At 36.2% G+C, this 72,089-nt stretch overlaps 1 protein-coding gene and 1 long non-coding RNA gene across 2 annotated transcripts; one reads left to right on the top strand and one right to left on the bottom strand.

Annotated features, from left to right (window-relative positions):
• Window positions 1–38,465: 38,465 nt before the first annotated feature.
• On the bottom strand, window positions 38,466–39,230 carry LOC147394368 (uncharacterized). The gene is made up of 2 exons (XM_086453281.1): window positions 39,107–39,230; window positions 38,466–38,962 (listed from the first exon to the last, which is right to left on the bottom strand). Exons 1-2 carry the CDS (start codon window positions 39,228–39,230, stop codon window positions 38,466–38,468), a joined length of 621 nt encoding a protein of 206 aa, XP_086309407.1.
• A 27,753-nt stretch (window positions 39,231–66,983) lies between these two features.
• LOC147394367 (uncharacterized) lies at window positions 66,984–67,652 on the top strand. The gene is made up of 3 exons (XR_015181799.1): window positions 66,984–67,024; window positions 67,104–67,332; window positions 67,409–67,652. It is a non-coding gene; the product is annotated as an uncharacterized LOC147394367 (long non-coding RNA).
• The last annotated feature ends 4,437 nt before the right edge of the window (window positions 67,653–72,089 follow it).

The following is a 72,089-nucleotide window of genomic DNA, read 5'->3' as shown; positions in this document are numbered from 1 at the left end:
GAAACCAAGCGCCTGGAACCGATTGCGCGGCTTCTCCATGCCTCAGTCACCGATAAGTTCTTCCAATTTTCTCGAATTATTTACATTATAATATTGCTTATAATTCATTGTTTCAACAAACCAGAATCAGAATAATTCCAACATTGATCTTGCTCTAGAACAGTGGTGGCAATTGCTTGAAATGTCTGTTCAGTCGTGAGTACCGCTTTTGCAGCAATTTTAAACATTTGGTTGAAATGTTTTATTTTTATTTTTTAGGTCGAAACTATTTTGGTTGACATTAACCTTTGATATGAATAAGCACTGTATGGGCATCCTTTTAATTACTTATAAGGTTAATGCTTGCTATGGCGGATTAAAGGGCATCTTGTTTCAAATTAGAAGAGTTATTTGTTTTGTTTGTGTGTGTGTGTGTGTGTTAATGTTCATCAGCTCCAGCATCGTATTAATGTTCTTGATATATGTTTGCTCTCCAATGCTTATCAGTAATGTTGGTTAAGAATCCTAAAAGAGGGGATTATTAACTGTATATGTATAAAAATATGTACTTTATTTATAGTTTATAAACGAAGACCATTTGTTTTTCTCCTAGTACCTGTATTACTGTCCCTATTTCCTTTCAATACATTCTAAAATTCCTTTTATCCATCCAAAGAGCTAATGGCAACACTATTGGTTTCATATCTATATATGTAGGTATTTTTTATCATCCAACTCTTATCAATACAAAGATTGCCGGTCTCTTTTCTCTTCACAAATCAATGGTGAGGAAACCATCATGCTTCTTCTAACATCTTTATATTCTATTTAGTCTTAATTTACACATAGATTTTTCCTAGAACGAATGAGAGATTGGTTTATCAAGTTAATTTTATTGAGTATTTAAAATTGTTTTAGTCAAAGAAAAATAACTCCAATGCCCTTTTATCTCACAATATGAATGATCCCATATCTAGTTTTTGCCATTCACGTGAAATCACGTTCCTCTTGCATATTTTATCGGGGTGAGAGGATTGAAGAAGCTATCCTTCGGTCCTCTGTCATATATGTGAGACATTCAAAGATGAGGGGATGCTCCACCTTATGGGTCCAATTTTGGCTATTTCTTGGGTCAAAATCAACTAAATCAGATTCTGACATATTCGTTTGGATGGTTAGAAAAAGTTGGTGAACTATCTAGTTGTTTATGGAAATTAAATAGGGACATTTTGAGTTGACGTTTCCTTGGGGTGAGCCATTTAATGGTGGACCCCAAACCCTATATATGTCTCACTTTTACAGCACTGGCAGGGTGGGATGGCTTCTTTTTGTCACATCCTGATTCAATTATTTGTTTTTATTTAGTATATCGACCTCATTGGGGAATCTATGTTTGTTTGATGCGGTGACAATCAATAATTTCTTTTTTTTTCCGGTCAAAATCCATTTGTAGGTGTGATTTTTGTATATGATCTCTGTCAAAGAAGGACAAAAACAAGCTTGCAAAAGTGGGCAGTAGAGGTTACGGCCGCTGGGACATTCTCAGCCCCTCTAGGATCTGGGAAGCAGTAAGGTGTGCAGATGTTAATGATATTGCCAATACCATCAAGGAAAGAGGGATGAATCACATGCTTGCAGAATGAATCAAGGTACACAAAACAATCAATCTTGAACCCCCCATCTGAAAGCACTCATTAAATGCAAAAGTCCCTTGAAAAGTTGAATATGTTTGTGTATTCTTGCAGGATTTCTTGAATCGGCTGGTTAGAGAACATGGAAGCATTGACCTGGAATGGTTAAGAGATGTCCTACCAAACAAAGTAAAGTAAGTCAATAAATATCTATGATCCATAACATGCAGAATCAAAAAAGTTTTAATATTAATCTGATTTTCCAAAATATATTGTTCGTATTCATAATCTGATAAGTGAGGCTTTTAAATCATATTCTATTGCAGATCCATGTAGTACTCAAATGGCCCGAATGTCTGTTGTTTCTTTTTTATTTTTCTCATTTTAGTTTTTCTATCTATTTATCAAGCAAAGTAAAAAAAAATAAGGGGGAGTTGATAATTTTATAGGACGTTTGGTTTAGATTCTAAAATTTAATTCTTGCCCATAATTCGATTCTAGAATCAGATGTTATGTTTGGTTCAATAGTGATGCTCCCATGATCAGAATTATAAAACAACTATAATTTGAAAACTCCATAGGACCCGTTTCTTGTGATTTTGTAATCTGTTTCTGTGCTATTGTGAGATTTTTTCATTAGGTATATAATATTTTGTATCACAACTATATAAACTTTTACACTTCTAATTTTTGAAAATTTTAAAATTGTATGCTCATAGATGGGTTGGTGGCAATCTTTTATGATTCAAAGCTTTTATGTTTTTTTATTAATTCCCATGTAATGAATGACACAATAAGTTATGTTGTCTGCCCACATCTGTGCATTATTCATTTTATTATTGCTAGGGCCTTGAAATCGCCTCGACCCGTTTTCACTCAATAGTGGATAGGGGTCCGATTTATTAAATGGGGGACTTTTGAAAAAAGGGAGTCGCCACCTAGTTTAGGTCTAGGAACCATAAATGACTCCAAATGGATATGGGTCGATCCACGGATCAAAGAAATGGGTAAGAGGTCAGATTACGGGTTTCGGAAGGTGTTGGGCACCGAACCCGCCCGATCAAGATGATCGGTCTCTACTACAATCCAAGATCATCCTATGGTCAACATACAAAAATTACAATCAAGGCCACAGTCCAGTCATCATCTTCAATTCATGTTGGATTTTCCAACCTAATCCCATGGCTAAAATTTATCCCAATTATCATATGATTCTTCTTTGAATTCCACAAAGTATGGAAGGGTTTGAAAAAGCCCTAATCAGTTCCATGATCTGAAATCAATTAAGAAACTCCACCTGCAAGTATTCCTTAAACTGTCCAAGATAGAAAATCATGAGAATGTTCTGAACAAATATAAACCTGCCAAATTGGGACTGATAATATTTCCAAATTAGGAACATAAAATTTCCTAAATCAGAATTCAAGAGATATATGCAGAATTCCCAAATTATAAATTTCTTAAAAAATGGAATATTCCCGAAATAGAAATTTTCCAAAGATCACAATTTTGAGTTAGAAACTTCTAAATTCATGAACTTTCTAAATACAAAATAGCAAAATCATCTAAATTAGAAATTGATGAGAAGTAAAATTCCTAAAATAGGAATTTATAAATATATTCCTTCCTTAAATAGAAAATTATGTAATTTCTATATCAGAAAGTTCCAAATATGAATTTTCAAAACGAAATTATGAATGAGAATTTCAGAATCAAAAAGTATGGATTTACCAAGGATCACCAATTTGGAAATTTATGAAATAACAAGGAAAAAAAGTCACAATACCATGCTTACCAAATTGTAGATCAACAAATACCAATGCATACAAAATATTAGAACTCAAATTATTCTCAAATCGACTCAAACGGGCAAGCATCTAGGACCATCAATTTTTCCAAAGCAACCATCATGCAATGACATATCTCAATTTTTCAGCAACATTTATCATTCAACGACATGCATACTCGTCATACAAAAAATATCATCAAAAACTCATTGTAAAAGTATAGGATCATCATGCTTAAATACAAGGATCATGTCAACAAGTTCATAAAAAAAATGCATAAAAAATAAAAATAAAATGAAGACAAAAACAAAACAATTTCTCTCCTAATCCTATCGACATGCAAAAAAAACACAAAAACATATATAAAAGAAATATCCTCCTAATCCTACTAACACGCAAACAATAAAAATAAAAACAAACACAAAACAAAAAAAACAAAAATAAATAAAAAACAAAACATAAAAAATAAAAACCAACAAAAAAGAAACATAAAACCTAAACATTCTCCTCTTCCTATCAATATAAAAATAAATAAATATAAAAAGAAAACCCTAGCCTTATCGATATGCAAGAAAAAAAAAATAAAACAACAAAATGCATAAAAAAATCTACTAATCCTATTGATATAAAAATAAAAATATAAACTAAAAAATAAAAAGAAACAAAACTTACCTATAGCGACAGACGATGAGGGCCGATTCCTTCATATAGGACCTTCAAAGCTTGTGAGTATCCGTGTGTCGCGAAGGGGATGATGGCTGAGAATGAAAGAGATGGCTGCAGCAAGGTTGGATGGGCCACGTTGGCCGCAATGAACACAGAGAGAGGATGGATGGGGCGTTGTATACTGTAAGAACGAGTTGAATATGGGGGTGGACAGCAAGGTGCTGGTTTGATAGAGATGAAGGAGATGGAGATTATAAAGATGTGGGTTGTAGAGGGGAGTTGCTGTAATTTTCAGCAATAGAGAAGGAGAGAGAGGTGAAGGAGATAATAAAGGCTGAAATAGGTGCTGTTGTAGAGGGTGACAGCAACAACAATGAACTGAGAGTGTTGTAGGTGGGACGTTGGTTCAACAGCGAAAGGGGAAGGGCAGTGTTGCTGGGCTGTTCAAGGTACAGCAGTCCAATGGAGAAGAAGACGTGGAGAGGGAGGTTGTGGATGAGAGAGGAGTGCAGAAAACGGAGGCTGTGGTGGAGGAGACGAAGTGCAGCCAAAAGAGTGGAAGCCGAAGGAGAGTTTGGCTGTTCCAGCAGAAAATATGAAGAGAAGATGAGCAGGGAGAGAGACTTCGGTATGTGTGTGAGTGCTGGTTCAGCCCAAGGATCTTGAGAGAGAGAGCCGAGAGAGAGAGAATCCAAGGAGAAGATGACAGCCCCCTGTTCGTTCAGCCTCTTTGGACGTTGAGGAAGAAGACCCCCCCAAGAAGAAGACGTCTTCTTCTTTAATAGAAATCAAGTTTCTAATTTTTTTTTCTTTCTAATTTTTTCTCTTCCCTTTTTTCTTTTTTACACGTACTTTCTATTTTCAAAGATTGAGGAGTAACATTCCCACGCTACTCGTAGCGCATTAGTAGTCTACCATTAACGAATGGCGATCGGTAAATCGACGTTTTGATTTAAGTTTTAATTTGATTTTTCATTTTAGTTCATTATGTAATTTTTTTTATTTTCAGTTTGATTTTTAATTCGAATGTTGAATGAGTTGATTAATTGAAAATTTTATTTTGGTTGTTCGATTTTAATTTCAAAATTTCTTAATTTAATAGATTGCATTTTGATTTTATCGGTTGTTTGATTTTAATTTTAAACGTTTAATTTTAATTGCTACTTGATTTTAATTTTAATTTTTTTATTGTTTAACTTTTAATTTGAGTTTTCTTTTTAGTTTTAGTTGTTTGAATTTTTTAATTTGAGTTTTATTTTTGGTTTTAATTGTTTGAATTGTTTAATTTTTTAGTTTTAATTGTTTAAATTGTTTAATTTTTAGTTTAAATTGTTTGAATTGTTTAATTGTTTTATTTGAATTATTTGATTTTTTAATTTGAATTTTATTATTATTGGATTTTTAATTAGATTTGATTTTGTTACATTTTCCTAGCGGTCGAGGTCTCTAAGTTGAGTTTGGAGGTCGACGGGCATTTCGGTCGTTTTTATGATTTTTCTTAAATTTCTCTGTTTTCATCGATTTGGGTCCTGTTAGACTCGAAATCATGTTCTGAGTGCAATGGAGGTATTTTCGAAGTCTTTCGGAGGTCCAAAATTTATGAGGGGTATTTTCGTCATTTTGTCGATTTTTGCGGATTTTTACGAATTCTGGCGTGAGGTTTCTTTTAGTTCCAATGTGATTATTTCTATGTTTCAAAGTCGTATTTTTCTAGCGTGGCGAGGTCTCTAGGTTATCGAACTGTGTGGCTAGCCTAAGCGTGTGTGCTTGCTAAATCGGGTGTGACGTATGGCGATCCTAAGCGAGCATAAATTTCTATGTCGAGTCGCAACGAGTAGGCGAGATGAAAAAAGTGGAAACGAAGGAAATCAGGACCAGTACTCACAAGCCTTCGAGTTTTTTACAATCATCATTAGGAATTCACGGTAACTGGGTGACGAATTAGGCAGATGCAAAAATGGGGTGTCTACAGATGCCCCTCTTTGGCAGAGGGTGGAAGCAAACTAGATGGCCAATCTATTGTGATAGATAGTACGACATCCGAATGCCAAAGCCAGTGACAGCTCATTTTGCAGTCTGATTCGGCAATTTGTTGACGTGTCCAGATCCTTGAGGGTAAGCTCTCCTTGGACTAAAAATGTCAAATCCTTGAATTTTGAAAAATTTTCCTTGACTGATGCAAATGCATGTGTGTGCAATAGTGTAGTGATGATTTTAAAAAGGCGCATCTCCATTCAACTCATTCATGCTGAGAGGATAACAAACTTATTGATGAAAAACTGCGTAATAAAATCTGAGCAAAACCTGAGGAAATTATGAATTAAAAATTAAGTAAAACTGAGTAAAATATGAGCATACACTGAGCATAACTGAACATAAAGTCTAAGCGAAAGTTGAATGTCTTACTCTACCTACTCGGGGTGAAAAAGTAATGAATTATTTTTTGGGGGGTCCAACTCTACCTACTTAGGGTGAAAGAGTAATGAACCATTGTCTGAGAGTACTACTCTACCTACTCTGGGTGAAAGAGTAATCTGGGAGTTCTACTCTACCTACTCGGGGTGGAAGAGTAATGAACGATTTTCTAAGAGTTCTACTCTACCTACTCGGGCTGAAAGAGTAATGAACGATTTTCTGAGAGTTCTACTCTATCTACTCAGGGTGAAAGAGTAAGGAACTATTTGTCTGGGAGTCCTACTCTACCTACTCGGGGTGAAAGAGTAATGAACTATTTTTCTGGGAGTCCTACTCTACCTACTCAGGGTGGAAGAGTAATGAACTGTTGTCTGAGAGTACTACTCTACCTACTCTGGGTAAAAGAGTAATCTAGGAGTTCTACTCTACCTACTCGGGGTGGAAGAGTAATGAACGATTTTTTGAGGGTTCTACTCTACCTACTCAGGGTGAAAGAGTAATGAACGATTTTCTGAGAGTTCTACTCTACCTACTCAGGGTGAAAGAGTAATGAATTATTTGTCTGGGAGTCCTACTCTACCTACTCAGGGTGGAAGAATAATGAACTGTTGTCTGGGAGTATTACTCTACCTACTCGGGGTGAAAGAGTAATCTAGGAGTTCTACTCTACCTACTCGGGGTAAAAGAGTAATGAACGATTTTCTGAGAGTTCTACTCTACCTACTTGGGGTGAAAGAGTAATCTGGGAGTTTTACTCTACCTACTCGGGGTGGAAGAGTAATGAACTGTTGTCTGGGAGTCCTACTCTACCTACTCGGGGTGGAAGAGTAATGAAGCTTTTCTGGGAGTTGTACTCTACCTACTCGGGATGAAAGAGTAATGAACATTTTTTGGGAGTTCTACTCGACCTACTCGGGGTGGAAGAGTAATGAACGATTTTCCGAGAGTTCTACTCTACCTACTCGGGGTGAAAGAGTAATGAACTATTTTCTGAGAGTTCTACTCTACCTACTCGGGGTGAAAAAGTAATGAACTGTTTGTCTGGGAATCCTACTCTACCTACCTCAGGGTGGAAGAGTAATAAACTGTTGTCTGGGACTACTACTCTACCTACTCGGGGTGAAAGAGTAATATGGGAGTTCTACTTTACCTACTCGGGGTGGAAGAGTGATGAACTGTTGTCTGGGAGTCCTACTCTACCTACTCGGGGTGGAAGAGTAATGAACGATTTTCTGAGAAGTCTTACTCTACCTACTCGGGGTGGAAGAGTAATAAATTGTTTATCTAGGCAAAACAATTAGGAGATTCACAACACTTTTTGAAAAGATTAGATTTTATGAAGATCTGGTCAACATTTTAATTTTCTTTGAACCTTGGGGGTTTTCAAAAATTACTATCAAGAGGGTAACTTTCAATTCAAAGTCAACCTTATCCTTTGAAATCGAAATTGATTAGGCTTCAGAACAGAATGCCCCTAGTTTGATAGGGAATGTTGCATTGGGGATAATTGAACACATTTAAAAAAATGCCCCTTGTGTAAGGGGGGAAAGTGAACTTTTTAGAAAAGGAAAGTGCCCCTATTATGAAAGTTGAAAATCTTTGATTACCGCAAGCGCAATAAAGTTTTAACTTTTAATTTTGATTTCATTGAAGATTTTGAGTCAGGCTCAAAGAAATTGGAATAAAATATTTCTTTTTAAAATTCATCACAGAATCTATTTTTTTTTCTCCCCATCGGTTCACTTAAGGACGTGAAGCTCTTCAGATCAATCGTAGACGAGGCACTTGTATCCATTGAGTCTATACTGGGTATTGATTGTATGATGATTAATTATTCGCCTCAAAGTCGATGCAGTTGTCCCTTTGGACTTTCAAGATTTTATCTCGAACTGCTTTTTAGATTCTTCAACTTGACTGAAATTTTCCCTTGATTGTTCTGATTTTTGCCTAGATCGCCCTTTCAGGTTTTCAATCTAGCGAGCGTGCTCTAATTTTTGCCTAGATCGCCTTTTCAGGTTTTCAATCTAGCGAGCGTGCCTTGATTTTTGCCTAAGTCGCCCTTTCGGGTTTTCAACTTAGTAGGCTTTATTTTCACTTTTCTTCCTTTTTCTCATGTTAGATTGTATGTTCAAATCATTATTACACGCATGATAATCATAAGCTTCTATATTTTATTGGAATTGAAAAAACATAGACTGACAAACTCGACTAAAATTTGAAAGTTGAAAAAAGGCTAACGTAACTGAGACAACTAACTGGATCTAAAGACTGACAAAAACTGGATTGAAACTCAAAGAAAACTCAGGGACAATTATCTACAAAGAGAGAAGGTCCTTCTGGGTGGATGGACTACTTAGACTTGACATTGGTACTTGGACTAGATGATTCTTTTGAATGACCCAAAATGACACAGATGAGGGTTTAGAACGTTTAGGGACACCTAAGATTAACCATCGATTCTGAAGGTTTGACTCTTATCCATATGATTAAAGTTTCGATATAGAATAGCCCAAGTCCGGTGGAAAATATCAAATCCAAATGCACCATAAGTCTATAGTGACCAAGAAAGTGAGAAATGTTAGATGCGGGTCTACCCCTGATTGGGATTGAACCTTTGATCAGATAAATTAATTTGATCTTAAGATCGAATCTTTCTAGATAAAGTGGTCTGGATCTTTAAAAGTGAAACCAATTAGTCCAACTGATTTGGTATTGATCAGTTTGATCCATTTGTCTATTGGGTCAACTGGTTTAAGTGGTTCAAATTAATCAGTACATTTCACCGATTGGGTAGGACCGATATTACGGGTTTTGTTTGATTATTCTGGATCGGTCTGCCCACCTACCTGTTGGTTGGATTGAATAAAGCAACCCAGGAACACCCATAGTCAATTCGGGTCGTGACCTATAGGAAGACTTCTAGACTCTAGGTTTACTACGTGCAATGCATTTTTATCTAGCCACCCTTGCCCAAGCACACCTATATACCTTTCGATACGTGGTGACTTGGTTTGATATACCGTATAGGTGATAATCTAAAACCTCAATTCACTTCTCTAAAGCCAAAAACAGCCAGTTTGATCTCCAGTTGAGAGGTGGCGCACAATGCTGAGCAAGGGCCCACTTAAATACCTCTCGTCTAGAATAGACGTAGTCTATCCCCCTCGTACAGTAGGGTACAGCGGGGCAAGATCTTGCTTAAGCACCGGTTTTGACCAAGAAGTGCAATTGATATACTTAAATTATATTTTATACCTATGGGTACGAGTCAAAAGTTGTAGCTTTCATAAATGGTTTGGCATCCCACGAGGGGATCGACCACGTACTAGTACTACGTTGGCAATCGGGACATGTAACTGTGTGGCTTACAATAGGACAAAGGCTTAGGTTGCCCCAGCCTGGGTGCATCAATATATCTCTCAGAATCACCTGATCAGACGGTATTAATGCCCCCAGTTTGATATACCCTAAGGTACGTGACTGGAGTTGTGGGTTTCATGAATGACGTCGCATCTCCGAAGAGACCGGACCACGCACTAGTGCCACGTTGGCTAAATGGGACGTGTAAGTGCTCAAAACAGTAAACGTGCATGTGGTGTGTGCAAAACAGGGTGGGGTGTGCCCGGGGCTTTTTTTTAAAACAAATGGGCCCATGGCCCAGATTATGTCATCACATATGGATATCAAATGAATATTGATCAAGAAAATAATCCAAAACCCATCACATCGAAATTAAGATGAAATCAAACACATCTCAAATATATCTGTCAAGATCATGGCAGATCAATTAATGAGCATGGCATATAATAATTGATCAAACAAACATTGCAATAGGCATAATTTTTATAATTTTTAAGGTCCAATCAATGATTACTTTTGGGTGATCCAAAATAAATCGAGATTCCAATAGGTGTTACATTGATGATAGAATGACAATGGTTGAGATGAGCTCACTCTCAAGAACATTAATTGTGCCAACATTAGATAAATTCAGATTTTCTGTAAATTAGGAAAATACAATCTGAACTTGCATCGATGATATCTAAGGCTCCCGATAACGAAATCGAGTGAACTCAAGTTTTAAATTAATCTACTCGATGAGATCTACATTTTATTAATAGGTGCCTAGACTTAATTCTCACCAGAATGTTCTGTAAAAAAGTTTAACGTTGCTGTCCCAACTTTCGTTCAGAAATAATTCCAGATTTACAGATTGAACTTGCATCGATGATATCTAAGGCTTCCGATAATGAAATTGAGTGAACTCAGATTCTAAATTAATCTACTCGACGAGATCTACATTTTATTAATAGGTTCCCAGACTTAATTCTCACTAGAATATTCTGTAAAAAAGTTTTAACGTTGCTGTCCCAACTTTCATTCAGAAATAATTCCAGATTTACAGATTGAACTTGCATCGATGATATCTAAGGCTTCCGATAACGAAATTGAGTGAACTCAGATTCTAAATTAATCTACTCGACGAGATCTATATTTTATTAAAGGCTCCCAGACTTAATTCTCGCTAGAATATTTTCTAAAAACGTTTTAATATTTCTGTCCAACCTCCATCATTCCATCATTTTCATAGGTTAATTTTAATCTTTCATTATTTAGGAGTCATCAAAAAGTGATCCTTAATTGAAAAAAAAAATGCAATACCCAAAATCATCTACAATCAAGATAAAAAAATAAATAAAGAGAAAAAATAAATAAAATAAATCAAACTAAATAAAAAAAAACTAGGTCATCTTGGCAATGCTCCCATACTTGGGGTTTTTCAAGTTTGATCATCAATAGTCCCCAGTGGAGTCGCCAGTGAAAGCGCCCTCGATCCGCGGAGTGCGCGGATCCACTTTTGACCCTTGAGGTTTGGGAGTCGCCACCTAGTTGTTAAGTTCTAGGAACCAAACTGACTCTAAAAAAGGCAAACTAATCTACGAAAGAGAAAAAGAGTCCGGGGATCACGTTACGGGGTTGGAAGGTGTTAGGCACCAACCCCGCCCGGCCAAAGCCGGTCTCTACTAACTTTCCAAGTAAATCACATTGCTAAAAACCTAGATAGAAATAAAAATAATAAAAAAAAACTGATACCTTTCCGATAGCAAGGATTTTGCTCCCTCAGATCTGACAAAAAGAACTCCTTATACTGTATTCCCTTGCTTCGTTCTGTCTACGGATTTGACTTCGGATCTCCTAGATCAAGGTATCTCCTTATTTTTGAATCTGAACTCTTCAAGTTTGTTGCGAATTTGGGGGTGTTTTTGGAAGGATTTTAGGTGTTTTCTAGACTAAAATTGAAGGAGGGATGTTAGGTAAGGAGTTGGGGCTCCAAAACTAGGGTTTATGGGGGGCTAGGACAGCTTCTAGACCTACTTCTCCTAGGGTTTATGATTTGATACGAAAATATGGTGTGAGCACCTCTATTTATAGATGTTTTTTAGGGTTGATTTGGATAGAGTTAGTGTTTAATTAGAGATCTTTTAATTAGAGTTGTGTTTTAGTTAAAATTGTTTTATGTAGAATTGTGTTTTAATTAGAATTGTTTCAGGTAGAATTGTTTTTAAGTTAGAACTCTATTAGATAGAGTTATTATTTAATTAGAATTCTATTATGACTTTTGGTCTTATTTGATTGACTTTTAATATTTTGACTTTAGTCTTAATTGATTGACTTTTAATATCTTGACTTCAGTCTTGCTTAATTGACTTTAATTTTGACTTCAGTCTCACTTAATTGACTTTAATACCTTGACTTCAGTCTTGCTTGATTGAATTTTAATTTTTGGAGATCTCACATTCTGTCATGTTCTTCCATATGACGAAGTACTCCGTGTGCTGCTGCTTGCTTGAACTACTGCTAACTTGATGCTCTGCGAGAACTTTGTCGACAATACGTTTCGACTGGATTGCTGAATTAGAAGGTGAACATGTTGGAATGATGCGCGCTAGATCTGCATGGAATGACTTAAAACAACTGGCATGGAAGATATGGTGGATGTTGCGTAACCAATGTGGTAACTTTAGCTTGTAGGAGACCTTGTCGACTCGAGAGAGGATGAGCATTGGACCTTCATAACACTGTAGTAGTCCCTTGTGTGCTTGCTGTACTCGGTTGAACTTTCTCAACTAATCTGTCTTGAGTAGAACTAAGTCACCAACTTTGAAACGATCTGGTCGACGATGTCCATCAACCCATTTCTTCATCCGCTTCGACACTTTTTCAAGGTAAGATCTAACAATTTCATTGTTGTCTTGTCAAAACTTAGCAAACTTGTACGCCTTTGGACACTGTCCTTGATAGCCTGAAATAATAGTATGAGGAGTTAAAGGTTGTTGGCCAGTAATAAGTTCAAAAGGACTCTTGTTGGAAGAAAAGCTCTTCTGAAGGTTAAAATAGAATTATGCGACATCAAGAAGATTTGCCCAATCTTTTTGGTTGGTAGTGACAAAATGCTTGAGATACTTTTCCAATATGGCATTAAATATTTCAGTCTGCCCATCTGTTTCAAGATGTCTATTGGTCGAAAAGTCAAGCTGAGACCCAAGTAATCTGAACAATTCGGTTTAGAACTTCCTTGTAAATCTTGAATCTCTATCGCTGACGATGTTCTTGGGTACACCCTAATACTTGATGAAATGCTTGAGGAACAAGTGCACTATTTCTTCTACTGAGTAATATGTCGAGGTCGGTATAAATGTAACATATTTGGAGAAACGGTCCACAATCATAAGGATGGACCCATACTTTGCAACATTCTGTAAACCTGTGACAGAGTCCATAGAAACACGTTCCCAAGGCCTTTGAGGGATTGGAAGCAATTCTAACAACCCAATCGATTTGTCTCGCTCGATCTTGTCTTGCTGGCAAATGAGGCAGATCCTCACATGATCTAATACATCATCTCGAATGTTCAGCCAGTAGTATCCTCGCTCCAAGAGAGCTAATGTGCGGCTCCAGCCCCGATGGTCAACCCATGGATATCATGGCACTCCCTCTTTAGTTCTAATCTTAGCCCGTCCGCACATGGAACAAACATGCGGCTCTTGGTGGTATATAACAACCCATCCCGAAGCCAGAAATGGTGTGTTTTCCCCTTCTACACCATATCTAATATGGCCTTTGCCTGGGGATCAATGTTCAAACCATCATGAATTCTCTGCTGTACAGTACTGATAACTCGAGAAACTTGTGGCTAAAGTGTTGCTAGCTCAGCTTTGGAACTCAAGACATCGGCCACGCTACTGTTCTTTCCTGATTTGTAATCCAAGGCCAAGTCAAACTCTACGAAGAACTCTTGCCAATAAGCCTGTTTTGGTGTCAACTTCTTCTGAGTCAGGAAATAGCTCACGACCACATTATCAGTCTTCACTTGAACTTGTGATCCCAACAAATAATATTTTCAAACTCTCAAACAGTGAACGATGACTAACAACTCTTTCTCTTGCGCGGTATAACGTCTCTCAGCATCATTGAGCTTCTGACTTTCATAAGCAAGCGAATGCCTATCCTGTAACAACACTCCTCCAATAGCAAAGTCAGATGCATTTGTCTGAACTTCAAATGGCTTGGTGATGTCGGGTAGAGCTAAGACTGGGTCTTACATAACAACAAGCTTGAGGTCTTCAAACGCCTCATGACACTTGTTCGACCAGGACCAAGTGTGATTGTAGACATGAGAATGAACCTCAATGCTACGTTGTTTGGAGTCGTCACCATTCTTTTTTTGAAAATGGGTATGAATGGGCACTCGAATCGAGTCTTTTGAAAATCATTTTTTCATGGCATTGTAGTGACTCTCAATTATGGAAAGTGTATAGTCTACCTAAGATCTAGGTAAGGGGATTCGGTTAGAGAATGGGGAAGGTGTTAAGCACCCCATTCTCTCCACCTACGGTGGTTACCTTTAGATTTGGTCATTTTTTGAAATGATTAACATAATAAGGAAGAATGCATGAGATGCATGAAGTGGTGTGTGCATATGGTGAGTATGTACCTCTTTGAAAGAGGATTTAATATTAGTGTTGACATAAGAAATATCCTATGGGAGAAGATATTCTATGGAGTCAACACACTTTTGCATGAGTTGGAATGTTGGTTTAGGATTTTAGAGAAATTTCATGAATGAGATTCTCTTAAATCTATAACCTTAATGCATGCATGCTTAGCTAGAAACTTAGTGTTTTAACCCCATAAAGAGAGTTACACAATCTTTCATCATAGCTAAGCATGTGTGGTGTGTGCATATGGTGTACATTATGATGCATGAGATGAAAGTGGGTAAAGAAGTGTTTCAACCTCCATCCTTTCGATCAAACCACCTCAAGCATTCCATGCCCAAGGTTGAGGTTCAATTTAAGGTTTCTAAAAAAAGAGAATGATAGAAGAAGAAGATGCAAGTTAAAAAATGAATAAACAACAATTATCCCACCTTATACCTTTTAGAAGTTTTGAATGAACTTGAGTTTTAGAGATAAACTTGAGAGTTGAAGGATGTAGTTGAAGGGTGAGAGAGTTGAAGGTTAGAAGATGATAGATGAGTAGATATTTTGGTAGAGTTTTAGGTTGAGAGATGTGGGCTTAAGAGCATGAATTATTTATAGAAAATTAGGGTATTTATAGAGTTTTTGGAGAAATTTTGGGGATAAAGTGATCCAATCCTAAAAATAAAGAAAATGAACATGAAGTTTAGGTTATTTATTTTTGAAATTTTCATTTGTATGAGGGTAAATATAACATTTGTGAAGAAACCCTAAAAGCATTCTTTGATCTTTGATTTTTTGGTAAATAGAGGTAAGAGAACAAAAAATACTTTTGGGATGGTGAATAAGGAAGTGACATGTGTAAAGGTGGAGTGGTAGGTAAAAAGTAGACTTTGGTTCATTTGTAAATAACACATAAAGCAAGGGTAAAAGTATATTTTTGAAATAGACCAATGGGAGAACAAAAGTACTTTTGGGAGAGTGAGTAGGAGAATGACATGTGTAAAAATGAAATGATAGGTGAAAAGTAAATCTTGGTTCATTTGTAAATAACACATAAAGTAAGGGTGAAAGTATAATTTTGAAATAGACTAATGAGAGAACTCCATGTATGTACTTGAAGATTCTCACCTTTTGAGGGTATGATTGGAAGTTCTCTCAACTTTATGAATTATTACCAAAGACCAAAGTATCTTTTTGGTTTGACTAGCCTTTTTGGGAAGGGTATTCTTGGATTTTCACAAGAAAGAGTTGACTCTCCAATTAGATAAGGCATTGGGTATTGAGGGTTTATGAGAGATCAACATGTGTCATCTTTTGGGATGTATGAGAGAATGGACTTTGAATGGACTTGGTTTTGGGTTTAGGATATGGACTTTGTTTTGGACATGGGTTAGGTTGGAGAATGGATATAAAATCGGATCGGATCATGGAAGTGAATAGAATTGACTTGGATTAGGGACAAGGTATGGGCATGCAAAAATAATATGATGTATGTATGCATGTATGCATGAATCATGATGCCAAGTGACAATGCGGGCCCGTTGAGAGGCTTAAGTCTTTAGTTGGAATCAATTCGAGAAAATTTAGATATTCTTAACGGGTTCGTGCAAATTGAGGTGTTTACAGTGATCTTTCTTTAATAGGTCTGTGAGACGTGTGGCTCTTTTGGAATACCCTTGGACGAAACGTCGATAGTAATTCACAAGACCAAGGAATAACCTAAGTTCTGTGACGGTAGAGGGGGTTTTCCATTCATCAATAGCTTGCACTTTCTCCATGTCCATCCGAATCTGTCCATTACCCACAACGTGGTTAAGAAATATAATCTGCTTTTGAGTGAATGAACACTTCTCTAACTTGACATACAACTAATTGTTGCGAAACACTTGGAATATCTTGTGTAAATGTTGAACGTGCTCTTCAAGGGTGAAACTGTATACCACAATGTCATCGAGATATACCACAAAAAACTTGTCGAGGTACTGTCTGAAGAGGTCGTTCATCAAGGTGCAGAATGTTGTAGGTGCGTTCATAAGGCCAAAGGACATGACTAAGAACTCATAAGCACTATACCTGGTAAAGCAGGTAGTTTTCGGCTCATCTTTTTCTGTAACCCGTACTTGATAGTACCCTGATCTCAAATCCAACTTGAAAAAATATTTGGTTGCCCCAAGTTGATCAAATAAATTGGCAATCAGTGGAATCGGATACTTATTCTTGACGGTAAACTTGTTCAGCGCTCGGTAGTCTACACAAAGTCATAATGATCCATCATGTTTCTTCTTGAACAAAACAGGCGTCCCATAAGGTACCTTCGAAGGTCTAATAAATCCAGACTTCAGAAGTCCATCAAGTTACTTGTGTAGCTCATCTAGTTCCAGAGGACTCATCTTGTATGGCCCCTTTGCAGGAGGCTTGGCACCAGGTGTAGACACTCTATTTTTGCATCCACCTGATTAATCAACTCGTTAACCTGATCGCAATGATTCTCAATGATGGATGTTATTTCCAACGCTTTATTTTGTTACCAGATATGTTTCAGAAATCCGGATGAGGTATCTCGAACTGACAAAACTGTAGAAACCATGCTACGCGAGGAAAATACGACTTTAGAAACATAGAAATCATCATCTTGCAGACCCAAAAAGAAGTTTCACGATAAAAATCACTAAAAAATTATCAAATTATCAAAATACCCCTAACCTCAAAACAACCCTAGATCCTACGTTATACTTAAGAAAACTTTCTCAAACACATAAAATAACAAAGCGAAACCAAGTAAATCATTTCGCCAATTTTACCAGAATTTGATAAAATTACGAAAATGCCCCTCATAAAGTTCACAACCATTTCACACAAAAAATTTCATAAATGACACAAACTAATATTTTCATTGGATTTCTTATGAAAAATCGATTCTAAAACATCCTAGAACATTAAAAACTGACTTAAAACGTGAAAAGTCCTCTCTGGGGGTAAAACGGTAATTTCACAATTTTCATAATTAAAAATTTTAAAATTAATAAATAAAACATTAAATAATTAAAGTGAAACATTAATGAAATTAATTTAAAAGTTTGAACTAAAAAATCGATCAATCGGACTCTCAGGCAAAATTGTTGAGGGTTCGTGAAGATATTTCTTTAAGGACCCCTCCATTTGGGGGTCCAAAGAATTACAAATATAATAAAGGGGGGGTCTCCAAAAATTAAAGTCAATCAAGCAAGATTAAAGTCAAAATTAAAGTCAATTAAGCAAGACTGAAATCAAGATATTAAAAGTCAATCAATTAAGACTAAAGTCAAAATATTAAAAGTCGATCAAATAAGATCAAAAGTCATAATAGAGTTCTAATTAAATAATAACTCAATCTAATAAAGTTCTAATTAAAACATAACTCCACCTAATATAATTCTAACTAAAACACAACTCTACCTAAAATAAGTCTAACTAAAACACAACTCTAATTAAATACTAACTCTATCCAAATCAACCCTTAAAAAATTCTATAAATAGAGGTCCCTACACCTTATTTTTGGATCAAATCAAAAATCCTAAGAGAAGTAGGTCTAAAAGCCCTCCTAGCCTTCCATAAACCCTAGTTTTGGAGTCTCAACTCCTTACCTAACATCCCTTCTTCGATTTTAGCCTAAAAAATACCTAAAAGCCTTTTAAAAACACCCCAAAATCTATTAATAAACTCGAACAATTCAGATCCAAGAAAGAAGAGATACCTTGCCTCGGAGATCGGAAATCAAATCCGGAGACAGAACGAAGCAAGAAGTACGGTACAATGAGCAATTTTTGTCGAATCTGAGGGAACAAAGTCTTTGCTATCGAAAATGTATAACTTTTTATTTTTTATTTTATATTTTATTATTATTTAGGTTTTTTTAGCAATGTAACTTATTTGGAAAGTTAGTAGAGACCGACTTTGGCCGGGCGGGGTTGGTGCCTAACACCTTCCAACCTTGTAACATAATCCCTGAATTCAGTTTATTTCTGTTCTAGATTAGTTCTTTATCTATTTAGAGTCATTGATCGGTTCCTAGATCGTAATAAATAGGTGGCGACTCCCAAACCTCAAGGGTCAAAAGCGGATCCGCGCACCCTACGAATTGAGGACACTTTCAATGGCGACTCCACTGGGGGCCATTGAGGATCAGACTTGAAAAATCCCAAGTATGGGATGCATTGCCAGTAGGACCTTTTTATTTGATTTTTAGTTATTTGTTTATTTGTTTATTTTATTTTTTTTATCATTCTTTTTGGCTTAATTATGGATCATTTGTTTGGATTTCGAATACTTTATTTGGCACATTTTCATGGTTTAATTTATGATCATTTGGACTAACCCTAAATAAGTAGGATGTCAAAAGGATAATAGTGTGAAAAAATGGTTGTTGAACCATTTTCTTTATTTGGTTTGTTTTATATTTTTGGGTAGTATTATCTTTTTTTGGCATTATTTGGATTGATTTTGGGTATGCCATTTTAGAATATCACTTTTTATGATTCAATCTATGTATATTTTGGGATGACCTTAAGTAATGAAAGATTCAAATTGACATAAATTAAGGATAGAATCATGGTGGTTGGGATGTGATTTATGGAAGTTAAAAAAAAAAAAAAAATTGGATGAATTTTTTTTAGCATGTTACTAGGCATAGGCGGCGAGTTATAGAAAAAAATTATTAGTGAAGGATGCACTAAGAAACGAGAAAATTTCCTTTTTTAATGTTGTTTGTGATGAGGAGAGGATTCTAAGAAAAAAAATAATTAAAAAAAAAAAAGTTTTTTTGGTGTGCCGTTAGCAGAAATCTGTTTCTGCTATTTTTATCTCCTTCTCCAATGTTCAAAAATGAAAAAAACAGCAAATAAAAAAAACGCCCTCTGTTCTCTACTCTCCCTCTTTCACTCCCTCCTTCATCTCTCTCTCTCTCTCTCTCTCTCTCTCTCTCTCTCTATTAATCTTGAAATTTTCTAAAAGAAAATCTAGATTGAATGATCTAAACACCTAATATCACGATTTTGTTGTCACGTTTTCCATTTGTTTTTGCTATTGACCCAGTCATTTGGTCTCCTCTCTTCTCCTGCCTTCTTTTCAAAGAAAAATAGAAGAAAGGAAAAGAAAAGAACAAGAACAAAGTAAAGAGAGAGAAAGAAAGAAAGATTTACTAAGATCTGATTTTAGGCAAACAAACAAAAAAAAAATTAGATTTATTTTAAAAATCAAGTTGAAGGGGTAACAAAATATATGGGCCATGGAAATTAAAGAAAAAATAGAGAGCGATTTCAGAGAAAATCCATCAATAGAATTTAACAGAGAAAGATAAATATCTAATTTCTTGTAATTATGGACGTGTGAAAGTCCTGGAAGTTATTCTACAAAATGTGATATTTTTGATGGCCAATGGGTGAGGGACGAAGGAAAGTCATATTATCCTGCTGGTTCTTGTCCTTACATTGATAAAGATTTCGATTGTCAATGAACGGGAGGTCCGACGATGATTTTGTGAAATGGAGATGGCAGCCAAATGAATGTGACATTCCCAGCTTGAATGCAACCGATTTTCTCGAGTAATTGAGAGAAAAGAGGCTGATTTTTGTAGAGATTCTCTAAATAGGAATATGTGAAAGTCTTTTGTGTGCATACTTCACCGTAGTCTTACAAACAAGAAGAAAGTTTACGCTTTCCGATTTGAGGATTATAACTGTTCCATAGATTTTATGGCCACTCCATTTCTTGTTAGAGAATCATCTTTCAATGGTGGAAATGGATCAGTGGAGACTCTTAGATTGGATTTGATGGACCATGCAACAACGATGTACAGCGGAGCCAATATTATAGTCCTCAGTTCAGGCCATTGGTGGACTCATGAGAAAACCTCTAAAGAGAAAACTATTACCAAGAGGGTGATTACGTGTACCCAAACTCTGTTAACTCGTAACATGTGGTTTGTTGTGGGTGGCTTAAAATAGAATTTGATGTGATGGTTTTGCATCAAAGTGGAATTTAGGGAGACAAGGGTAGTTTTTTGCTTTTGAATCGTTTTACACAACAAACCAACTTGGTTTGGAACCCACTTTATGGGTCATGCTAGCATGACTAAGTCAATAAGATATTACATCTTACTCACTGTTGTTGGACCCCCTTGGATTGACAAGTAAAAAAAAATATGTTTTCTTAAATAAAATAAAAAAATCTGTTTTCTTAAAAAAAAAAAAATGTTTTTTTTAACATAAAAATCTATTTTTTTAACATAAAAAAAAAAATCTATTTTTTTAACATAAAAAAAATAATGTACTTTTAAAAAAAAAAAAAATCTATTTTTTCTAAATGAAAGAAATTTGTTTTTTTTAATAAAAGAAATCTGTTTTCTTTTTAAAATTAAAAAAAAAATCTATTTTTTTAAATAAAAAATTCTGTTTTTAAAAAAAAAAATAAATAAACATAGTCTTTTTGATCTTGATCATTGGTAAAAATTTCAATTTCTTTCTTTATGATCCAATGCCATCAAGGTTCTAATCGCTGAATTTTAATTCTAAATATGAGATTTCAAGAGTCATCTTATTTTATTTATTTATATTTATTCTCCATAAAACTTGTGGCATTGAATAGTTGTTATAGTGTTGGCCCAACGACTCTTAGTAAGATCGAAAATCTTATTGGATTAGTCAGGCTTGCCAAATTCCTACCCCAAAGTTTCTTAGGTAACAAACTTAAGGGAATTTTTTAACAAAAAAGGTTTGCGATGCTTGTTCCTCAAAAGGATAATTTGTTGTGGGCCTCTCCACGTGGCAAAATAAAATAAAATATATAACTCCTTATGTTCACAATTATCATTTTATCCTCAATCAAATAGTCATTGAAATCTTGATTTGTTTAGAGTCACCCATAGTTACCTTTGATTGGACCATATATATATATATATATATATATATATATATATATATATATATATATATATATATAAAATTTTGGGTTCGGATTAAGGATTAAATCCTTGCTTCTAACATTTATATATGTTTGATGTGCTTATCTTTAATTATGTGATTGGAATGGTGTTTGTTTTGATTAAATATTCATGTGATTCATGTTATAATGATTGGTTTAATTAGGCCCATGAGCCCATGTGTTTGAAAAAGTCCCGGGCACAGCCACCCTGTTTTGCACACACCACATGCACGTTTACTATTTTGCACACTTACACGTCCTATATAGCCAACGTGGCACTAGTGCGTGGCCCGGTCTTTTCGGAGATGCGATGTCATTCATAAAAACCACAACTTCAGTCACGTACCTTAGGGTATATCAAACTAGGGCATCAATACCGTCTGATCAGGTGATTCTGAGAGATATATTGATGCACCCAGGCTGGAGCGACCTGAGCCTTTTTACCTATTGTGAGCCACACAGTCACATGTCCCGATTGCCAACGTAGTACTAGTACGTGGTCGGTCTCCTTGTGGGATGCCAAACCATTTATGAAAGCTACAACTCTTGACTCATACCCATAGGTATGTAAAGATAATCTAAGTATATCAATTGCACTTCTTGGTCAAAACCGGTGCCTAAGCAATATCTTGCCCCGCTGTACCCTATCGTACGAGGGGGATAGACTACGTCTATTCTAGACGAGAGGTATTTAAGTGGGCCATTGTTCAGCATTGTGCGCCACCTCTCAACTAGAGATCAAACTGGCTGTTTTTGACTTCAGAGAAGTGAATTGAAGTTTTAGATTATCACCTATACGGTATATCAAACCAAGTCACCATGTATCGAGAGGTATATAGGTGTGCTTGGACAAGGGTGGCCAGATAAAGATGCATTGCACGTAGTAAGCTTAGAGTCTAGAAACCTTTCCAGTAGGTCACGACTCGAACTTATCGCGGGTGTTCCCGGATTGTTTATTGAATGGAACCTTTTGATTGAGGAATGTATGTGAATGGTGTGAATGATAAGATCAGGAATGTATGGTTGTCCTCAAGGATCAAAAATTTTATTTTTGAAATTAAAATGAGTGCACCGACCCAATAAAGAATCTATTTTTGGCAATAATTCGTAATGACCCAGTCCATCTCGATCCAACAATCATGATGGGCCGAGCCATTTAAATCAAAATGAAAATCAAATTCTTTGCTAAATTCGGGTTTCTACCCATTTTCAAAGAAGGAAAATGATTTACAAAAAGAAATATTTTTCGGGAAAAATGTTTTCCAAAAGAAAATGCTTTCCAAAAGAAATGAAAAAAGAAGGAAAAATAATTTATAAAAGATCTATTTTTGCATGAAAAATTTTTATGGACCTTGAAAAATTATCAAAATATATTGCAAAAAATAATCAGATTTGTGAAAATTTTTATATAATAAAAACATTATTTTCAAATAATTTTCAAGAGTGAAACATAATTATTTTTCTTCTGAATAATCATTGAATGGATGAATTTTTTAATGGATTGGTGCACAAAATTCAATTAAATCTCAGGGTTCATTTAAGGGGGTGACACTGAAATTGGTTAAATTCACCTTCAAAGAGATTTAAGGGTTATCATTGTATTTAAGCTCAATCGTCCATCGTCTAGCTAGGGTTGTAAATCCGATCAGTTAGAGTAAACGTCAATATCAAGTCAACAGTCAGAAATGACCTCAAAATTTCTCAACATTATCCAGTTGTTCTTTGAATATCATAGTGCTCCAATCCTACTGGTTGTAAGCAATATCTCAGTCCTCATCAAACTCGTGTAGGTACTTGTCTAGAGTTTTCATGAGTCATTTGGGTTAGCTCGAGTCCTTTTTTCCAACAAGGTCATGTCTTCCTTAGATTGAGTCTACTCTTTCCTATTGAGTCAAGTTAGTTCATCGAGTCTATAGAGGTGTCTGTTGTCCCATCTGAAATTGATCGGATAAAGAAAATTTTTGAATACCTCGAGCGCATTAACGAATTAACTAATAGTTTGATAGATTTCTTTTCTGAACAAGAAGATAAGAGTTGGGCTCAACCTTTAATTGAGAAAGGAAAGGTCTTGACCTCGGAACAAAAAATAATTCCTAAAGAGATTCAAATAGAAACCCTCCTATCCCTAGAGGAACACGAGAGGATAATGAATTTACTTAGAAATTTCAAAAGACTTGTTCATGTGATCATATGAGGGTATATTAGGTACAAGTTTGGGTGTTGTTCAACACGGAATACATACTCATTTATATCGATGGAATCAAAGAAGATGTTAGAAAATATATTAGTGCTATCCTCACTACATCTCGAGTTGAAAAGTTCATTTAAGCACATGTTATCAGTCAATATGGAGGTACATTTTGAGTTGATAATGGGTCGTACTTCAAAGCTTAGGTCATTACTCCGTGTTCAAAGTTCAATATCCGGCATCACAAATCATCCCCCTATCATCTTCAGATTAATAGAGCGATTGAAGCAGCTAGTAAGAGTGAAGATAATCATCGTGAAAATGTGTCAATCACACCAAGATTGGTCAGAAAAACTGTCATTCATACTTTGGGCATATCTTACTTCGATACAGTCTTCCACTAGAGTCACTCCCTGCTATCTAGTATATGATATGGTAGCAATCTTAACGGTTGAAATGGAAATCCCATATCTCAAAGTCTTGATGGAAAGTCGACTTTTATAAATAGACTAGGTCTATTATCAGTATGAAGAATTAAAATTGAAGAAAAATGACTAAAAGTTCTATACCACATGCAAACTCATTAAAGAAGAGTCACTCTCATGTTTGATAAGAAGGTTATGACTCATTACTTACAAGTCAGGGATTTGGTACTCAAAGAGAATCAGACACCTATCTTTAACCCTAGAGGGAAGTTCAAACCAAATTGGGGAGGTCCGTTCATCATCAAGGAAATACTACCAGGAAAAACTGTCAAGCTTCAAGATCATGATGGAATCGAATTACCAGAACCAACCAATCTTGACCAAATCAAACGGTACTACATTTAATGAGGCTATTTTTGGCCGAATCAATTCTCTTATTACCTAGTTCAATATATCCTCTTTCAACCCCTTTGCAGCTTTAAAAAAAAAAAGGAATAATATATATATATATACCTTTCTTTCTTAGCCTGATTACCTAACCTAGGGAAGGGAAAATTCGAACTATGTCTTGGTCTGATCCCAAAAAATCTGGGGTACGTAGGCAACCTGAAAAGTTACTTCAGGCCCGACCACATTAAAATAAAAGAATAGATTTCGTGACAAAAAAAAATCTAAAAAAAAATATATGTATCTTCAAAATGGGGAAGAAAGTTTAAGGCAAAATAAAATAAATGCCACACAAGGGGAATTCAGATTTTTGAGCCTCAAAATTCCTTTTTTTTTATACCCAGTTCTAAGCCTACCTATAAAAGTCCTCCTAAGTACCGCACGAAAAGTCAAGGAAGATAGTAAAGCATGATCAGACAGTAACTCTAGAAGATCAGAAGAGGAGAAAAGATAAAAAAAAAATGATGAAGCCTGCTAAGTTGAAAATTCGAAAAGGACGACTTAGGCAAAAATTAAGGCAAGCTCGCAAGGTTGAAATTCTGAAAGGACAACGTTGGCAACAATCGGAGCTAAGAAAAAAAAAACTTGCTAGATCGAAAATCTGAAAAGGCGATCTAGGCAAAAAAAAAAAAAAAAAAAAAAACTTGCTAGATTGAAAACTTAAAAAGACGATCTAGGCAAAAGCTAGAGCAAGCTCGATAGATTGAAAACCTGAAAAGGCAATCTAGGCAAAAGTTAGAGCAGCAAAGAAAAACAGAAAAAAATCCCAAGCTGAAAGCGGTCCAAGCTGAAACATCAGAAGTCCGAATAATCAAGTTCAATACTTATCTTAAACTAGGCATAGACTCAGAAGTCACAAGTTTTTGTCTACGATCGATCTGAAAATGTTTACTTCCCCAAGTGAATCAAGGGAGAAAGGAGTGAATTCTATGATGAGTCTCAAAAGAAAATAATTTTGTTCTCTTAAGCCTGACTCAAAATCTTTAATAAAATTAATCAAAATTAAAAGTTGAGTCTTTATTGCGCTTGTGGTAATCAAATATTTCAAACCTTCATACAAGGGACATTTTCTTTCTTCTTTAATGTAACTTTTCCCCCTTATACTAGGGGCATTCTTTTAATTATTTTGCATGATGTGTTCAATTATTTTCAAGGCCATGTTCATTGTCAAACTAGGGGCATTTTATTTTTAAGCAATGTTAATCCTAAAAGATAATGAGAACCCCAAACTTAAGGTTACCCTCTTAATAACAGTTTTTCAAAAAAAAAAAAAAAAAAACCCTTGAGGTTCAAAAGAAATAAAAACTCCGATTTTCAATTCATGAAACTTTTTGGATAAATCTTTGAGGTTCAAACAAAAGCATTTGGATCTCACATAGGAGATATGGCATTCTTTCGTTCTCCATATTCTTTTTCAGATTCAATCATTCTTGGAATCGATCATTTTTCTTCCAGATTCATTATCTTCCAGATTTATTCGTTTTAATCAGTTTTCTCAAAATTCGTTCATTCTTTATCAAAATTCATTCATTCATTTGTCAATTTAGCTCAATTGCCACCAAGGGTTATCTTGGATTTTGCTCAGATGCCGCCAAGGATTATCTTGGATTTTACTGAGTTGCCGCCAAAGGTTATCTTGGATTTTGCTCAGTTACCGCCAAGGGTTAACTTGAATTTTGCTCAGTTGTCGCCAAGGGTTATCTTGGATTTTGCTCAGATGCTGCCAAGGGTTATCTTGGATTTTGCTCAGTTGCCACCAAGGGTTATCTTGAATTTTGCTCAGATGCCTCCAAGGGTTAACTTGGATTTTGCTCAGTTGCTACCAAGGGTTAACTTGGATTTTGCTCAGATGCCACCAAGGGTTATCTTGGATTTTGCTCAGTTACCGCCAAGGGTTATCTTGGATTTTGCTCAGTTGCCGCCAAGGGTTAACTTGGATTTTGCTCAGATGCCGCCAAGGGTTATCTTGGATTTTGCTCAGTTGCCCCCAAGGGTTATCTTGGATTTTGCTTAGATGCCGTTAAGGGTTAAATTGGATTTTGCTCAGTTACTGCCGAGGGTTTTCTTGGAACTATGCTCAATTTATGCTTAGTTTATATTCATTTTATGCTTAAATAATGCTCAAATTATGCTCAGATTTTACTCAGTTTAAACTTAAACTCTTTGAAATTTATCACAGATTTTAAATCACACACTTGCATAATTGTTACATCAGTCAAGGTGAATTTTCTAAAATTCAAGGATCTCACACAGTCAGTGAGAGTTTGCGCTCAAGGACCTAACAACCTTTTAGTTCGGGGAGAGTTTTACCCTCAAGGATCCGAACACCCTGACGAATTGCTAAATCTGACTGCAAAATGAACTGTCACTAGCTTTGGCATTCAGATATCACACTATCTACCAAAATAGTTTTGCTATCTAGTTTGCTTCAACCCTCTGCCAAAGAGGGGCATCTGTAGACACCCCATTTTTACATCCGCCTGATTAATCAACTCGTCAACCTGACCGCAATGATTCCCAATGATGGATGTTATTTCCAATGCTTTATTTTGTTACCAGATATGTTTTAGAAATCTGGATGAGGTATCTCGAACTGACAAAACTGTAGAAATCACGCTATGCTAGGAAAATACGACTCCAAAAACATATACATCATCATCTTGCAGACCCAAAAAGAAGTTTCACGATAAAAATCACTAAAAAATTATCAAATTATCAAAATACCCCTAATCTCAAAACAACCCTAGAGCCTACGTTATGCTTAGGAAAACTCTCTCAAACACATTGAAAGCGCCCTCGATCCGCGGGGTGCGCGGATCCGCTTTTGACCCTTGAGGTTTGGGAGTCGCCACCTAGTTATTGTGGTCTAGGAACCAAACTGACTCTAACATGGATAAAAAGCACTAATCTACCATAAAAAATCTGAATTCGGGGATCATGTTACGGGGTTGGAAGGTGTTAGGCACCAACCCCGCCCGGCCAAAGTCGGTCTCTACTAACTTCCCAAATATATCACATTGCTAAAAACCTAGATAAAATCAAAAAAATTACATACCTTTCCGATAGCAAGGATTTTGTTCCCTCAGATCTGACAAAAAGAGCTCCTTGTACTGTACTCCCTTGCTTCGTTCTGCCTCCGGATTTGACTTCGGATCTCCTAGATCAAGGTATCTCCTTATTTTTGGATCTGAACTCTTCAAGTTTGTTGTGGATTTGGGGGTATTTTTGGGGGGGATTTTAGGTGTTTTCTAGACTAAAATTGAAGGAGGGATGTTAGGTAAGGAGTTGGGGCTCCAAAACTAGGGTTTATGGGGGGCTAGGAGAGCTTCTAGACCTACTTCTCTTAGGGTTTATGATTTTATACGAAAATAGGGTGTGAGCACATCTATTTATAGATGTTTTTTAGGGTTGATTTGGATAGAGTTAGTGTTTAATTAGAGTTCTTTTAATTAGAGTTGTGTTTTAGTTAAAATTGTTTTAGGTAGAATTGTGTTTTAATTAGAATTATTTTAGGTAGAATTGTTTTTAAGTTAGAACTCTATTAGATAGAGTTATTATTTAATTAGAATTCTATTATGACTTTTGGTCTTATTTGATTGACTTTTAATGTTTTGACTTTAGTCTTAATTGATTGACTTTTAATATCTTGACTTTAGTCTTGCTTAATTGACTTTAATTTTTGACTTTAGTCTCACTTGATTGACTTTAATACCTTGACTTCAGTCTTGCTTGATTTACTTTTAATTTTTGAAGAAGGCCCCTTCATTATTTCTTTAATTCTTTGGACCCCCAAATAGAGGGGTCCTTAAAGAAATATCCCACGAACCCTCAACAATTTTGCCTGAGAGTCCGATTAATCGATTTTTTAGGTTCAAAATTTTAAATTAATTTCATTAATATTTCACTTTAATTATTTAATATTTTATTTATTAATTTCAAATTTTTTAATTATGAAAATTGTGAAATTATCGTTTTGCCCCCGGAGAGGACTTTTCACGTTTTAAGTCGATTTTTAATGTTCTAGGATGTTTTAGAATCGATTTTTCGTAAGAAATTCAATGGAAATATTAGTTTGTGTCATTTATGAAATTTTTTGTGTGAAATGGTTGTGAACTTTATGAGGGGTATTTTCGTAATTTTGTCAAATTCTGTGAAAATTGGCTAAACGATTTATTTGATTTCGATTTATTATTTTATGTGTTTGAATGGGTTTTCCTAAGCGTAATGTAGGCTCTAGGGTTGTTTTGATGTTAGGGGTATTTTGGTAATTTGATAGTTTTTTAGTCATTTTTATCGTGAAGCTTCTTTTTGTCTGAAAGATGATGATTTCTATGTTTCTGGGGTCGTATTTTCCTATCGTAGCGTGATTTCTAAGGTTTTGTCAATTCGAGATACCTCATCCGGATTTCTGAAATATTTCTGGTAACAAAGTAAAGCAATGGAATACACATCCATCATTGGGAATCATTGCAATCGGGTTGACGAGTTGATTAATCAGGCGGATGCAAAAATGGGGTGTCTACAGATGCCCCTCTTTGGCAGAGGGTTGAAGCAAACTAGATAGCAAATCTATTTTGGTAGATAGTGCGATATCTGAATGCCAAAGCTAATGACAGTTCATTTTGCAGCCTGATTTAGCAATTCGTCGGTGTTCGGATCCTTGAGGGTAAAGCTCTCCCCAAATTAAAAGGTTGTCAGGTCCTTGAGTGTGAGCTCTCACTGACAGTGTCAGATCCTCGAATTTTAGAAAATTCTCCCTGACTAATGTAAAAGTGCACGTGTGTGCAATGGTGTGATGCTTACTGAGTAAAAATGTGTCAGGTCCTAGATCTTCTCTCACTGACAATAATGATTCAAAATTGAGATGCACTTATGCAATGAAAACAATCACGGCAAGGTTTAACAATGTGGTAATTGGAGTCATAACATTGTAGGAACTTCATTAAATCTTATTTGAAATTCTTTTTTAGAGTTCGAAAAAATGAGTTTCATTTATCGAATTCGAACCTATTGTAACCACGCTTCTCGGGCTAAAGGACTTAAATAATCTTGTTAATTCAATATGATTCAAACAAAGCTGGAGTCTTGTTTCTCGGACTCCGACTAAGGTTTAGAGGAACTTAAACAATCCTATTAACATTGGAGTTTCGCTTCTCGCACTCGAACCTAGTTTTGTAAGCACTTCAAAAAAACCTACTCATTCTATGATTCAAAAAGTTGGAGTCTCGTTTCTCGGACTCGCACTTAGGTTTGTAAGCACTTCGAAAAGCCTACTCATTCTATGATTAAAAAAGTTGGAGTCTTGTTTCTCGGGCTCGAACTTAGGTTTATAGGCACTTCGAAAAGCCTATTCATTCTATGATTCAAAAAGTTAGAGTCTCATTTCTCGGACTTGAACTTAGGTTTGTAGGCACTTCAAAAAGCCTATTCATTCTATGATTCAAAAAGTTAGAGTTTCGTTTCTTGAACTCGAACTTGGCACTTCAAAAAGCCTATTCATTCTATGATTCAAAAAGTTGGAGTTTCGTTTCTCGGACTCAAACTTAGGTTTATAGGCACTTCAAAAAGCCTATTCATTCTATGATTCAAAAAGTTGGGATCTCGTTTCTCGGACTCAAACTTAGGTTTATAGGCACTTCAAAAAGCCTATTCATCTAGGATTCAAAAAGTTGGAGTTTCATTTCTCGAACTCGAACTTATGTTTATAGGCACTTCAACAAGCCCACTCATTCTATGATTCAAAAAGTTGGAGTCTCGTTTCTCGGACTCAAACTTAGGTTTATAGGCACTTCAAAAAACCTATTCATCTAGGATTCAAAAAGTTGGAGTCTAATTTCTCGGACTCGAACTTATGTTTGTAGGCACTTCAAAAAGCCTATTCATTCTATGATTCAAAAAGTTGGAGTTTCGTTTCTCGAACTCGAACTTGGGTTTATAGGCACTTCAAAAAGCCTATTCATTCTATGATTCAAAAAGTTGGAGTTTCGTTTCTCGGACTCAAACTTAGGTTTATAGGCACTTCAAAAAGCCTATTCATCTAGGATTCAAAAAGTTGGAGTCTCATTTCTCAGACTCGAACTTATGTTTATAGGCACTTCAACAAGCCCACTCATTCTATGATTCAAAAAGTTGGAGTCTCGTTTCTCGGACTCGAACTTAGGTTTATAGGCACTTCAACAAGCCCATTCATTCTATGATTCAAAAAGTTGGAGTCTCGTTTCTCGGACTCGAACTTACTAAGCCACGTTTCTCGGGCTTAGATTTATAGGAACTTAAACAATCCTATTAATTTATTTTATGATTCAAAATCAAGTTCAAAGTTTGAAAGATCAAGCCTTTATTGGCTTATCATGCATCTGGATTCATAATTATCATTGGGCTTCGTCGGACTTTTAAACTTTTGTATGATTTTCTTTTTATCATGTGATTAAGAACAAAAACTTTGGAATTAAATGACCTTCAAAAATGCCCCTAGTTTCAAGGTTGGCTTTAATTGAGACTTGACTACGAGACTGATGGATTGGATTACGCTTGAACTCTAATGTATGACAGATAGAAGCACTGACATTCTCTTAAATTTAAGACTCTTAAGATTATCATATGTGCAATAAGGAATTCGAACATTTTCTTTTTGAGTATCTTTTAAAAAATGCTTGAGCTGGACTTAAACAATCTTGATAAATATTAGAATAGAAGATCTTCCTCTTCAAAGTGGTTGATGATTCTACATTTTCCATTAGCGAACACTTAAACAAGTAAACACACTTTTGAAGATCCTACAATGTTTAAGATGACTTCTAATTTCTTCGACTTCAACATTGTCTTCGTCGGATGTGAGCTCTTGGCTGAAAGACAAATATCGTGACTTGAATGGTTCTGCAATTTCTACACAAGCTTCCTTCTGGATTTTTCTTCTTGACGGGACCTTTCCTCCCATTTGATGATGCCCTAATTTTTGCCTAGATCGCCTCTTTAGGTTTTCAATCTAGCGGGCTTTATTTTTTTCTTTTTCTGATGATGCCTTGATTTTTGCCTAGGTCGCCTTTTCAGGTTTTCAACCTAGCAGGCTTTCTTTTTTATGGTTATGCCCTAAATTTTGCCTAAGTCGCCTTTTCAGGTTTTCGACTTAACGGACTTCTCTTTTTTTCTTGATGATTTTGTATAACCAACTCGACAACTTCTCAGTTCCCTGCACCTTAACCGAGTCAATTAGCTTTCAGGAGGACTTAATAGGTGGGCTTAGGATATGGTTTAGAAAGAAAAGATATAAGGCTCAACTTCCCAAAATGCCCCTAGTTTGATATTCTCTCTTTTCTATCAATTATTTTGATTTTTTTTCTAAATGCCCCTAGTTTGGCATTCTTTTCTTTTTATCAATTCTTTTGATTTTTTTTTTAATGCCCTTAGTTTGGCATTCTTTTCTTTTGAACATTTCAATAGGGGATTTTCTTTTTGGATAATACTTTCCTTAAGAGAATATATTTTTTTTTTCATGACCGGACCTGAAGTAACTTCTCAGGTTGCCTACGTACCCCAAATATTTCTTTTCTCTTTTGGGATCAGGTCAAAACGTAGTTCATAATAAGATTTCCTCCCAAGGTTGGTCGGCATAGTTTAGAAAGAAAAGGCTATTGATTTTTTTTTTTAGGCTGCGAGGGGTTAAAGACGGTTATCTTTTTCTTGGTAAGACAGGAAAATGGTTCGACCAATGAAGGCCTCCTTTTGTGAAATACTACTTGATTTGGCCAAGGTTTTAGGAACTTAATGTCTTGATTGCTCTATCGAGTAAGGTCTTCTTTTTGAGAATGAATATTCTTCAATCTTCTTCTGAGAAGGAATAATTTTTAGTCTTTTTCTAATAAAGAAAAATCTTCAGTCTTCTTTTACAAAATTGAATGTGATTGACTTCTTTGTATTTGACGTTGACTCGTTCAATCCTTTCCAAATTTCAAAAAAAACCTTATATTCTTTCGCGAATGAGAACTCTTCTTTCTTAAGTGAAAAACATGATGAATTTCTTCTTGCAGATCTTAACACATTTGTCGATGGTTTCAACTGCATCATTCTTAATCGATGAACTTTGACTTTTGAAAACACTCTTGACTTTATCTATGTTTTTGTGTAATTCATCCATATATCTTATGAGATCATGCAAGAAATATTGTTGAATTTCTCAAGTAAGTTTACTATTCTCTCATGTTCTCTTGAGGACAATGTATCACCCATTTGTACTTTTTGAGTGTACTTTTTAATTCAAATATTTATCGAGCTTGATTAGTAAGCTTTGAGTCATTTCTCATGTTATGCTCAAATCGTTATTACACGCATGATAATCAGAAGCTTCTATATTTTATTGGAATTGAAAAACATAGATTGACAAACTCGACTAAAACTTGAAAATTGAAGAAAAACTAACGTAACTGAAACAACTAACTGGATTTAAAGACTGACGAAAACTGGATTGAAACCTAAAGAAAACTAGGGACAATTATCTACAAAGAGAGAATGTCTTTCTGAGTGGATGGACTACTTGGATTTGACATTAGTACTTTGACTAAACGACTTTTTTAAAGGACCCAAAATAACACAGATGAGGGTTTAGAACATTTAGGGGCACCTAAGATTAATCATTGATTCTGAAGGTTTCACTCTTAACCACATGATTAAAATTTGGATATATAATAGCCCAAGATCGGTGGAAAATATCGAATCCAAATGCACTATAAATCTATATTAACCAAGAAAGTGAGAAAGATTAGATGCGGGTCTACCCCTGATTGGGATTGAACCTTTGATCGGACAAATTAATTTGATCCTAAGATCGAATCTTTCTATAAAAAGTGGTCTGGATCTTTAAAAGTAAAACCAATTAATCCAACTGATTTGGTATTGATCAGTTTGATCCATTTGTCCATTGGGTCAACTGGTTTAAGTGGTTCAAATTAATCGGTACATTTCACCGATTGTGTCGGACCGATATTGCGAGTTCTGTTTGATTATTCTGGATCGGTCTGCCCACTTACCTGTTGGTTGGATTGAATAAAGTAACCTAGGAACACCCATAGTCAGTTCGGGTCATGACCTATAGGAATGCTTCTAGACTCTAGGTTTACTACGTGCAATGCATTTTTATCTAACCACCCTTGCCCAAGCACACCTATATACATCTCGATACGTGGTGACTTGGTTTGATATACCGTATAGGTGATAATCTAAAACCTCAACTCACTTCTCTGAAGCCAAAAACAGCCAGTTTGATCTCCAGTTGAGAGGTGGCGCACAATGCTGAGCAAGGGCCCACTTAAATACCTCTCGTCTAGAATAGATGTAGTCTATCCCCCTCGTACAGTAGGGTACATCGGGGCAAGATCTTGCCTAGGCACCGATTTTGACCAAGAAGTGCAATTGATATACTTGGATTATCTTTTATATACCTATGGGTACGAGTCAAGAGTTGTAGCTTTCATAAATGGTTTGGCATCCCACGAGGGGACCGACCACGTACTAGTACTACGTTGGCAATCGGGACATGTGACTGTGTGGCTCACAATAGGTAAAAGGCTCAGGTCACTCCAGCCTGGGTGCATCAATATATCTCTCAGAATCACCTGATCAGATGGTATTGATGCCCCAGTTTGATATACCCTAAGGTACGTGACTGGCGTTGTGGGTTTCATGAATGACGTCGCATCTCCGAAGAGACCGGGCCACGCACTAGTGCCACGTTGGCTAAATGGGACGTGTAAGTGAGTAAAACAGCAAACGTGCATGTGGTGTGTACAAAATAGGGTGGGGTGTGCCCGAGACCTTTTTCAAACAAATGGGCCTATAGTCCAATCAAACCAATCATACATTTAATCAAAACCAAAATCATTCAAATCATATGAATATTCAATTAAGATCACATTATTCCCATCACATAAGCACATTAACATTACGATCAACATCAATCATGTATTTCAAGCAAGATCATGGTAAATTAATCAATAAATATGGCATATGATAATGATCAAACAAACATTGCAATAGGCATAATTTTTATAATTTTTAAGGTCCAATCAATGATCACTTTTGGGTGATCCAAAATAAATCGAGATTCCAATAGGTGTTACATTGATGATAGAATGACAATGTTTGAGATGAGCTCACTCTCAAGAACATTAATTGTGCCAACATTAGATAAATTCAGATTTTCTGTAAATTAGGAAAATACAATCTGAACTTGCATCGATGATATCTAAGGCTCCCGATAACGAAATCGAGTGAACTCAAGTTCTAAATTAATCTACTCGATGAGATCTACATTTTATTAAAGGTGCCTAGACTTAATTCTCACCAGAATGTTCTGTAAAAAAGTTTTAACGTTGCTGTCCCAACTTTCATTCAGAAATAATTCCAGATTTACAGATTGAACTTGCATCGATGATATCTAAGGCTTTCGATAACAAAATTGAGTGAACTCAGATTCTAAATTAATCTACTCGACGAGATCTACATTTTATTAATAGGCTCCCAGACTTAATTCTCACTAGAATATTCTATAAAAAAGTTTTAACGTTGCTGTCCCAACTTCCATTCAGAAATAATTTCAGATTTACAGATTGAACTTGCATCAATGATATCTAAGGCTTTCGATAACGAAATTGAGTGAAATCAGATTCTAAATTAATTTAATCGATGAGATCTACGTTTTATTAAGAGGTTCCCAGACTTAATTCTCACTAGAATATTCTGTAAAAAAGTTTTAACGTTGCTATAACAACTTTCATTCAGAAATAATTCCAGATTTACAGATTGAATTTGCATCGATGATATCTAAGGCTTCCGATAACGAAATTGAGTGAACTCAGATTCTAAATTAATCTACTCGATGAGATCTATATTTTATTAATAGGCTCCCAGACTTAATTCTTGCTAGAATATTCTCTAAAAACGTTTTAATACTTCTGTCCAACCTCCATCATTCCATCATTTTCATAGGTTAATTTGAATCTTTCATTATTTAGGAGTCATCAAAAAGTGATCCTTAATTGGAAAAAAAAATGCAATACCTAAAATCATCTATAATCAAGATAAAATAAATAAATAAAGAGAAAAAATAAATAAAATAAATCCAACTAAATAAAAAAAAACTAGGTCATCTTGGCAATGCTCCCATACTTGGGGTTTTTCAAGTTTGATCCTCAATAGTCCCCAGCGGAGTCGCCACTGAAAGCGCCCTCGATCCGCGGGGTGCGCGGATCCGCTTTTGACCCTTGAGGTTTGGGAGTCGCCACCTAGTTATTATGGTCTAGGAACCAAACTGACTCTAACATGGATAAAAAGCACTAATCTACCATAAAAAATCTGAATTCGGGGGTCATGTTACGGGGTTGGAAGGTGTTAGGCACCAACCCCGCCCGGCCAAAGTCGATCTCTACTAACTTCCCAAATATATCACATTGCTAAAAACCTAGATAAAATAAAAAAATTACATACCTTTCCGATAGCAAGGATTTTGTTCCCTCAGATCTGACAAAAAGAGCTCCTTGTACTGTACTCCCTTGTTTCGTTCTGCCTCCGGATTTGACTTCGGATCTCCTAGATCAAGATATCTCCTTATTTTTGGATCTGAACTCTTCAAGTTTGTTGTGGATTTGGGGGTGTTTTTGGGGGGGATTTTAGGTGTTTTCTAGACTAAAATTGAAGGAGGGATGTTAGGTAAGGAGTTGTGGCTCCAAAACTAGGGTTTATGGGGGGCTAGGAGAGCTTCTAGACCTACTTCTCTTAGGGTTTATGATTTTATACGAAAATAGGGTGTGAGCACCTCTATTTATAGATGTTTTTTAGGGTTGATTTGGATAGAGTTAGTGTTTAATTAGAGTTCTTTTAATTAGAGTTGTGTTTTAGTTAGACTTGTTTTAGGTAGAGTTGTGGAGTTGTATTTTAGTTAGAATTGTATTAGGTGGAGTTGTGTTTTAATTAGAACTTTATTAGATTGAATTATTATTTAATTAGAACTCTATTATGACTTTTGGTCTTATTTGATTGACTTTTAAAGTCAAGATATTAAAAGTCAATCAATTAAGACTAAAGTCAAAATATTAAAAGTCAATCAAATAAGACCAAAAGTCATAATAGAGTTCTAATTAAATAATAATTCAATCTAATAAAGTTCTAATTAAAACACAACTTCACCTAATACAATTCTAACTAAAACACAACTCCACAACTCTACCTAAAACAAGTCTAACTAAAACACAACTCTAATTAAAAGAACTTTAATTAAATACTACCTCTATCCAAATCAACCCTTAAAAAATTCTATAAATAGAGGTCCCCACACCCTATTTTTGGATCAAATAAAAAACCATAAGAGAAGTAGGTCTAAAAGCCCCCCTAGTCTCGCATAAACCCTAGTTTTGGAGTCCCAATTCCTTACCTAACATCTTTTCTTTGATTTTAGCCTAAAAAACACCTAAAAGCCCTTCAAGAACATCCCAAAATCCATTAACAAACTCAAGGAATTCAGATCCAAGAAAGAAGAGATACCTTACCTCGGAGATCGAAAATCAAATTCAGAGACAGAACGAAGCAAGAAGTACGGTACAAGGAGCAATTTTTGTCGGATCTAAGGGAACAAAGTCTTTGCTATCGGAAAGGTAGAACTTCTTTTTTTTATTTTATTATTATCTAGGTTTTTTTTCGCAATGTAACTTATTTGAGAAGTTAGTAGAGACCGGCTTTGACCGGGTAGGGTTGGTGCCTAACACCTTCCAACCTTGTAACATGGTCCCCGAATTCAGTTTATTTCTGTTCTAGATTAGTTCTTTATCTATTTAGAGTCATTGATCGGTTCCTACACCGTAATAACTAGGTGGCGACTCCCACACCTCAAGGGTCAAAAGCGGATCTGTGCACCCCGCGGATCAAGGGCACTTTCACCAAGTACTAGTTTGATTTGATGATCAATCGACCTACGTGGCGGTCGGGCTTTTGGAAGCTCTTTCGGCATCACATCATCAAATTCTGTTAAGACCTGCTTTACCAATGGGAGAGTTGAACTATGGTCCTGATCATCAGATTCAACTCGTAAGGTAACAAGATACGTTTGCTCACCTTTCTTCAACCCTTTCTTTAACTGTAGAGTTGAAATCATCTTTTCCTCCTTTTTACCTGTAGAGAGGAGAATGAAACTTGGACATTCACCTAGTATGCCCAAAGTACCCACAGTATTGGCGAATGGCATCGGTATAGCCCTGTTCTATCGTAAAAAGTCCATCCCAATGATGACTCTGAACTCATCGAGTGGAACTGCGAGTAGATCTAGCTTAGCCTTCCATGGACTAATCTTGATGACCACACACTTGGTCGACCCTTGTATATGAGTGGCTTCAGAGTTAACAGCTTTCATACTGCTTGAATCCTTTTCGAGTCGGATATTGAGGCGTTTCGCCTCTGCAGGGGCAATAAAGCTATGCGTAGTTCCCGTATTAACCATTATCTGGGTAGGCTTACCACCAATATCCATATCAACATACATGAGACCCTTACGCTGATGGATCTTCTTAGTCTCAGAGATCTGTTTCATTGCATTCAATAAATGCATTGCTCCCATGTGAGAAGATTCATCCTCATCTCTCTCACTTGAACTCTCGTGACTAAGGTCACTCTGGAAAGCTAATAGTGCGTTTAACTTGCTCTTCTACGGGCACTTGAACGTCAAATGAGGACCACCACACAAGTAACACAGAATCTTGCTGTGGTGATTGTTAAACTGGGTACCTGTGTTCATTGAAGGGGAGGAATCCCGTTGGGATCTCCTACTTGGACTATGTCTAGATCCTCCATTTTTACTTTTGGAAGACCCATTGTTATGTTCACGCTGCGAAGAGTACCCTTTCGACTGATTGGGTGCCTTCTTTCTACTCCCATCTATGAGAGAATAGTCTGTCAACCGCTCAACTGCGGTGATAGCAGTCACGAGGTCTTGCACACGTTGCTTCTATAGTTCTGTCTGAACCCATGGCTTAAGCCCTTTTGTAAACAAGAACAACTTGCATTTCTCTGACATATCATGGATATCAAGCATCAAGATAGAAAACTGTTTGATATAGTCATGCACGGTACCTATCTGTTGGAATTGCCTCAACGTTTTATGGGTAATGAACTCCACTTTCTCGGGTAAGAACTGATTCTTCAACTCTCTTTTGAGGTCTTCCCATGTATCGATGGAGCATTGGCCATTTTCTATTTCGGTGTACTTCATTCGCCACCATATTTTGGCGTCACCTGCAAGATACATAGAAACTGTTGTTACCTTTACCTCTTCTGAATCCAGGGAAGATGCACGGAAGTAATATTCCATATCAAATAAGAAATTCTTGAGCTTTTTCGCATTGTGTGGACCACTGAAAGTGCGTGGCTCAGGGACTCGTAAGTGCGAAGGAGAAGCATCACTATTGGTAGGCCGCTCATTATCGACGATTCTGACCAGGAGACCTACTTTCGTAGTGAGCTTCGTAATCTATTCCTGCAAATTAGTTATGGTTCTTCGGGTATCTTCCTCGATGTTAGTCACTCTAGCTCTGAAAGTCTCGGATCCTTCCTCCAGCGTGTTCTAGTGACCATCTAATTGCGCAATACCATCAACGAGACCGGATATCATGGCCATTTTGTCTTCTAATACCTTAATGCGTTCCTTGTTTGTACATGGTGGTGGTGTGTTTAGAGTGGGTTGGTCCGCGATACTTGCAGCTCCTCTTGCCATTATTCACGTGAACTAATGAAAACTAGGGGAAGAGCTTGGGGATAAAACCAACGTGTACAAAAACCAACGTGGTTGAAATTCTAACTGTGCTCTGATACCAACTGTCACAGTCGTATTTCTTTCGAAGTGAGGTCGTGCGACGCAAGGGGGTCAAATCCACTTGCAAGCTTGTAATAATTATCGTACACACCAAACGTAGCTAGCAAATAACTAAATAAGGTAACACGAGACAAAGCCCGAAGGCAACTTTGTTGATATAATATTAATTACACGGGATAACGTGTTACAAAAGCAATAAGGTGCGTTACAAAGCAATAGATGATCCTATGACACGCGGGACTTCCACGGAGCTAGGCTTGAGGGTTTCAAAAATGTGGGTATAGGCCGGGGATTGGGAGGCACTAGACACCCCTCCTACAAAGAGTACGCTAAGTCTTTCCTAGGTTTCCAGAAGGAAACATTAAAAGTAGAGGCCGGTTATACTCCCTTATTACAGAAATGCCACTAAGCTAACAAGTATGCCCTGGCACAGGGCTGACATATACCTCTAAGCTAACAGATATGCCATGGTACGGGGGCTGACATGGCTTCATAGTGAGCCTTACATAGTATTACATGGGTGCTCTCGGGTGACTCCGGGGTAAGCTGCACCTAAACTCTAGGTGTCAGAGTAAATGGCCGTTACATGTGTGCAGGGTACACGTTAACAGAACCACTCAAATATTCACCAAAACGTAGCCTTTCCCCTTTTCACGATAGATTCTACTGTCACACCCAAATTTTCTTAGCGCACTACCCCAAGATATGTTAGTGATACGAATTGGGGTATTCTATGTAATCTTTGGTGCAGCGTAAGGAGAATTCTATATTTTTTTATATATTCTCTTTTCCTTCTTTCTAAGTCAAGTCAAGTCACATGTGAATGAACTCCATTATTCTTTGAACGTTCTAAGAAAATACTAACTCAGCGCATCTATTATGCCAATAAGAGGACCTTTCCCTCCCCTCTTTCCATATCACACTCACTTACTCACTCTTTCTTTCTCACTCTCTCATCCTTCTCTTCTTTTCTCTAAGTTAATTTCAAAATGAAGGTACCAATTTGTGTATCTTTCTGCATGGAAAATGAACAACATATGTACTCATTATCCATGCATACATGAATGTTATAATTAGGGGTGCAACTTGGTCCAGTTCAAACCAAGATCCGAACACTTATGCAATAAATAAATAAATAAATATATATATATATATATACATATATACATATACATATACATATATACATATATACATATATACATATACATATATACATATATATATATATATACATATATATATATATATATATATATATATATATATATATATATATATATATATAAAAATAAATATATATGTAACATTTATAAATTTTCAAAATATGGGTTAGAAATTTCATATTGAGCTGATTTTTTGTGAGGATGATCTCTATGATGGGACGATCATCCAAAAAAAAAAGCAGTCCAATCGGAAACTTCTAACCCCATCAAAAGTGATTTTGAATGTGGACCGTCAATTTTTTGCCAATTTTTATCAATAATTTGTAAATCCCTTTTGATGGATTTAAAAGTTTCTGATTGAGATGATTTTTTGTGAGGATGATCTTCTCATCATAGTGACCATCCTTCCAAAAAATCAGCTCAATCCAAAATCTCTAACCCATATTTTGAAAAAACATTGTTTTTTCATATGTTTTTACATATGGCCCTTGAACCGACTTTAGTTTATAGAATATTTGGTAACCCATAGAACCGAATCGAACCAACTTTAGTTTGGTTTGGGTTTGTTTGATTCCAATGGAATTTGGTTCGGTTTTGGTTCTTATTTAATATAACCGACCTATGTCGATTAGGTTCCAATTTGACCTTAAACCGAACCAAGTTGCACCCCTAGCTATAATGTATGTGTATGTATGCATGTCCATCAACTTTAGAAGCACATGTGTAAAATTAAATTTTATACATGAATAAGGACTGAGTAAAGTACCAAAATGGTCATGTATGATGTCAAAATTAATGGCCCACATCGTGTTTCTGAAACAATTATGAAGAAGTTATACCCATTTTGGTGTTTATTTAGTTTACCAAAATGGATATAGATACCAACTGTACGGTCATATTTGTAATTTTACTTTTTTTAGCTTTCTCAAGAAATTCAAATACCATGTTTGTTGAATATAGCTAAATCAGATGTATATAGCTATGGAATAATGCTACTTGAAATGGTCACAGGAAGAACGAACCTTGACTTAGAAGAGAACGTTGAGGAAACATATATATCAACCAGGATCAAGAAGCGTCTTGACCAACCTGCAAATCAAGGATTGCCTCAAGCTGTAACTGAAGAAGATGAAAAAATTGTAAGAAAGATGAGTGAAGTTGGTTTCGGTGCATAAAAATAGATCATTCTGATCGACCTAAAATGATAGAAGTATTGGAGATGTTGCAAAGAAAACCTTAAAGCACAGCAAATTCCACCCCTGCTTTCGATATAAAATCGTTCTTCTATAATGTATCTCAACATTTTTCTTGTTATAGCCAGTTTATCTTTCTATTTTTTTTCTTTTTTTCTGGGGGGTAGGGTAGGGGTTGGGGACTATCGATGCCTGTTTTGGTAATTCAACTCGACTATTATAAAATCTTCTTGTGAAGCCTTTTATTATCTCTCTAGTTTCATGTTTTAGGGATCAGAACAACTTGTCGAAATCACAATGTCTTCCAATTACAATTGATTCGCACTAACAATAATTATATAGACATGAAATGTTCGCCATGAACCTCAATGGTACATTGTTTGAAGTTGTTACCATTCTTTTTTGAAAATGGGTGTGAATGGGCACTTGAATCGATTTTTTTAAAACTATTTTTTCCATGGCATTGTAGTGACTTTCATGTGTTGGAAAGGACAAAGTCTACCTAAGATCTAGGTAAGGAGGTCCAGTTAGAGGATGGGAAAGGAGTTAGGCATCCCATCCTCTCCACCAAAGGTGGTTACCTTCCTTGGCTATTATTTTTGTAAACTTAAGAAAGTAAATACTAAAATGCATGAGAATACATGACAAGGGTGGTGTGTGCATTAGAGTGAAATGTTTCATTTTCAAAGGGTTTTGATTTCAAAGTAACATTCAAGGCATTTTATGGAAAACAAAATGACCCATGTAGTCACATTAAATTTATGAATATGAATATAGGTTTGAGCTTTTAGAGAGATTCCATGATGGAATTCCCTTGAAGTCACAACCTTGATACATGTATGTATGGCTAGAAACTTAGTGTTTCATCACATTGTAGACACCTCATTTTTACGTCCGTCTGATTAATCAACTTGTCAACCTGATCGCAACGGTTCCCAATGATGGATGTTTATTCCAATACTTTATTTTGTTACCAGATATGTTTCAGAAATTCGAATGAGGTATCTCAAACCGACAAAGCCTTAGAAACCACGTTACACTAGGAAATACGACTCGAGAAACATAGAAATCATCATTTTACTAACAAAAAGAAATTTCACGATGAAAATCACTAAAAAATGATCAAATTACCAAAATACCCATAACATCAAAAGATCCCTAGAGCCTACATTATGCTTAGAAAAACTCATTCAAACACATAAAATAACAAATCGAAACCAAATAAATCATTTAGCCAATTTTCACAGAATTCGATAAAATTATGAAAATGCCCCTCATAAAGTTTACGATTATTTCACACAAAAAATTTTATAAACGACACAAACCAATATTTACATTGAATTCCTTATGAAAAATCGATTCTAAAACATCCTGAAACATAAAAAACCAACTTAAAACACGAAAAGTCCTCTTTGGGGGCAAAACGGTAATTTCACAATTTTCATAATTAAAAATTTTGAAATTAATAAATAAAATATCAAGTAATTAAAATAAAATATTAATGAAATTAATTTAAAATTTTGAAGTTAAGAAATCGATCAATCAGGCTCTCAGGCAAAATTGTTGAGGGTTCGCAAGATATTTCTTTAAGAACCCCTCCATTTGGGGGTCCAAAGAATTAAAGATATAATAGAGGGGGGTTCTCCAAAAAAATCAAAGTTAACCAAGCAAGACTAAATTCAAGATATTAAAGTCAATCAAATAAGACTAAGGTCAAAATTAAAGTCAATTAAATAAGACTAAAGTCAATCAATTAAGACTAAAGTCAAAATCTTAAAGTCAATCAAATAAGACCAAAAGTCAAAATCCTAATAGAGTTCTAATTAAATGATAACTCTATTTAATAGAGTTCTAACTAAAATAGAAACTCTACCTAAAATAATTCTAATTAAAATATAACTCTACCTAAAATAATTCTAACTAAAACACAACTCTAACTAAAAGAATTATAATCAAACACTAATTCTATCTAAATCAACCCTTAAAAAAAATCTATAAATAGAGATCCTCACACCCTATTTTCGTATAAAATCATAAATCCTAGGAAAAGTAGGTCAAGAAGCCTCCCCAACCTTCTCAAAACCCTAATTTTGAAGTCCCAACTCCTTACCTAACACCCATACTTCGATTTTAGCTTGAAAAACACCTAGAAGTCCTTCAAAAACACCCCAAAACCCATAAACAAATCCGAAGAATTCAAATCCAAGAAAGAGATACTTCAACTTGGAGATCAAAAATCAGATTCGGTGACAGAAAGAAGCGAGGAATACTGTACAAGAAGTTGTTCTATCAGATCTGAGGGAAAAAACCATTACGTTCGGAAAAGGTAAGTATTTTTTTTTTTTTATTGATTATGTCTTTTTAGCAATGTAGTTCTATTTGAGAATTAGTAGAGATCGACGTTTGTCGGGCGGGGTTGGTGCCTAACACCTTCTAACTCTGTAACGTGATCCCCAAACTTAGTTTCTTATTTTTCATAGATTAGTTTCTTTTACCTTTTAGAGTCAATGTTCGATTCCTAGACCGTAATAACTAGGTGGCGACTCCCAAACCTCAAGGGTCAAAAGCGGATCCACGCACCCCGCGGATCGAGGGCGCTTTCAATGGCGACTCTACTTGGGACTATTGAGGATCAGACTTGAAAAACCCAAGTATGGAAGCATTGCCAGGATGACCTAATTTTTTTTATTTAGTTCAATTTATTTTATTTATTTATTTTTGTGACTTGATTGTGGATGATTTTGGGTGTTGTATTTTTATCCCATTAAGGGTCACTTTTTGATGACCCCCAAAATAATGAGAGATTCATATTGACATATGAAAATGATGGAATAATGAAGGTTGGGATAGCAATGTTAAAATATTTTTACAAAATATTTTAGTGAGAATTACATCTGGGCACCTATTAATAAAACGTAGATCCTATCGAGTAGATTAATTTAGAATTTGAATTCACTCGATTTCGTTATCAAAAACCTTAGATATCATCGATGCAAGTTTAATATATAAATCTGAAATTTCTGCTAAATGAAGATTGGGACAGCAATGTTAAAACGTTTTTACAGAACAATCTAGTGAGAATTAAGTCTGGGCACCTATTAATAAAACATACATCCCATCGAGTAGATTAATTTAAAATCTGAATTCACTCGATTTCATTATCAGGAGCTTTAGATATCATCGATGCAAATTCAGATTGTATTTTCCTAATTCACAGAAAATCCGAATTTATCTAGTGTTAACACAGTTAATGTTTCTAAGAGTGAGCTCATTTGGCACTAGGATTTTTCTCTTTGATTTTTCTTTTGGGATGCGTTTCTAGTTTTTTTTTTATAATTTAAAAAAAAAGGGTTCATCACTTCTCATCTCAACAATTATCATTCTATCATCAATGTAACATTTATTAGAATCTCGATTTATTTTGGATTATCCAAAAGTGATCATTGATTGGACCATAAAAATTATGAAAATTGTGCCTATGACAATTATTGGACTTGATCAATTATTATATGCCATATTCATTGATTGATTTGCAATAATTGATGTATGAAGGAGATGTGCATGTTTAAAGCTTAAATTGAACCATATGAATATGTTTCTGATCAATGTATGCCTTTACCTGTGTGGTATAAGACCTTTTCTTGTATGGTTTAATTAGGCCCATAGACCTATTTATTTGAAAAAAGGCATCGGGCACACTCCACCCTGTTTTGCAACACCACATGCACATTTATTATTTTGCGCGCTTGCACGTCCCATACAGTCAACGTGGCACTAGTGCGTGGCCCGGTCTCTTCGGAGATGAGACGTCATTCATGAAAACCACAACTCCAGTCACGTACCTTAGGGTATATCAAACTGGGACATCAATACCGTCTGTTCAGGTGATTCTGAGAAGTATATTGATGCACCCAAGCTGGAGCGACCTGAGCCTTTGACCTATTGTGAGCCACATAGTCACATGTCCCGATTTCCAACGTATTACTAGTACGTGGTCGGTCCCCTTGTGGGATGCCAAACTATTTATGAAAAGTACAACTCTTGACTCATACCCATAGGTATGTAAAAGATAATCTAAGTATATCAATTGCACTTCTTGGTCAAAATCGGTGCCTAAGCGAGATCTTGCCCCGTTGTACCCTACTGTACGAGGGGGATAGACAACATCTATTCTAGACGAGAGGTATTTAAGTGGGCCTTTGCTTAGCATTGTGCGCCACCTCTCAACTGGAGATCAAACTGGCTGTTTTTGACTTCAGAGAAGTGAGTTGAGATTTTAGATTATCACATATACGGTATATCAAACCAAGTCACCATGTATCGAGAGGTATATGGGTGTGCTTGGGCAAGGGTGGCTAGATAAATTGCATTGCACGTAATAAACCTAGAGTCTAGAAATTTTCCTTTAGGTCACGACCTGAACTGACTATGGGTGTTCCTGGGTTACTCAATTTAATCCAACCAACAGGTAAGTAGGTAAACTGATTCAGACTGATCAAGCAAAACCCGCAATATCGGTCCAACCCAATTGGTGAAATGTACCAATTAAGTTGAACCAATTAAACCAGTTGGCCCAATTGACAAATGGATCAAATTGATCAATACCAAATCAATTGGACTAATTGATTTCACTTTTAAAAATCCAGACTACTTTGTATAGAAAGATTTGATCTTAGGATCAAATTAATTTATCTAATCAAAGGTTTAATCCCAATCAGGGGTAGACCCGCATCTAACCTTTCTCACTTTCTTGGTTAATATAGACTTATAGTGCATTTTGATTCGATATTTCCACCGGAGGGCTAATTTATATCAAAATTTTAATCATGTGGTTAAGAGACAAACCTTCAGAATCGATGGTTAATCATAAGTGCCTCTAAACGTTCTAAACCCTCATTTGTGTCATTTTGGGTCCTTTAAAAGAGTCGTTTAGTCAAAGTACTAATGTCAAATCCAAGTAGTCCATCCACCCAAAAAGACCTTCTCTCTTTGTAGATAATTGTTCCTAGTTTCTTTGAATTTCAATCCAGTTTTCGTCAATCTTTAAATCCAGTTAGTTGTTTCAGTTACGTTAGTCTTTCTTCAATTTTCAAGTTTTAGTCAAGTTTGTCAATCTATGTTTTTCAATTCCAATAAAATATAGAAGCTTTTGATTATCATGCGTGTAATAATGATTTGAGCATAATATCTAATATGAGGATTGACTTAGAGCTCACTAATCAAACTCGATAAATATATGAATTAAAGAGTACACTCAAAAAGTACAAATGGGTATTACATTTTCCTTAGAAGAACATGAGAAGAATCATAAATTTACTTGAGAAATTCAACAACGTTCCTGCATGGTCTCGTGAAAATACATAGATAGATTGCACCAAAATAGATCAAATCCTAAAGTTGAGGGTGAACTTCAAAATCAAATATTATAAAAAATGATTTATTTGAAACCATCAACAAAGGTGTTAAGATCTGCAAAGAAGGGATTCATCATGTTTTTCACTTAAGAAAGAAGAGTTCTCATTCGTGAAAGAATATAAGATTTTTTTTTTCGAAGTTTGGAAAGGATTGAACGAGTCAACGTCAAATACAAAGAAGTCAATCACTCAACTTTGTAAAAAATGATCGAAGATTTCTCTTTATCAGAAAAAGACTGAAGATTATTCCTTCTCAAAAGAAGATTGAAGATTACTCATTCTCAAAAGAAGATCTCACTCGATAGGGCAATCAAGACATCGAGTTTCTAAAACCTTGACCAAATCGAGTAATATTTCACAAAAGGAGGCCTTCTTTGGTCGAACCATTTTCCTATCTTACCAAGAAGAAGATAACCTTCTTTAGCCCCTCGCAGCCTTTAAAAAAAATCAATAGCCTCTTATTTCTAAACCACATCGACCAATCTTGGGAGGGAATCTAAGTATGAACTACGTTTTGACCTGATCCCAAAAGAAAAAAAAAGAAATATTTGGGGTACATAGGCAACTTGAGAAGTTATTTCAAGCCCGGTCACGCGAAAAAAAGTGTATACTCTTAAGAAAAGTGTCATTCAAAAGGAAAATCATATATGGAAAGGTTCGAAAGAAAAGAATGCTGAACTAAGGGCATTTGAAAAAGAGAATCAACAAAATTGACAAAAAGAGAGTAATGTCGAATTAGGTGCATTAAAAAAAAGAGTCAAAAAATTGACAAAAAAGAAAAAGAATGCCAAACTAGGGGCATTAGAAAAAAAATAATAACAAAAAAAGAAAATATTAGACTAGGGGCATTTTGGGAAGTCGAGCCTTTCTTTCTAAACCATGACGTAAGCCCACCTATTAAGTTCTCCTGAATGCTAATTGACTCGGTTAAGGTACAGGGAATCAAGAAGTTGTCGAGTTGGTCATTCAAGATCATCAAGAAAAAAAAGAAGCCCGCTAAGTCGAAAACCCGAAAAGACGACTTAGGGAAAATTTAGGGCATAACCATAAAAAAGAAAACCTGCTAGGTTAAAAACCTGAAAAGGTGACCTAGGCAAAATTCAAGGCATCATTTGAAAAAGAAAAATAAAGCCCACTAGATTGAAAACCTAAAGAGACGATCTAGGAAAAAATTAGGACATCATCAAATGGGAGGAAAGATCCCATCAAAAGAAAGAATTCAGAAAGAAGTTTGTACAGAAACTAGAAAATACAGAACCATTCAAGCCACAATATTCATTTTTCAGCCAAGAGCTCATATTTGATGAAGACAATGTTAAAGTCGAAAAAATTAGAAGTCATCTTGAACAGTGTAGGATTTTTAAAAGTATGTTTACTTGTTCAAGTATTCGCTAATAAAAGATGTAGAATTATCAACCACTTTGAAGAGAAAGATCTTCTATTCTAATATTTATCAAGATTTTTTAAGTCTAGCTCAAGTATTTCTCAAAAATAATGATCAATCCCTTATTGCACATATGATAACCTTAAAAGTCTTAAATTTAAAGGAATGTCTATTCTTCTGTCTATCATACATCAGAGTCCATGTTTTTCAAGTGTAATCCACTCCATCAGTCTAGTAGTCAAGTTCCAGTTAAAGCTAATCTTGAAACTAGGGTATTTTTTGAAAGTCATTTAATTCTAAAGTTTTGTTCTTAATCACATGATAAAAAGGAAAATCTTATTTAAAAGTCTAATGAAGTCCAATGACAATTATGAATCCAGATGCATGATAAGCCAATAAAGGCCCGATCTTTCAAACTTTGAGCTCGATTAATAGGATTGTTTAAGTTCCTATAAATCTAAGCCCGAGAAACGTGACTTTGTAAGTTTGAGTCCGAGAAACGAGACTCCAACTTTTTGAATCATAGAATGAATAGGCTTTCTGAAGTACCTACAAACCTAAGTTCGAGTCTGAGAAACGAGACTCCAACTTTTTGAATCATAGAATGAATAGACTTTTGAATTGCCTACAAACCTAAGTTTGAGTCTGAGAAATAAGACTCCAACTTTTTGAATCATAGAATGAATAGGCTTTTTGAAGTACCTGCAAACCTAAGTTTGAATCCGAAAAACGAGACTCCAACTTTTTGAATCACAGAATGAATCAACTTTTTGAAGTGCCTATAAACCTAAGTTTAAGTCCGAGAAACGAGACTCCAACTTTTTGAATCATAGAATGAATCGGCTTTTTGAAGTTCCTACAAACCTAAGTTCGAGTTCAAGAAACGAGACTCCAACTTGTTGAATCATAGAATGAATAGACTTTTTGAAGTGCCTACAAATCTAAGTTCGAGTCTGAGAGACGAGACTCCAACTTTTTGAATCATAGAATGAATAGGCTTTTTGAAGTGCCTATAAACCTAAGTTCGAGTCCAAGAAACGAGATTCGAAATTTTTGAATCATAGAATGAGTAGGCTTTTCGAAGTGCCTACAAACCTAGATTCGAGTCTGAGAAGCGAGACTTCAACTTTTTTGAATCATAAAATGAATAGGTTTTTTAAAATGCCTATAAACCTTAGTTCGAGTCTGAGAAACGAGACTTCAATTTTAATAGGATTGTTTAAGTTCCTGTAAACCTTAGCTAGAGTCCGAGAAATGAGACTCTAGCTTTGTCTGAATCATAAAATAAATTTAACAGGATTGTTTAAATTTCTTAGCCCGAGAAGCGTGGCTACAATAGGCTCAAGTTCGATAAGCGAGAGTCAAACTTTTTCAAACTCTAAAAAAGAATTTCAAATAGGATTTAACGAAGTTCCTATAATGTTATGACTCCAATCACCTCATTTTTCGACCTTGTCATGATTGCTTTCGTTTCATAAGCATATTTCAATTTTGAATCATTATTGTTAGTGAGAAGATCTTTAGGACCTGACACATTTTTACTCAGTTTCACACAGCATCACACCATTGCACACACGTGCACTTTTGCATTAGTCAGGGAGAATTTTCTAAAATTCAAGGATCTGACACTATTAGTGAGAGCTCACGCTCGAGGACCTGACAACATTTTTGTTCGGGGAGAGTTTTACCCTCAAAGATCCGAACGTCTCGACGAATTGTTAAATCAGGCTACAAAAAGAACTGTCACTTGCTTTGACATTCGGATATCATACTATCTACCGAAATAGATTTGCTATCTAGTTTGCTTCAATCCTCTACCAAAGAGGGGCATCTGTAGACACCTCATTTTTGCGTCCGCCTGATTAATCAACTCGTCAACCCAATCGCAACGGTTCCCAATGATGGATGTTTATTCCAATGCTTTATTTTGTTACTAGATATGTTTCAGAAATTTAAATAAGGTATCTCAAATCGACAAAGCCTTAGAAACCACGCCATGCTAGAAAAATACGACTCGAGAAACATAGAAATCATTATTTTATAGACAAAAAGAAGTTTCACGATGAAAATCATTAAAAAATGATCAAATTACCAAAATACCCATAACATCAAAAGATCCTTAGAGCCTACGTTACACTTAGAAAAACTCATTCAAACACATAAAATAACAAATCGAAATCAAATAAATCATTTAGTCAATTTTCATAGAATTCGACAAAATTACGAAAATACCCCTCATAAAGTTCACGATCATTTCACACAAAAAAGTTCATAAACGACACAAACCAATATTTCCATTGAATTCCTTATGAAAAATCGATTCTAAAACATCCTGAAATATAAAAAATTAACTTAAAACACGAAAAGTCCTCTTTGGGGATAAAACGGTAATTTCACAATTTTCATAATTAAAAATTTTGAAATTAATAAATAAAATATTAAATAATTAAAATGAAATATTAATGAAATTAATTTAAAATTTTAAACTTAAGAAATCGATCAATCAGGCTCTCAGGTAAAATTGTTGAGGGTTCGCAAGATATTTCTTTAAGGACCCCTCCATTTGGGGGTTCAAAGAATTAAAGATATAATAGAGGGGGTTCTCCAAAAAAATCAAAGTTAACTAAGCAAGACTAAAGTCAAGATATTAAAGTCAATCAAATAAGACTAAGGTCAAAATTAAAGTCAATTAAATAAAACTAAAGTCAAAATCTTAAAGTCAATCAAATAAGACCAAAAGTCAAAATCCTAATAGAGTTCTAATTAAATAATAACTCTATTTAATAGAGTTCTAAATAAAATACAACTCTACCTAAAATAATTTTAATTAAAATACAAGTCTACCTAAAATATTTTTAACTAAAATACAACTCTAACTAAAAAAGTTATAATCAAACACTAATTCTATCTAAATCAACCCTTAAAAAAATTTATAAATAGAGGTCTTCACACCCTATTTTCGTATAAAATCATAAACCCTAGAAAAAGTATGTCAAGAAGCCTCCCCAACCTTCCCAAAACCTTAATTTTGAAGTCCCAACTCCTTATCTAACACCCATACTTCGATTTTAGCTTGAAAAATACGTATAAGTCCTTCAAAAACACCCCAAAACCCATAAATAACTCTGAAGAATTCAGATCTAAGAAAGAGATACTTCAACTTAGAGATCAAAAATCAGATTCGGTGACAGAACGAAGCGAGGAATACTATACAAGAACTTGTTCTATCAAATCTGAGGGAAAAAACCATTATGTTCGGAAAAGGTAAGTATTTTTTTTTATTTTTTTATTGATTAGGTCTTTTTAGCAATGTAGTTCTATTTGGAAATTAGTAGAGACCGGCGTTTACCGGGCGGGGTTGGTGCCTAACACCTTCCAACTCCATAACGTGGTCCTCAAACTTAGTTTCTTATTTTTTGTAGATTAGTTTCTTTTGCCTTTTAGGGTCAATGTTCGGTTCCTAGACCGTAATAACTAGGTGGCGACTCCCAAATCTCAAGGGTCAAAAGTGGATCCACGCACCCCACGGATCGAGGACGCTTTCAGTGATGACTCTACTGGGGACTATTGAGGATCAGACTTAAAAAATCCCAAGTATGGAAGAATTGCCAGGATGATCATTGCCTCTTTTGGCTTCTCAACTCCTGCAGATGTCATAATCATCATCTCATAACTCCATGAGACGGTTTGACTTGAACGGTATGGAAGTGGTTTAGGGGATATAATGGTCATGGATTGAGGATCTGGCTTTACATGAAGGATAAGAAGTGGTGGGTTGGGCTTGACGATTGATGTAGTGGTGTTTGTGGTTTGTGGGTTAGTATAAGATAGGATGAGGGGTGATCGGGAGGAGAAGCTTGAAGTTTGAGGGGTCGGTGCAGTGTAGGATATGACAAGAGGTGGTTGGAAAGAAAGGTCTGAAGTCGGTATGATGCAAGGTATAATGAGAGGTGGACGAACGGTAGAGCTTGAAATTGGTGATGTGTAGGGTATAATGAGAAGTGGTCGTGAAGGATTTGATGTTTGGACGTTGGAGTGAATGGTGAGATTGGCCAGTCTAACGGGAAGTTGGGATGGTGGTTGGTGGGTTGTATCTTGTGATAACGCATTGATGCTCGATGATGTTGATTCTTTTCTCAAATTGACTCTGACTTTAGAGCCAATGGGTGCTATCAAAACTGAAGGGTTGAAGCTTGGTTCATCCCTCTCTATGGCATTGATTGTTGACCCATTGCCTTCCCCATTATGTGTTGGTAATGGGTTCTGATTGATATTCTGCTGAGGTGCTTGGGTTGCCGGACTATCTAGGATGATTGTTTTTCTATCGATTAGATTTTGAACTTGGTGCTTCAGTTGCCAACATTGGTCTGTGGCATGCCTCGGCGCATCCATATGAAACTCCCAGAATTGATCGGGATTGTACCTTGGTCCCTTTACCGCCTCTGGGTTTGGCTGCCTCTTAGTGAGATATTCTCCCCTGAGTAATACTGGGAGTAGTTCTGACAGAGTCATAGGCAAACGGGTGAAGACTAGAGGGATCCTGTTGGGTCTACGCTGCTTGGTTTGATGAGTTTGGACAAACTGTGGGTTTTGACCGAACACTGGATTTTGTCCGAATTGGAATATCTGTGGTACCGGTGCAGCTTGAGCTGGGTTAACTTTAAAGGGGACCTGGGATGCTGGTGGCCTTTGGTTCATTGTGGGTGTAGGGATGAAAATAAGTCGAACAAGTTATATATTGTTAACTTGGGCTTCATCCTTCTTCTTGTTCACAACCACTGGTTTCCGTTAGGTGAACCCCCCTGTTGGTGCCCCTAGATTGGACAAGTCGTAAATAAGACCTGACCGGATACCATCTTCCACCCGATCAGCCACTTGGACAAATGACAAGAAGTTTGCAGTTGTATGACGAACTAAATGTGTGTAGAATGAGTGGCCCAACGTTGAGATGAATATAGTATTCATTTCTTATTCCGTCATTGGCGGTTTCACTTTGGAGGCCGATTCCTGCCACCTTTGGGCATATTCTCACACTTTCCTTCAGTTTTCGGGTCATTTTTGCCATATCATTCCTATCCAATCCCATCTCTGTATTGAATTTGTACTCTTCTGAGAAAATCGTAATCAAATCCTGCCAGCTCTTGATTCGAGAGTGATCCAATTGCGAAAATCATGAAAGAGCCGCCCCTGTTAGACTCCTTTGGAAGAGTTGAACCAACAACCTGTCGTCATCTCCAAATTGACACATGGATCCACAATAAAGCTTCAAGTGTGACAGAGGGCATCCGATGTCGTTATACTTCTCGAAATCAGGACACTTGAACTTTGGTGGTAATGGTGCATTGGGGTATAGGCAGAGGTCTCTGAATCTCATTCCACTTACGGAGTCCTTGCCTTTCATCTTTCTAATATCCTCATCGACTGCCTCGAGCTTGTTGGCAAGTTTCTCTTTTGTGGTACTCCTTACTTCAACTGCCCTGAATTCACATTCTTCCTCTTGAATGGCCTCATGTCATGGTGGATTGCAATGAATGTGAATTGGTGGTCCTTGATTGGTAGGGGTGGTGGGTGGTAAGGTATTTGGTGCTTACGGAGGTTGTTGTTGCAGTTGTTCGGGTATAGCCTGATTCGAGTCGGATGCCTGATGTTGCCATTAGTAGATCTAAAATTTTATCATGTTTTTCCAAGGCCATTACCACTATATCTAGCTTCGAAGTGAGATTTGTTATTACTTCTGTTACTATTTGTTGAGGTTGTTCCGAAGTGCTCATGGTCGGTTGTGAGCGTAAAAAATACCGAGGATTGTCGGGTGGTAAGTACTTCTTTTTGGGTCATTTGGGCACCTGTGGTCTAGAGGTTAGGCGTTAATATATCGTTTACATAATGAAAATGCATGATGATTTATTAGGTCAGATCTATTTAATTGGTAAAGTTGCATTAAGAAAATCCAGAATTTGGTTGAGGTTGGATTTTTTGTCAGCACGGAGTTGGGGTTCATCGACATGGATCAAAGGTTGTCAAAATGGAGCTGGAGGTTCATCGGCATGGAGCCGGAGGTTTATCAACGCGGAGCCGAAGGTTGTCAGCACGGAGCTAGTGGTTTATCGGCACGGAGCAGGAGGTTTATCGGCGCGAAACCGAAGGTTGTCAGCACGGAGTTGGGGTTTATCGACGCAGAGCCGAAGGTTCATCAGCACAGAGTCGGAGGTTCGTCAGAACGGAGCTGGAGGTTCATCAGCACGGAGTCGGAGGTTCATCAACACGGAGCTGGAGGTTTATCGACGCGGAGCCGAAGGTTGTCAGTACGGAGCTGGAGGTTCATCGGCACGGAGCCGAAGGTTGTCAGCACTGAGCTGGGGGTTTATCAACATGGAGCCGAAGGTTTATCAGCACAGAGCCGGAGGCTTGCCAGCACGGAGCTGGAGGTTCATCGGCACGGAGGCGGAGGTTTATCGGCACGGAGCTGAAGGTTGTCAGCATGGAGCTGGGGGTTTATCGACACGAAGCCGAAGGTTCATCAGCACGGAGCTGGAGGTTTGCCAACACGGAGCTGGAGGATCATTGGCACAGAGCCGGAGGTTTATTGGCGCGGAGCCCAAGGTTGTCAGCACGGAGCCGAAGGTATCACTACGGAACTAAAAGCTTATTGGCGCAGTAGAGCCAAAGGTTTGTCTGCACGGAGCCGGTGGTTTGTCAACATGGATCTAAAAAGGCATTTTGTAAAGGTAGATTAACTGATAGCTCTAATTTGGGTTGGGTACGAGTTGTGGTCCTGACTCGAAATATACGTGGGCCATGGACCAATCTGAAAGTGGGTATGGGTCGTGGACCTCGCTTGAAATGGATATGGGTTATGGAGTCATTTGGAAATGGATATGGGTCGTAGAACCATTTAAAGTGGATGTGGGTCGTGAACCCATTTGGAACGGATATGGGTTGTGGACCCAATTGGAAGTGGATATGGGTCATAGACCCATTTGGATATGGTATGGGTCGTGGATCCATCTAAAAGTGGATATGGGTCGTGGACCTAATTGAAAGTGGATATGGGTTGTGGACCCATTTGAATATGGTGTGGGTCATGGACCCATTTAGAAGTGGATATGGGTCGTGGACCCAATTATAAGTGGATATGGGTCGTGGACCCAATTCGAAGTAGATATGGGTATGGACCCATTTGGATATGGTATGGGTCGTGGACCCATCTAGAAGTGGATATGGATCGTAAACCCAGTTCGAAGTGGGTATGGATCATGGACCCATTTAGAAATGGATATGGGTTATGGACCCATTTGGATATGGCATGGGTCGTGGACCCATCTAGAAGTGGATATGGGTCGTAAACCTAGTTCGAAGTGGGTATGGGTCATGGACCCATTTGGAAATGGATATGAGTCATAGACCCATTTTGGTGTGGATATGGGTCGCGGACCCGATTTGGAGTGGTTATGGGTAAGGTTGATAGTGTGTCACATTGGGTCTGGATCAACTTTGATAGGTAGAGTGGAAACGAGCTCCATTTGGGTCAAACACAAAGTGGCGAGGGGTAGACCCTAAGTTTAACGAAGAAATAGTTTATTTAATCATTTTCAAGCTTTAAAACTTAAAAAAAAAAAAAATAAAGTCCAAGAGAAAAGTTGTCAAGACTGATGTAAGGGATAAAATGAACGGACCGAAGAGCTTTTGTACTGGTCCACTCTTTAAAAACGGACCAGAAACTTAATTTTTGCAATTTTTTTTTTAAAGATTTTGAGACACATAGCCTCTGTTTTTTGGCTTAGGGTACAAAATTTTTTTTATTTATTTTTTATTTTTTATGATGCAAAGCATAAAAATAAATACAGATTTCCCCCTTTGCCTAGGAGGACATGTAAGGAAATAAAGAAAAAAAAAGTCTAAAATCTATACAACTTTTCCCTTTTGGACATTACAACCTTGCCTTCAAAGGCTAAAAAAAAAAGATTACAAGATACCCAAGGGTTGATACATCTTGACATTTGTGTCCTATGCCTCTAATCGTATTTTGATGCATGCGGCTATAGGTGGTTTGAGGTTACTCAATCTTCAAACCTCCATGCACATTGAAATGCACACTTCTTAGGTTGGTGATTGAGGTGGATGTTCTCCTCCCCGCCTCCCCAAATGAACGATCTAAGGGGCTTGAGAGTACCGGCATCCGGGGTTAGATTTTTAAAATAGGAGAATGTAGTTTGTGCAATGAGATATGAATCGAATGTGCACAAGTGCATTACAAATATGTATCAACCCTTACAACTTTGAATCACAACAAGATAACAAAATAAATATTACATACATTCCCACATAGAAGAGAAAATCATAAACACAACAAAGTGAATCAACCAACAAATATGTTAGTGACAAAAATAAACTAAGAAATAAAGTGAATATTTTTTTTTGAAAGAAAATGGCCAAGTCAAATCGGTTTGGACCCACTAGAGTCCCCCATGGAGTCGCCAAGTTGTAGACATGAAATGTTCGCAATGAACCTCAATGTTACATTATTTGGAGTTGCTACCATTCTTTTTTGGAATTGGGTGTGAATGGGCACCCGAATAAATTTTTTGAAAACTATTTTTTTCATGGCATTGTAGTGACTCTCATGTGTTGGAAAGGGCAAGGCTTACCTAAGATCTAAGTAAGGAGGTCCGATTAGAGGTTGGGGAAGGTGTTAGGCACCCCCATCCTCTCCACCAAAGGTGGTTACCTTGCTTGGCCATTTTATTTGGTAAAAACTTAGGAAAACAAATATTAAAATGCATGAGAATGCATGATGAGGGTGCTATGTGCATTAGAGTGAAATATCCCCTTTTTAAAGGGTTTTGATTTCAAAGTGACATTAAAGGCATTATATGGAAGAGAATGACCTATGTAGTCACATTGCATTTATGAATATGAATGTAGGTTTGAGTTTTTAGAGAGACTCCATGATGGAGTTCCCTTGAAGCCATAACCTTGATGCATGTATGCATGGCTAGAAACTTAGTGTTTCACCCCATCAAGAGGGTGACACATTTCTTTATCATTGCCATGCATAAGTGAGTATGTGCATTGTGTACAATATGATGCATGATTGAGGTAAAAAGGGCTTCAACCCCCATCCTTTCGATCGAACCTTAGTCCAATCTACCGGGGAGAGAGGGTATGCATTACATCTTAAGGCTTTCTAAAAATAAAATAAAATAGAGGGTTAGAAGAAGAAGATGCAAACTTTGAAATAGATAGACTACATGTTAAACCCCACCTTGTCCCCTTGGTGGTTTTGAATGAACTTGATCTTGAGAAGTGAGCTTAAGAGTTGAGTGAGGTGATTGAAGGTTGAGTGAGTAGAAATTTGGATAGAGTTTTAGGTTGAGAGATGAGGGCTTGAGAGCATGAATTTCTCATAGAAAATAAGGGTATTTATAGAGTTTTTGGAGAACTTTTGGGGATAAAGTGGTCCAACCCTAAAAATAACAAAAATGGACATGTGATTTAGGTTGTTTCTTTTTGGATTTTTCATTTGTATGAGGGTAAAGATGACATTTGTGAAGAAATCCTAAAAGCATTCTTTGATCCTTGGTTTTTTGGTAAATAGAGGTGACAGAACAAAAGTACTTTTGGGAGGGTGAATAAGAGAGTGACATGTGTAAAGGTGGAGTGGTAGGTAAAAAGTAGATCTTGGTTCATTTGTAAATAACAAATAAAGCAAGGGTGGAAGTATAATTTTGAAATGAGCCAATGAGAGAACAAAAGTACTTTTGGGAGGGTGAATAGAAGAATGACATATGTAAAGGTGAAGTGGTAGGTGAAAAGTAGATCTTGGCTCATTTGTAAATAACAAATAAAGCAAGGGTGGAAGTATAATTTTGAAATAGACCAATGGGAGAACTCTATGTATGTACTTGAAGATTCCCACCTTTTGAGGGCATAATAGGAAGTTCCCTCACCTTTATGAATTATTACCAAAGATCAAATAACCTTTTTGGTTTGACTAAACCTTTTGAGAAGGGCATTCTTGAGTTTTTACAAAGGGAAAGTTGACCCTCCAATTAGATTATGCATTAGGTATTGGGGGCTTATGAGGTATCAACATGTGTCATCTTATGAAGAGATGAGAGAATGGACTTGGAGTGGGCTTGGGTTTGGGTTAGGATATGGACTTGGGTATGGGTTTAGAATGGCATTGGGTTTTGGGCTTAGGTTGGCTAGGTAATGGATTTGGGTTATTGGGTTTAGGACTTAGAGAATGGGTTTTAATTTAGGTTAACATATGAACTTTATTTTGGGCTTAGATTTGGTTAGGGAGTGGACCATGATGAGGGTATGGGTGATAGATCGGTTAATGGAGAATGAATACGAATTTGGAGTGGGTTAGGGACAAGGTTGAGCATGCAAACTATATGACATGATGCATGTATGCATGAAAATGATGCAAAATAGCAATGTGGGTCCGTCGAAAATCTTGAGTTCTAAATCGGAATCAATTCGAAGAAATTTGGATCTTCCTAATGGGTTCGTGCAAATTAGGATGTCTACAGCTGCCCCTCTTTGTAGGATTTGCTTGCAAGGAATTATAAAGAATAATTTAGACCCTTTATTTGCACGAATCCGAAATAATTTATTGCGTGATGATTAAAAACGTCGAATAGATTGAGGAATTTTTTTTGTAAAATGTGGCTACCCAAGCACGAGGTCTGACAGGATTAGTCTTTTTGAAACCCTTGATTTCGTGGCACGGAGCTCGTTTGAAATCATAAATACCATTTTTTTTAATGATTTTTGAAAGTGATTGACGTTTTGAACCATGCAATGCAATTTTGAGATATTTTTTTCTTTTTCCCTCATTGATTTTGAATTTCAAACTTAGTTTTCCCTTCATGGAAGTTATAGGATCATCTTGAGAGAGCTTAGTGTAGCGTGACCATCCTTGAGAGAGACTTGCATGATAGTATGATATTTGAGTATTTGGTGTGTCATGCCTCGGATGTGAAGAGAATCATTGTTGACCAAGCTGCTCAGATCAAGTCCTAGAGAATGACTTGTTGCCTTCTACGCTTGCCAGAGAAATGCTTGAGTGGTTCTTTGCCCGTTATTCCTTCTTGTACCCTGCTTTTAATGATAATAATGTAATATTATTTGAAATGAATGGAATAGGTTTTTTTACATAGTGGCCTCAGATATATCTACTGCTTTCGAAAACTCTTGATTTTAAAAAAAAGTCCTAGATTCTTCGTCATAGGCCAAAAATAGTAATTTTGATGATGCATTTTTTTTTGTTTTTATTTTTTGTTTTAAGTTTTAAAAGATTGCCTTTGTTGAATAATCTGTGACAAACTAGTGTTGGTCAACTCTAAACATCAACGATCATGGTGCCTTTGCCAAATGCCAAGGATATAGGTGTCGGCTAATCCTTAGCATCCGTAGAGTCATCCCCGAGATTAAGGATTTTATCTTTATCGAAATGTTGAGGACTCCCAGATTTCTGTCGCCTCACAGTTTATACTCTTGCGGGCCAGGAGTTTTTTTTTTAATGGCCAATGATGGGTCCGTGAAGTAAGCAGAGTGGTTTAAATTATCTCAATCCATTTTATAAAGTTGGATTTAATGAAATTTGTACGGTCCGTTTATATAAACCGGACCGAATGCAATCGGTTAAGTCCGTTCTTAAAAATCAGACTATGTGCAATCTGTTCGGTCCGGTGTTGATGATCGGACTATGTGAATTTGTGTTAGTCCACTTTTAAAAATCGGACTTAGTGACAGTTTTTCAGTTCGTTTAAGGTGAACGGACCAGTAGACTCCGCCCTTTTAAAAATACCGTGGTTTCGCGATTTTGTCTTTATCTTCGACCTAAGTCAGCCATGGAGCCCACAAAGAGCTCCAAAACCCAGGTCAACCTAGATCTCATGATTCCACCCTCTTCCCTCACTCTTGGAAGCAAACAAGGTGCTCCTACCCTTCCTAATCTCAAAGGATATGCCATTGTTGACTTATTTTTAACTCAATGGTTAGGTTCTATGACACATGAAGAAAAGGTTAGGTGGGATTCAAATAACCTAGGATTCACCCTTTCGTTGGGGGTGGTTGAGGTTAGGTGGGACCTAGTTGAAGCTCTTATGGGATTTTGGATCCCCGAGCTTAACCTATTCCGATTTGGGGAGATAGAGATGACTCCAACGGTTGAAGAATTTGAGCGTATTCTTGGACTTCGCTATTCGGAAAAGGTGGTGATTCCACCTTTGCGAGAGAGCTATAGGAAAGAAGTGTCGTGTTTCTTGGGGGTTCCTAAGCATAAACTGGAAAGCTTGGACGGGGACTCCCTACTTCTCAAGATTTCTAAACCTTTCTTACTTTGATGGTTTGAAGATGAATCCTCTTCATCACGCTTCGACGTGTTGACACTCGTAGTAGTAAACCAACTCTTGTTCCCTCGAAATGACGAGTTTGTGAATCCAGCCCTAATAAGTGTGATTGACTAAGTTCAAAAAGGCTCTAGGCTCGCCCCTATGCTTCTTGGGAAGACCTACTTATCACTCTTGGCTTGCTCGAGTGGGAAAGAGCGCGTGTATCATGGCTGTGCTCCTCTCTTATAGGTAGATCTTTAGTTTTTTTTTTAGTGATTATTTTAAAAGATAACACTTATTTGACTTCCCTTTCTTTTGCAGCTTTGGTTCATCGATCACATGTCCTTCACCATGGCGGTTAGCCATCCATTCAATGTCCATGCTGACTTGGTAACGTTGATGAATAAAAGAGAGTTTTCCATTTTTACTGGTGGCAAAGTGGGTTGGTTCAACAGCTTGACCAACTTATCCGAGGCGGATGTACGCTGGGTAGGGGCCTTTTAGCCTTCTGCATCTCCTATGATTTCCTTCCACCAGAGCCACTTCGTCGTGTTGATTGGCTTGCGTGGCGCTACCCATTATATTCCTCTTCGGGTTTTGAGACAATTCGGGGCCGAACAAGGCATAGTGGTCCACGGAGATTTCCATGAGCTAGTCGGGACTTTTATTCCTTCTCCATCCTACTGGTAGTTAAGAGATCGCCTGGAGAGGGCTTGGCAGAGTGTGATTATTTTTTACCATCCTATCTTCCCTGGTCATTCTTTTTCGGATTATTCGTTTTGGTTGAAGAGGCAGATTGCTGAACGTGCCGGCGTTATACCCCCAATAGAGGTGAAATCTTCCTCAACTCATTTTTTCGATCATAGTGATAAGTTGGAGGAGTTGCGTGTGTCCAACAAAAGGCTTGAAACGATTTGGCTTCGCTCTGAGAAGGAGTTACAGGCACAAGTGACCCGTCTGAAATTTGAGATTGATGATTTACGAAAGAGACTTGGTTTACGGATGCATGCTGACATGATTGTTGAATATTTGGTGAGTCGTCATGCTTCAGATGCAGAAAGGATCATTATTGATCACACTGCTCAAATTAAAGCCTTGGAGGATAGGCTTGATGCCTATTACGCTTCTCAGGAAAACGCTTGAGTGGTTCTTTGCCTATTGTTTCTTTTCGTACCCTGCTTTTGAGAAGATGATGTAGCACTATTTGAAATGAATGAAATAGGTTTTTTATGTAGTGGCCTCAGATATATCTACTACTTTTGAAAACTCTTGATTTTAAGAAAAGTCCTAGATTATTCGTCATAGGCCAAAAATAGTAATTTTGATGATGCATTTTTTTTTTGTTTGTTTTAGGTTTTTAAAAGATTGCCTTTGTTGAATAATCTGTGGCAAACTAGTATTGGTCGACTCTAAATATCATCGATTATGGTGCCTTTGCCAAATGCCGAGGATATAGATGTCGGTTAATCCTTAACATCCGTAGAGTCATCCTCGAGATTAAGGATTTTATCGAAATGTTGAGGACTTCCAGATTTCTGCCGTTCACAGTTTATACTCTTGCGGGCCAGGAGTTGTTTTTTTTTTGATTTTTTTTTTTCATTTTTGCCCCTGGCGCCGGTTACGATTTTCACCAGACCCGATTTTCACATTTTTGCGCACCGACGCCCTTTTTGGGTTTTCATCATGTCGGTGATTTTGATCTTGCCATAGACTGATTTTTTTACTCACAACGCCCTTGTGGATTTTCACTATGCCCTTTCAGTCTATGCTTACTTTATAGATTTTCACCTTGAATACCTTTCTCGATTTCTCCGTGCCCCTCGTGGCTTGGTGACTCAAGTTGAGCTGCGAGATCAAATAGTCTAGCGGCTATTTGTTACCGCTTCAAAACGCGGCTTTCATTGCGTTTGCGGTGAAAAGCTGCGGTTTCACTCGTAATTACCGTTTGTTAAAAACGGCGTTTAAAATCTGCGTTTCATAATTGCGTTTGGAAACGCAAATTAGAGAAGCTCGGTTGAGACGCTTTTGTAATCGCGTTTGCGGGGGAATAAAACACCGAATAAACGGTTGAGGTGAAAATACGATTTTGCCCCTGCCCCTTTACTCTATTCTCTTCGACATAACCTTTGACAGATCTCTCTCGATCTCGCCTCTCTCTCGATCTCACCTCTCGATCTCACCTCTCTCTCTCTCGCTCTCTCTATCACACCTCTCTCTCTATCTCACGGTCTCTCTCTCTATCACACCTCTCTCTCTCTCTCTATCTCACGGTCTCTCACACAGCTGCGCACGGTTGTTCGACCTCAATCTTGCACAGATCTGTCCGCCGCGAAGCACTCTCTCTCTCTGTCGAGCCACGCACAGATCTACGTTTAGCCGGAGTTCCACCTCGTCTCATCTCTCTCGACAAACAGCGGAATCAAACCGAACTTGTGGTTCAATTTTTCTAACCCTATAAACATGGAAGTTTCTGATTTTTTTTTTAATTTTAGGGGCTACTTTGATTATAGTTGTGATAATTATTTTGTGCAAATTTCATCTCTTCTCCCTCGACAAACAGTTGCTTCAAACGAGATTTTTGGTTCCATTTTTATAATCCTATAAACATTGAAATTTCTGAAATTTTTTTACCAATATTAGGGTCTAGTTGATTATAATTTTATTATTTAAACAAATTTCATAATTTTTTTTTTATCAATTTTATTCAATTTGGTTAGATTTTTCTAACCATCTAAACATGGATCAGAATTTTTTTTATATCAATTTTAGGGTATAATTGATTATAGTTTTGTGCAAATTTCATAATTTTTTTTCATCAATTTTATTTAATTTGGTTTGATTTTTCTAACCCTATAAACATGAAAATTTCAAAAAAAATTTATCAATTTTAGGGTCTACGTGATTATAGTTTTGTTATTTAAGCAAATTTCAGAATTTTTTTTTTTTATCAATTTGGTTCGATTTTTCTAACCATCTAAACATGGAAATTTCAAAATTTTATTTTTATCAATTTTAGGGTCTAATTGATTATAGTTTTGTGCAAGTTTCAGAATTTTTTTTTATCAATTTTATTTAATTGGGTTTGATTTTTCTAAACGTATAAACATGGAAATTTCATATGGGTGTGTTTATTATTAATGGTAGCATTATTTACATATGGGTGTGTGTTTATTATTAATGGTAGCATTATTTACATATGGGTGTGTGTGTGTTTATTATTAATGGTAGCATTATTTACATATGGGTGTGTGTGTCATCAACTTTTATTCAACTATGACTGCAATTTGTTGGATAAAACTCTTGATTCTTTGTGCAAGAATCCATCGTCCTTAAGTTCCTCAACTTCATCTTCAATTTCTTGAAAAAGGTTATATTCTACCTAAAATTCTATTGCCTTAAAAAATCATTATTATTTGTGAGGTAAAGTAGGTGAATATCAAGATTAAAAAAAAAATTGTAGGTTGAAGGTGGCTAACTTTACCTTTGAAAATTGGGAAGGGATGACTGGTTTTGGTGAGAACTAGAATGGTTTTGTTTGGTTTGGGACAATGAAAATGAAGGCATACATCTGATGCACATAAGGTCTTGACCTGGCTCCTCAAATCAAACCATCGAATAATCATCGAGATTCACTTCACATTAGACATGATCTTAAATGTCATCAGTATTATCACTTTATAGCTTGAAGACATCATCATGCCTAAATCTATATCTTGGATGACTCATCATCATAGCTTTAATAAATTTAAATGGGGAGGTTGTCTTCCTGATATTGAAAACATTCTTTTGTTCTTCTATGGAAATGACTTTCAGAACATGGCCATGTTAAATGGGTAGCATTATTTACATATGACTGTGTTGAGTTTTAAAGTTTGAATATTTGAATCATGAATGCTTTTCTTTATCTTACACACGCACACACACACATCAATTACTGTACTCTGTACAGTCAAAGATTGAGAACACAGGGATCCCTCACCGTGGGACTGAGAACTGTGCGTTCTTCCGGCTATCTATAGGATAGCCTGACATTGCCTCCTGGTTTCTCTCTTTGATTATACATTGTGCAAAAATCAAAATATATATGGAATCCATCACCGTGGGACTGAAAACAGTATTTTTATTGTTCTTACTTATTTCGTTATTTTTTTTGTTTGTGAACTAAAGATTTTACAAAAGATTGATGATGAGATTGAAGTAGAATATGACATGTTTTGTTCCATGCACTACTGTTGTTATTACCATTGACAGATGGAAGATAACAATTCAAAAAGTGCGAAAGCAGATTGGACACCCAAACAACATGAAGTTTGGGTCGAGATATGCTATGAATTAGTTAAAAAGGGGAGGAGACCACATAAAGTACTTGATAAGATCGGATATGAAACATTGGTGAAGGAGTTTAAAAGGATAACTGGCGTTTACTATGATAGAGGGCAAATGAAAAATAAGTGGGATAGACAAAAAGGACTTTGGGGACGTTGGAATAAGATTTGCACAAATACTGGCGTCTCTTATAATGTTGAGACGGGTATATTAGATGCAAGTGAGGATTGGTGGGATGGGTGGTTAAAGGTATATATTTTTTTTTACTTCTTTATTTCATTTATTTAAATTTTTTTATTTCTTTTATATATAATTTAGAATTTTTATTTTTTAAAGCATCATCCAAAAGATGCAATATTTCGATCGAAGCCTTTGATGTTTGCGAAGCAATTAGATGTAATCTTTGGAGGCACATATGCTACTGGTAGCCGGATGTGGTCGCCTGCATCTGGTACAATGCCATCTACATCAGTAAACCAACCAGATAATCTTGGGGATGATCTAGAAGATGTCATGGAGACCTTGCCCCCAGAGTCTCAGACACCTCTAGACTTTACTCTTGATGATGCTGATGAGTTAGGGGATGATGCTACCGCTACTGTACCCCCACCCACAGATCCTGTTCGACGCAGAAGTGGCGATACTCTACAATCTCAGGGTCGTAGGCAGAAGGTGACTCCTGCTATGCTAATTGGCCAATCATTGGTGAAGCTCGTAGATGCAGTTAACAATCAGACATCTGCTTCTATCAATCAGACATCTGTTAAGAAAGGCACTATTCAAGAGTCAATCGACCTCTTAGACCAGCTAACAGAGATAACCCCCAACAGTGATCTCTATCATTTTGCGTTAAAGATGTTTATGAAAAACAAGCAATTCAGAGAGATTTTTTGTGGGTTACGATCAACAGATATTCGTCTTAGGTGGTTAGAGAGCGAGATGACTGATTATCTGGCTGGGAGAGATTGTTAGACATTTTTTCATGTTATTTTTATGTTATGTTAGTTTTGGGATGCACCTATAGGGTGCAATATACTTGGTTACTTTTATATTTATGTCGGTTTGATGATGCACCTATAGGGTGCAATATACATTGGTTACTTTTTGCATTAATATGATGTAATATACTATGTTAGATGGATATGTTAATTTTTGTTAGACATATATTATATTTTCCTATAGATGGATATTATTTGCACTATTGGATGTTTATTGTGATTAATATTGTGGATAATGAGTTTTGTTGTATGTGGTGGATATCATTTTATTGTGTATTGTAAGTTGGGTGTATATACAACTAATATGGATCCATAAACAGGTCAAATGGATTCAGATGTTGATAGCACAAATACTGTTGATACTGCTGATACCATGGATTCAAATGATGATACCAATAATAGTGTTGGGTCAAGTGTTTTAAATTTAGGCACGAGAGGAGCCATCCTAGGTTCTTTATTTTATTGTGCGAATGTCTTAGATAGGGAGGAACATAGTAATTGTCCATTCAAAGGGATTGATTTTGTGCGAAAAACACTGAATGATAATACGATGTGCCACGCATTGTTTAGAATGGAAAGTCATGTATTTGTGAATCTATGTTCTATTCTTGAGGAACGGGGTCTGCTAAAGATGCAACGATATATTACTATTCAGGAACAAGTAGCGATGTTCCTATTGATAATAGGACATAATCAAGGACAAAGAGTAATTGCAGATCGTTTTGTTCATTCACTTGAAACGGTTAGCAAGTATTTCAACATAGTTCTTTTGGCGATTGTGAACTTGTCAATGTCCTTGATTGTACCTCCCGACTCAATGAAGTCTCTGCGCACATCCGTAACAATCCTCGTTTTTGGCCATATTTTAAGGTAATTTCTCATATACATACACTTTAAATATATTTATTTTATTAATGTTTATAGATTAATATAATTAAAAAATATGTAGGGTTGTATTGGAGCGATAGACGGAACACATATTAGTGCATTTGTACCAATAGCAGACCAAATGCAATATCGAGGACATAAGGGACTCACGCAAAATATAATGGCAACATGTTCGTTTGACATGTTGTTCACTCATGTGGTGGTTGGTTGGGAAGGATCGGCTAATGATTCACGGGTCTTCCTTGAGACATTGAATACTCCCAATTTAAATTTTCCATATCCTCCACCAGGTCTGTATTTAAAAGTTTGTCAATTATATATATTTATATTCAAGATTAGGTAATATAAATTTTTTTGTGATAATAGGTAAATACTATCTGGTAGATGCTGGGTACCCGCTCATGGAAGGTTATCTCGCACCTTACCGAGGTGTTCGATACCATCTACAAGACTATCGGAGGTCACGGGCAAATGGTCGACAAGAAATGTTCAATCATTTACATTCATCACTTCGGAATGTAATCGAACGAACATTTGGGGTTTTGAAGGAAAAATGGCCTATCTTGAAGATGATGCGTTCCTATAATTTGGACAAACAACGAAACATTGTCGTGGCCTGCATGGCATTGCACAATTTTATCAGAAAACATGCAATTGCCGATGAAGAATTTATTCGATTCGAGGAAGAAGGGGCAATGAAGAGGAAGAAGACAGGATCATTGATCAAGAGTATCCAGTTCCCCCATCAGTAGGTTGTCAGAGTCAACAAACAATGAAAATGCATAGGGATTCAATAGCTGATGCCATTTTTACTGGCAATCATTGATGCATTTTCATATTAATTTTTTTTTACTTTGTATTGTAATTATAAATACTGTTCTTCGATGTTGGAATAAAGATTATAATATTTTTAATTATATTTCGAAGATTCTATGCTTATTTATTTATGTTCTTTGTGTATGATGAATAGCATTGATGGCAAATTATACGTATCCACCATGTTGTTCATGTGGTCGAGTGATGACATTAATCACAGCTAAAACAAAAGAAAATTATGGGAGGATGTTTTATAGGTGTCCATCTTGGCAGGTAATATGATATTGATATTAATATTTGGGTGCATATTTATATTTGGTGAGACTGATATTAATTCATGTGTTATTTTACTTTATAGAGACATGCAGGGTCTTTTGTGTGGGCAGATGAAGTTGACATTATCAATGATAATGTTCCTCAAGATAAAGTAACAGAGTCAAATAAGAAGAATGAAAAATATATTTTGTATGCATTTGTTGGATGTATATTTTTCATGTTTTTATTTATTTCAATTTTACTTATTATATTAACTATGATTATTATGTTTAAATGATGTCGGAATGTAAATTAGAAGTTATGTGGATGTGTTATGTATATATGATGTGATGTGGATATGTTATGTATATATGATGTAATGTGAATGTTGAATTGCGTATTATGCAGGTATTTTGTTTATCAGGAAAATTTCATATGTCCATTTTTAAGAGGAGATGCTGCCGAAATTTCTGTAGAATTATAAAATTTTCTATAATTTTTTTTTTGAATTATAAATATTTTAAAATTAATAAAATTATTTTTAAAAGTTTTTATATAATTTTATTATATTTATATATATTTAGTGTAATTATATATTTATAAGGGTATTCTGGTAATTTTTTATGCATTTTGAGTGTTCCATCAACCTTAAGGGTATTCTGGTCATTTTACCCTAAACAGCAGATTCTAGAAGCTGTATCAAACAATAATTACCAGATTCTGATCAACAGCACAGCACTTTCACGAAGCTGTAACAAACAAGCTTTTCAGTGTTTCAGCTTCTGACAGTAGATTCTGACAGCAGATTCTGACAGCAGATTCAGGCAGCTGAATCAAACGGGGCCCTAGTCTTCTAGTGGCGCTCTTTCTTGAGTTACAGATCTGGACTCCCCTCTCAAGTTCCTCCGACGATTTTTATGGTGCGGTGACTCAAGTTGAGCTTCGAGATCAATGACTCTACACTTCAAGTCACTCTTTTTTTTTCAAATATTTGACCTGGTCTCCCTTCTGGGATCTTCCAACGACTTTGACGGCTTGAAACCCGATTTAAGTGGCAAGATAGACCTTACTGAGGATGTTTTTCATGACGTGCCTTCACCGTGATTGAGATGCCTTGAACCATTCCCTAATCTGAGAGGACTTAAAATAGGACGAAACGTAGGATTAGGCTGTGGTTGCGAAAGGATAAGAAATGGTGAATATGGATTTATTTAGGGATAAAATGGACACGGGGTTTATCTTTTTTTTTTTTTCCAAAATATAATCTATGTCTTCTCTCATTGTCACATGAACTTATTTAGGTAGGAGACTTGGGTCGAGCTTGAGATCAAACATTCGTGGTTTTTGACTTTTTAATTTTTTTTGTACTTTTAGCTGTTCACAGTTTATCCTCATGCGGGCCAGGAGTATACTTTGGTATTTTTGTTTTGACTTTTGATGATTTTTTTTATGGTGATGACTTGCCTCGGTCCTAAGTTAAGAAATGAATGTGATTGCTCAAAAAGGGTTAACTAAGGGTAGATAATTGCTCAGGTAGTAGAAAGATGGCATCTCTTCATTTCAAGGAACGACTTTAGGCGTAATATTTTTTTATGGTATTAGTGTTGATCGGTTGTGGAAAGACTTCCCCATCCATCTCTGTGAGAATCAACGCTCCTTCGGACAGTACCTTTTGGATGACGAATGGTCCCTTATAATTTGGACGAAACTTTCCTCTTGCATCTTCTTGTATTAACAAAATCTTCTTTAAAATAAGATCTCTTGGTGAGAACTCTCTTGGTCGAACCTTCTTGTTATAAGCTCGTGCTATTCTTCGTTGATATGTTTGCCCATGACAGATTGCTGAAAGTCGTTTCTCCTCTATTAAGTTCAACTGATTGAATCAGGCTTGGACCCACTCTGCTTCATCCAATTCGACTTTTTTTAATATCTGAAGGGAGGGAATCTCGACCTCAACGGGCAAGACTGCTTCCATTCCATAGACTAGTGAACGGGTTTTGACTTTTGGTCTTATTTGTTGACTTTAAGATTTTGACTTTAGTCTTAATTGATTGATTTTAATATCTTGACTTTAGTCTTACTTAATTGACTTTAATTTTGACTTTAGTCTTACTTGATTGACTTTAATACCTTGATTTTAGTCTTGCTTGATTGACTTTAATTTTTTGGAGAACCCCCCTCTATTATATCTTTAATTCTTTGGACCCCCAAATGGAGGGGTCCTTAAAGAAATATCTTGGCAACCCTCAACAATTTTGCCTGAAAGCCTGATTGATCGATTTTTTTAGTTTAAAATTTTAAATTAATTTTATTAATATTTCACTTTAATTATTTAATATTTTATTTATTAATTTTAAAATTTTTAATTATAAAAATTATGAAATTATCGTTTTGCCCTCGGAGAGGATTTTTTTATGTTCTAGGATACTTTAAAATCGGTTTTTCGTAAGGAATTCAATAGAAATATTGATTTGTGTCATTTATGAAAATTTTTGTGTGAAATGGTCATGAACTTTATGAGGGGCATTTTCATAATTTTATTGAATTCTATGAAAATTGGTAAAATGATTTATTGGATTTCGATTTATTATTTTATGTGTTTGGATGGGTTTTCCTAAGCATAACGTAGGCTTTAGGGATATTTTAAGATTAGGGGTATTTTGATAATTTGGTCATTTTTTGTGATTTTTATCGTGAAACTTCTTTTTGTCTGAAAAATGATAATTTCTAAACTTTTGAGGTTGTATTTATCTAGTGTAGCGTGGTTTCTACAGTTTTGTTAGTTTGAGATACCTCATCCGGATTTCTGAAACATATCTGGTAACAAAATAAAGCATTGGAATAATTATCCATCATTGGGAACTGTTGCGATCGGATTGACGAGTTGATTAATCAGGCGAATGCAAAAATGGGGTGTCTACAGATGCCCCTCTTTGGTAGAGAGTTGAAGCAAACTAGATAGCAAATCTATTTTAGTAGATAGTGCGATATCCGATTGCCAAAGCTAGTGACAGTTCATTTTGCAGCTTGATTTAGCAACTCGTCGAGACGTTTGGACCCTTGAGGATAAAACTCTCCTCGAACAAGTTTGTCAGGTCCTCGAGCTTAAACTCTCACTGACGATGTCAGATCCTCAAATTTTTAAAAAATTCTCCTTTATTAATGCAAAAGGGCACGTGTGTGCAATGGTGTGATGCTTACTGAGTAAAAATGTGTCAGGTCCTAGAGTTCTTCTCTCGCTAACAATAATGGTTCAAATTTGAGATGCGCTTATGCAACGAAAACAATCATGACAATGTTGAATAATGAGGTAATTGGAGTCATAACATTGTACGAACTTCGTTAAATCATATTTGAAATTCTTTTTTAGAGTTCGAAAAAGTTTGAGTCTCGTTTATCGGACTCGAGCCTATTGTAGCCATTCTTCTCGGGCTAAAGAACTTAAATAATCCTGTTAATTCAATATGATTCAAACAAAACTGGAGTCTCGTTTCTCGGACTCTGACTAAGGTTTAGAGGAACTTAAATAATCCTATTAAACATGGAGTCTCGTTTCTCGGACTTGAGCTAAGGTTTGTAGGTACTTTAAAAAGCTTATGATTCAAAAAGTTAGAGTCTCGTTTCTCAGACTCGAACTTAGGTTTATAGGTACTTCAAAAAGCCTATTCATTATATGATTCAAAAAGTTGGAGTCTCGTTTCTCGGACTCGAACTTAAGTTTGTAGGCACTTCAAAAACCCTATTCATTCTAGGATTCAAAAAGTTGGAGTTTCGTTTCTTGCACTCGAACTGAGGTTTATAGGCACTTCAAAAAGCTTATTCATTTTATGATTCAAAAAGTTGGAGTCTCGTTTCTTAGACTCGAACTTAGGTGTGTAGGCACTTCAAAAAGCCCACTCATTTTATAATTCAAAAAGTTGGAGTCTCGTTTCTCAGACTCGAACTTAGGTTTGTAGGTATTTCAAAAAGCCTATTC

The sequence above is a fragment of the Akebia trifoliata genome, chromosome 9, assembly GCF_017979445.1.
Source record: "Akebia trifoliata isolate Shusen 1 chromosome 9, ASM1797944v1, whole genome shotgun sequence".
Taxonomy (NCBI): Eukaryota; Viridiplantae; Streptophyta; class Magnoliopsida; order Ranunculales; family Lardizabalaceae; genus Akebia; species Akebia trifoliata.
Note: the sequence above shows the minus strand (reverse complement) of the source record. Positions and strands in the feature narration are given on the sequence as shown.

Excerpts from the sequence above, each read along its gene's own strand:
- LOC147394368 (XM_086453281.1), bottom strand. The coding sequence starts at position 39,230 with ATGGCAAGAGGAGCTGCAAGTATCGCGGACCAACCCACTCTAAACACA. Across the intron at positions 38,963-39,106 it reads GATATCCGGTCTCGTTGATG|GTCTCCTGGTCAGAATCGTC; the intron begins GTATTGCGCAAT and ends CTACGAAAGTAG.